Raw genomic sequence first — 72,089 nt, 5'->3', positions numbered from 1 at the left:
TTATAACTGTGGCCATAAAAATGCAGTTACACTGGAACAAATTCTCTATCCATATTCAGCCACAGAAATGACACACACCTTTCTACATAGAAACGTATTCATTTCTGCTCTGTAGCATTAAAACTCTTCCCCAAATCAATTAGTACACAGATGGAATACAAATCAGGTTATCTCATCGTCACTTTTTCTGACATCCCTATAATGGAAAAGCCTTGGTTTAAAGAGAATGTAGTTGGTAGCAAATGAAAGCCTGGCAGAATACCAATTTTGTGTATTTCTGTATGTTATTATTCTTTCATTTTTCAAGCATTTAATTCAATCCCTGACATTCAAACAATGGTGTTTTTCCCTAAGACTTCATTGTGACATTATACAACACATTCTCTAAATAGTTTTACCACATCATTTTGGCCATGCTGTTATAAATAGCTCCTCAGCATAAATTTGCACTTATGTTCTCAATCAGACAACTTTCTATTTTTAATTCCTCAGAGGAATTCCCAGAGGAGTAGCTCTTTTAAGACCACAGAACTGTAAGGGATCTCCTGCTCATAAAATCTAACAAGAGGTCCCTTGACAGCTGGCTCCTGAAAAATGTGATTCATGTGCTGACTTGCTAAAAATAGATGTGGCTGAACCAAAATAAAGTTCCAATGTAACAGAAACCCCCTTGAAACATTGCCAAAAGTATAAGCAGCCTCCACAAAGCATTAATGACCCAAGGTGGTAAATGTCTACAAAAGTCAGGAAACAAGGCAGAGTTTTTAACAGATTCCTAAAGCTGGTGCCTGGCTCCCATTGAGGCTCAGTGCTCAGGATTTTTTTAAAATCTGGTAGAAATTTACTTTTATCATTGCAAAGGCTTTGAAAACCTGAGCTGTACAGCAGCTTTGAGATTGCCTTGTTAGTGGAGCTCCCAGATGGAGAACTTTAGGATGCCCATTTTTCTGAGCTTGTACTTTCATCATTTTTGTACCCAGTGAGGGTCGTCTAATCAAGGACTCAAAAATCCTTAGATGTGATCAAATATCCTGGCCATCCTAGTGTTAATGGGAGAACCCAAAAAATGTGAAATTGCCTAGAAATAAAACTGAAATAGAGCAAATAAATTGCACTGCTTTTGAAGAGTGTATTGCAGAAGGAAATGGGAACCAAAGCCAGTTAAAAATGCATTAATCTTTTAAAAGGTAATTCATTTTTAATAATATAAGGTATAGGTTCCATTAGTCATGCAGGTAAAGTCAACTGAAAGCAGTTTTTGCTAAAATCCTGACAGAATCCCTTTGATGTCTCAACCCTCAGCTTTCATCAACAGGAAGCAAAATCTCAATTCTGTTTCCTATATCCAGACAGAGACTCAGTGAAATCGGTCACATTGCAGAGATCTCTCCCCAGGCTGACCCACTTGCATGATAAGTTCCCCAAAAACAATAAATCCATCTTCTGGAAGACAAATCAAAGCAAAAAACAAGTCCTGATTATGTCACAGTTCAAGTTCTCAAAAAGAAAGCACTTTGGGAAAAGTGGTGGACAGTTCTGTGAAAATTGGATGTAGGTGGAGCAGAGGCAAGGGAAAAGACACAGTTGTAAATGAAGCAGAGAACCTCTACAGACAAGAGGTTTTTAATATTGAGGCAGCACACTGCCCTCCTCCCCTCTGTTCTGCAGGTGGCCAGCACTGTCCAGATGTGTCTCAGGTCATCTGGAATTGTTTCAGAGGTCCCACTGCTGGCTTGAGAGCATTCAGCATAAGCCATAATCTTTGGATTACACCTTGAAATGACAGAGTTGCTTATCCGAGAAATCATTCATGCACATTCTGTCATTTTGGGTCATTCTCTGGTGGGCACAATCTGGACCTGGGGATTTGGTTTCACTCACTACAGCATTTGGGATTTGGTATAAAACCATGCTCTCATATGGTTTGTACCTCCACCTTCTGTTTGGAGGTTTGGGAACAGCTGCACCTGAACACTTTTGGTCAGCAGCTGAAAACCAGATAAATAAGATCAGAACAAAGACTGTCAAGTCACTGAGTACCTTTTAGCTGAGTAAGCCAAGAAATGGGGAAAGCTTTTCACTGTGACCCAAAACTCAATAAACTTTAAGTAGGGCAAAGCAAAATGGGAACTTTTTAATTAGATGAAGCAGGAAGGAGAGACAAAATATTTTTACACCAAGGGCCACTGTTGAGAATATATTTTTACTGACACATCTGGTGTACTTAACATCCTAAATTAAAACCTTTGAAAAATGAGGGAACTGTGCAAACCACGTGGAACGGAGAAACTTGATGCTACAATAAATACATCCACAGTATCATCAGGAATGGCAGAGAGAAAACTTGCTATATGGTGTATTGCTCTTGGATTATTATGTCCAGACAGCATTAATTTTTCTAAGATCAATAGGAACAAAAGATTTCAGAGTTTCTAGAGTGTGTGAGGAGCCAGATCTGAGGTTTTAGATAACAGCATATCAGAAATTCCTTTTTATGTCATCTTAGAAGCTGACAGACTGACATTTCTAGAAACATAATTCCTCTACAAGAGAGAGAGAGATAAAGTGTGAAATGCAAGATAACACAGTGAAGAGTGTATTGAGGAGGAGAGGGGAGATACAGTAGATAAGAACAGAATAAGAGGACATTGTTAATGTGTTAATCTGCATGAGCAGCTTCTTGAAGGCGTTGTAAGCTGAAGCACACAGAACTATCTTGTTTTGACTGTGTCTCTGAAAGATAGTCATGAATGATAGTCATGCTCAGACTGCACATCCCTCTGCTCTTACACCTTGCCCTGGTGTCACCTTTGTGTGAAAACTTTTGCATGAATACTCTGCCTAACCCTGAAACAAGCTTCTCCTGGGCAAAGCAGGTTTGCTTTGGTACCTGTTGAAAACCCTTTCCTGCATAGAAGGATGCAGTTATTTACCTGCAGGCAGTGTGGATATCTATTGTCCTGAAAGGTGCATGTAAACCTTTTGTGTGTGTGTTTGCACATGGGCAAAGTCAATTCCTTGTGTAAAGAGGTGCTGAGTGCTAAGGGTTTTGTGTATGATAAGTTTATTATCATGCCACATCCAACCCAAGCCATTCTAGGATCCCATTGCACTCAGCAACAAAACCTATCAAGTTTTCTCTATGTAAATTCTGAAAAACATTTAAGCAACTGAGTAGCCAAAAGCTGGGAAAACTTGGTTGAGCTGCTGTCAAGTTCTCAAGGCAGCAGTGGAGTTTCTGCCCACCTGGAGGCTGTTAACCATGAGCTGGTAAGATTTCCCAAATCACGTGCCATAAATTGACTCCCAAACATCAGCTCATTAAACCCCAGTTGCTGATGATTTTCAGTGCCTTGAGGACCCATAGTACAGAATTCTGTCTCTGCACCATGTATTGGTCAGGGTCTACAGCCAAGTGACTCCTCCCATGGGCTGCCAAGGTGGGGGATCTATAAATATCCCTTAGAAAGGGGCTGTGGGAGCACTGAATCCCTTGGGAATTGTGTTGGCATTGAGAGGTAGCCCAGCTTTGAGCCAGTCAGGATGCTGGAACTCTAACACCTGAGACAGTGAAGCACTGGCAGGGAAATGTAGTTTAATGTCCCAAGGGTAAGGACTGAAGGAATTTAAGGTCAACAAACAAAATGTAACATTTTCAGAAAAAAAATTGAAATGCTTGATTCCATTTCAAACACAGAAAAATTAATAATTTACAAATCCATCTCTTTCAGGATTTAGGAATAAAATTAATAATAAATTATAATTATTACTAAATAGTCAAAACCAATAGCAAAACCCAGCTTTTCAATGCCATTTGTAAGAAAAGCAAGTATTGCTAAAACAACCCTTTCCAAGGACAAGGACAGGGCAGAACCCACAGGGCTCTGATATCTTGGATCTCCTGAAACAAAAATACTCAAAGATTGAACCAAGTCAGCCACAGGTCTTGGGAGGGGAGATGGAAAAAGACACACAGATTTAGGTCATAAAACCAATGAGAAAGTCACAGTAATAATTGCCTATGAAAATTCCTACACTATCTTACCTATGTGATATTGCTTCACTATTGGTAGAATTTAACAGTTTTGGATTTAAGAGCAATGGATTTATTGTGTCAAAATTAAGCAAGGATTCAGCCCTCACATCTTCCTCTTACATTCATAATTATCTTAGGTTTTCTCTTGTGGCAGGTGAAATTAGATTATTTTCAACAAAAATAAAGCAAAGAACATTTAAAAAGCGAGTAAAAATAAAGGAGCAAGATGCCATTTCTTCTCTGCTTGAAAGTCTGGGCAAGGAGTACCATGTGTTTTCCCATCTGTGCAGAAGTTTTGCTTATTGCTCTGGAGCAAAATTTAAGGGAGAAGGGACTCCAGGGATTTTAGTTCAGAACAAAATGTTGTACAGCACAAGCAAGAAGAATTTCAGTGAAATTTTGCATCCCCATTCTTGTTTTCCACTACAGGGATAAATAATGGATGAGCAACCTCATGTTTTATTGCCAAATGTAAATAAATTTTTAATTTATGTGTATATATATTTTTTTTAAAAAAGCTGTTTGTAATCAAATGATAAATTATACTAGCTTATGACCCAGGGTTAAGTTCATGGTCTGTGAGGATGAAAATTTACAGTATGAATCAGCAAAAGGTTCTGCTTTCTCAGCACATGCATTGCAAAGGGTGATGTCTCATGTACATCTCAAACAGAAAATTCCTCGTTTTCTGCTTCTGTGCCCAGCATTTCCCAGTATCAGTTACCACAGAGCATTAAATTGTCCAACATTTTAGTGAAAACATATAGATTATGCTCTCCTAGGGGCAGTGTGTCTGGCATTTGCTGAGGAGCTGTTTGAGACCCTCTTTGTATGCTTTGTGCCATGGCCTTCACTCGAGGGGATGAACACCAAACACTTTGAGACCTGCAAAAGCTTTTGAGGGGATTTGTTACATGGCAGCTTTTGAGACTTGAGTCCTTTTGTATAGAGGCTCCCACTTGGGCTCATCCTGCATTTCACTTCCTTGCACTGAGGATTGCTCCACAGCCTCCTGGAACTGCTAGAAATGCTCCCTTTGACTTCTTCAGGGTTTTGCATCAGTTTGTAGAGGGAAAAGAGAAGGCTGTTTCCAAAATTATTGGTATAACTTGACTGGAATATAAGTGAATGCAGCCTTTTATACAGAGGTCGATGGACTGAGCAGTAATACAAGAACAGATGTTAAAATAATACCCAGCGTAACATCAATCTTAAATTTTTAGTCCAAATCTTTCCCAGGATCCAGTCAGTTATTAATATTTTCAGGACAAAGAGGAGATAATGCCATGATTTCTGAGCTGTTTCATTTTGATTTTTCCTTGTTGCTTTTGAATTTCAGGACATAAATTGGGAAGGAAGACTGTGTTGCATTTGGTACACAAAGTTACCTTTTGAACTTAATTTCATGTTTGAAATTGAGCACCAGTTCAATGAAGTCCAAACTTCAAACTCATTAACATCAGAAGTCTGAATATGTATTTTTTTTTTTTAATATTGCAGTTATGAAACCTTCAGCATTTTGAAACATGTGGAAGAGCTTGAAATGCATGCATGTGTTCAGCCAAACCACCTGCACATCATAATGATGATTCTTTTGAAAATGATTAATGACAAAAACAAAAAAAAGATAACTCAATTCCATTCAATTTTTTTTGGTAGAACCTCTGATCCAGCTGTGTTTTCTTAACTAAGACAAATTCATCCTCCAGCAAAACACATGGTTAGGAACCTCTGTGCAATTTCAAGGTGGCAGTTTTCTGCAAAGTGTCAAAATCAGATTTTCAGTATGCTTGAGATAAACAACCTCATGGCTTCTGTAATTAAGCTTTGTCTGACCTTGATCAGTGCTGACAGGTAAATGATGACTGCTTTTAAAACTTCCAAGCCAAGCATATAAGCACAAACCAAGACTCCAACATGAAAAACTGGGATTTTTCCGGCCAAAATAGGGACATTTCTAGAGTCCATGTTTGGCCAAAAGACAGAAGTAGGCATTTCCTGGGCACAATCCATTGTGTCATAACAAAGGTGAAAAAAAACCAAGGATAAATGAATTGTGCCCTAAAAGTACCTGCTTCTTTCTGCTGAAGAGGAAGGAAGCTTGGGAGCTGTAGTTCATGCACAGATGAATTATCAGATGTTCTAGTTCAAGCATAGATGTAGACAGGAGGTGAGGGGAGTGCAATTCTGAAGGGATTTCTTTTGGAGTAAACCTCCTCTGATGACAGCAAACAGTTGGAACAACGGGTACAGCCAAATATCAGCAAACTAATTCCCAGGCAATAACAGAAAAAACTACAAACGAAGTAAGGCACATCCTGGGATTTTAGCCTAGAAACAAGAATATTTTTATGACAATTAGTGGGCTTTAGAGCAAGCCTGCTGAGAGAACAGTCTGAGAATATGTTGACAAATGCACCTCAGCTGAGGTCTGGACACATACAGGGGACGTAGTGAGGTGTCTACCAAGAAGAGCTTCATTATTGCTATATTCATTGCTGATCCCAACCTCGGGATGACAACAAATAATTATTTTCAGTAGGGCTTCCATTGCAATCCAGACTTAAAACTGTATGTATATTTGTAGCCTGGGGGGAGGGGGGTAAAATCACAGAAAATCATCTAGACAGTGTCTAAAAGTTGGTAATTTAACAGTGACTATTTTAGACAGTGCAATATACTCGCTCAGTGTAGTAATAAATTATGTGCAGTTTGCCAAGTAATTTACCCAGTTCTCTTTTCATCATTTCAGCTTCAAAATGCTTTAAATAAACTGTGACATTATGTAAATGACTGTGTATTTATTTAACTGTTTCTCTTAGACTCTAATCATGCAAGTGAGAAAATACCGGGTATTAAATGGACTATGCAAAATAGATACAAAATCCCAGACTTTAGACTCTGTTCTATTAATTAGATATGAATGATAAACTGTTTGTCATTTTAATGAGGAGCATAAGGCGATGTAGATACTGTATATTCATTTTTCATATCAGATTTCATTCCACAGCTCGGGTTCCTCTTTCCAGGGAAGCAGCTGCTTTGTGAACGTGCCGCAAACAAACTTTGGGCCTCCTTTTCCCAGTGCCCTCGCATGTCGGTGCATGGGTGAGCTCAGCAGTGGTCACTCCATCTGATGCAGCTCTATAAAAATGTCCAGGTCACGGTCCTGCACCTTTATTAAAGTCTCTTTGTGTCGGTCCTGTGTGAATTCTCCCTGAGCATCCTGATCCATGGGCATGCCCACACCTCACTGGCAGCACAGCACCACCTTAGCAGCACCCCGGTGCCAAATCTGTAATATAAAACTGCGAGCTCGGCTGCGAAATCAGTTCAATGTTTCCTTGCTAATTAACGCTTCGTTTTCTTTTTAAAAAGACGGTGTTAATATCATCCAGTTCACTGTGTGCTCCCCTGCAGGTTGTTGTTTTGCTGAGTTTAGAACATTAAAATTCCATGTATGGGTTAAGATCTAAGCCTGCTGTGTTTCCACTCCTGCCATTCAGTCACAGAAAATGATTAATAAATCATCCAATATTAATATCATCCCTTTAAGTCATAAAAAGGCTGCAATATACATCTATGGTTTTTAAATAAAAATTGATGACTCTAAGTTTTTTGTAATTGGGAACATAGTGGGAGGGGGGGAGAGATAATCTGATGAATGCTGTTATTTATTTTAACTTTTATATTAGGTTCATGAAAAAAATATTCTCTCTATAACCTACCAAGATTTATCAGCCTGTGAAATTTTATAATAAAGAAAAGACTGATTTTCTAATTAAAGATTTGTCAAATAAAGAAAATAAGTGTGCATGTATTTTCTGTCTTTGGGGGACAGTCATGTGAAATAAAATCATTGAGCTGCATCTGCAAAGTGCTGTGACAATGCATTTCCTTGCTCTGTGCACATCCATTCCCACTGCCCTGCACTGGAAGTGGTTGTCAGTGCATGTGGATAAAACACAGAAAAGGGACATCTCTCTAAATTATTGACCTGGCATTAATTTCAGATTTCGCCTACCCGTTTTTTGATGCATGTTCCTGATGTTCTGAAAGCAGCAGAGCTGTGCCAGGGGATTATATCACTGATACATTGGTGCTTGGCAGATTATCCTGTCCTTATCTCCCTCCACCAACTGCCCAGAGAAACCAGAGATGAGGTTTGTGCTTCAAATTTTGCTCTGTAAGAGATGGGATAAATCCAAGCTCAGGATTTCCACAAGTGAGGTGAAATTCTTTATCCTACTGAAAACACAGATGTGCCACATAAGATTTTTCCTATGGGAGGGACTTGCCAATGCCATCAAGAAAAAGTGAATGCCCACAAGGTACAAATCAAAGATAAGAAAGACAAGGTGCAAAACCCCCCCCAAAAAAGCAAGAGGGTTTTCATTCTTATTTATTAGAATTTCTCTTGCCATTCTTTTTTATCCTTGTAATAACTCACTCCCTCTTTGAAGGTCACTATGGTCCACATAGTACTGCTGAGAGCAGGAATTCCACAGACCATAAATCATTTGAAAAAAATATCCTATCCCAGCATGTGAAATTTGCCACTACTTGATATCAATGGCAACCTTGTTGTCCTTGTGCTGTAGATTTCTCTTTTACTACCCTGAAATCAGTCACTGACAACCCATGTCAGAAACTCAACTTTCCAATGGGATCTTGTTAATAAAAAAAAACCCCAAATTCCTATTCCTTTCTTCCTTATCACAGGGAGAGAAAATTCACTCCTGTGGCTCCTGAGACAGAAATGCATTTTTCAGGAGGACCTGTTAATGTTAGGAGTCTTGGACACACTGTCATTTTTGGTATTTCAGAGAAAGATTAATCCCATTGTCTATTTTCTGCTCCACTTTCCTTCCTCTCTCTTCTCTTGTTTACTTCATCTTTGAAACACACAGGATCAGGCTGATGTGAAAGGCAGCTCTTTGCAGACACAAGGGTCCATTAACCCCACTTTGGAACACCTACTATCCCTTATCTCTGTAAAAGCAGCACTAAGCAGTGGTCACAGCACGTTGTCTGGGCCACAGTTTATAACAGATGCAATGCTGAACATCAGTTTTCAGACATCCTTCCCAAAGAAATACCTACCAGTTAATTACAACAGCCCTAAAATATGAGATAATGTTAGAAAACCAGCATTATTTCAGCCAATTTTTGTACTACTTAAGCTTTGGTACTTCCTATGTTGCCTGTTTGATGCTCTTGCCCTTGCTTTCACCCCAAACAGATCACTGTTATGCAAAGAGCATAATCAATTTTCTCTGATTATTTGTGAATAAAGGTGAGAAGGTTTATTGGGATCTGCACAGTGACTGTAACTAGCAGACTTCTGTCTGTGGGGAACAGAAGTTCTCCAAGGGTTGGATGAATTCTCTCCTCAGGCAGCTGTGCCACGGCTGATGCGAAGTTAATCTCTGGCACAGCTCCACAAACACCCAGGCCGGAGTCTGAAAGGAGATGATTTCCCCACGCAAAGTTTGGTGTGCTGGATTCCCCAAACTGGTCCTTGAGTCAGCTGGTTCCCATCTGTGTAATGATGGGGTGAAGTACCCAAATAGAGTCATATCTAAACCATTTGAAGCTTTTCAGGTCAGTCACTTTGCATCACGGTAAGTGAGGAAGGATTTTGCGGCGGTTGCAATCCTGCGTCTGTAATCTGCGTTGGACACGAGGCCAAGGGGACAGGCAGAGGGACACAACCACTGCCCAGCCTCCCCTGCCAGCTGAGACACTGATGGAAACGTATCTTCTTCAAAAATGAGATCCTCTGCTCATACAGTGCTCTGTGGTCTGCATTTACTAGTGTCAGCGTTAGTAAACGTAGGGAAAATTGATACAGAGCATTTGTTTTCAGCACACCAAATCACACTGCCTTCAGTAATAAGGGGTGCAAATGAAAAACTGGTTGGATGAGATTGCTCAGCACAGCTTTGCTGTGATGACTAAATTCTCTAGGATCTCCAAAGGACCCTAAAATCCACATTTTTCTGCTATGCATTATGTATAAATATGAATTTCTAATCAAGATATGTACTCTCCTCCCGGTATATATAGAACAGTCCTGAGTTAGTAAGAAATAGATTTCTGATCTCTTAAAAATTGAGATTCTTCTCTAGTGGGTCTTTAAATCTTTGTTCCAGGAATTGATCATCCTGTTTTGACGTCAATGGCCCATCCTGAGGTTATTGAGTACAGCAATTTTACAGCCAGCTCCTCTGTTTTCCTCCATGTTTTACAATTAGCCAAAGTTTTAGCAGAAATATCAGCTGGGAAGAGAGCCTCTTGTAATTTCAGATTCATCAGCTGCAGAAGCCACCAAGAAAGGTCAAAACCAAAAGCAAACATATGTCTTCATATTTACATTTAAAGCAGGCAGCCCAAACAGCAGAGAGCTCTTTGCCTTTGTTAAGCACAAACAAAACATTCTCAACTAGTGAAGTGTGAAGGTGACTGGTAAATCAACCAACAATGTTTTATGTTAAGTGTTTACAAAAAGAATAATTTAGGATGAAAAACACCACTTCTCCCTGAGTGTACACTATCCATGATTCCACCTTGAAAATGGCTCCACATTAAGAAAAAGAAGGAATTGTCTTAACATATAATTTTTTTGTTTCTATTGTTTATCTAGGTGCCAATTTTCCCTTTTATTCCATGTCTTTAACTTCTGAGGATGAAGCTTCTTTCCAGACTGTTAATTTTTTTTTTCACTAACACATTATTTTCCTTTTGCCCCAACATGTAGAGCTACACACTCAATAAACCAGAGTAATTTTTATTTACTTATTGTTTTATTTTTGTAACTTTTTTTTTACTTATTTTTTTTTTCATAAAAATCACCCCCAAGCTAAATTTCACAAGTTTTCTGTTCACATGAAAAAATTGTGCATACCTTTCATAACCTGGGATTAAAATTGCTGACATTCTGCAGTGGCCCAATCTCTAACTGAAAAATATTTTTAAATTTTTCTCTTTGTAGTAGCAGAGCCCCTTGCCTGAACCATTTGCACCATGAGAGTTCTATGGCTGCACACTGTGGTGGGTATAAGGTGGGCTCCGGTTTCCAGCACAAAAAGTGATAAAAATGTGAAACATTTGGTCCAAATTTTATTGTGTAGCACACAATGATATATCTCCCCTTCCAGCACAATATGGACATTGCTAAACTGGGGAGATTCCAGCTGAATGTCACAGATGTTCAGGGGAGCAGAGATGCATTTGAGATACACAGAAAGACTGAGGGAGTGGGGTTTATTCAGGTTATTATACAGAAAACTACTTTGCAGGTGTCACAGGAGACTTCCATAGATTATTTGGATTAAGGAATTTAGATAAAGCCTGACTTTCTAGAGAAGTAAAATGAGAGGACAGGTGACAGTGGGCATAAAACACTACAAAGGAAATTTTGATGAGGTCCACGGTGAAAATGGTTTCACTATAAAGGTAGTCAAATATGGAAACAGGTTGCTCAAGAAAGTCATGGAATTGCTGTCTTGGAAACACTCAAGCTCAAATGGACATGGAACTGCTTTGTGAAACCCAACTGGCCTTGAAAACAGCCTTATTTGAGGTTTAGACTACCTGACTTCCACCTTATTGCTCTCTACAGCTCCCTGGAAGGAGGGTGTAGCTAGGTGGGAGATGGTCTCTTGTCCCAAGTAACAAGTGACAGAACGAGAGGACATGGCCTCAAGCTGTGCCAGGGAAGTGTGAGGATGGACATCAGGAGGAATTTCTTCATGTCAAGCATTGTTTAACGCTGACATGGACTGCCCAAGGAAGTGGTAGAGTCATCATCCCTAGAGGTGTTCAAGAAATGACTGAATGTGGCACTAATTTGACAAGATGTTGATCAGTCAAAGGTTGGACATGATCCTGAAGGTCTTTTTCAGCTTAAAATATTCTGTGATTCCGTGTGACTCTGTGGTCTCCAAAGCCAACTCTGTTGAAAATAAAGAAATAGAAACACACATATAGCTTATGCATTAACCTACACTGACAATTTATTGGATTTCTCTCCTCAGCTCCTGTGCCATGAAAGAGAGAATTTCTCTGGTCGGGATTTGGAGCTCTCTTTCCCTTTCCATGTGGTCTGTAGGTCAATGGATCCACTGCAAGAGACCTCAGAACACTCAAGTCCTGAAAATCTCTTTGTGTACAACATTGAAGCAGAGTATAGGAAAGCTCTGTTGTAGCTTGGAATTATTCTATGTTTATTAGCATTGAGATATTATTATTGGATATACCATAGCTTGTTGATACCAATTAGCTGACCTTGTTTCAATTAAAACTGAAATGTCAGGAACGTGGTAGAGCTTTCATGACTTTTTCTAAATGAAGAATTGGTCACACACATTGAATATTCAAGAACGTGGTAGTGTGAGATTCTGGTTTTTTCATTCTTTTTAATTTTTCCTCAAATAAAAAGCAGCACTTATGAAATCCTTTGTGGTTTTTTTTTTCTTTTTCCTTTTAATCATGATCAAATTTTTTCAGAGGGAAATAAAAATAGAAAGAGCCTTGCCTAATAATATAAAAATCCCTTCCTGTTCCACACAAAGGCTTGCTGATGCAGATTTATACTTCATATATGTATATAGCTCCATGAATACGCACTGTGAATAGTCACAGCAGACATGGAAGGAAAAAATAGTCTTCTGGCACCCAGTGCCCAATTTTTTGAGCAGAAAATCTCCATCAATTCAAGGATTAAATAGTGTTAGGGACCATTTCTTACTGCAGAAGTCAGCTGGTAGAATCTGAACAGATCTACAATATGAAAACAAAGTATTAAAACATACAGTGTACACTACCTGACCACTTGTGCTCCAAACACTTGCCCAGCTGCCCCCCCACTGCCCTTTCCTGGACTCTCTCCAGCCCCTCGGTGTCTTTCTTGGAGTGAAAGGCCAAAGACTGACCATGGTAATGTGCTTGTCCTGAGTTTTCCTTTGTTTTCCTCTTTGCTCTTATAGAAATCAATGTTAAATTCTCATTGTCTTTGCCAAGGGAAGAGCTGGACTGACCACAGCTGGGTCTACCACAGCTGGATCTACCACAGCTGGATCATCTACCATGTGTACAACATCTTCAGTGCTTGAAGAATCTGTGAACTCTCTCATACGTACATGAAAAGACACACATCCAAGTGACCATTCAATTCTTTTCCTTCCTGATTAAGACCTGAATCACTGAGGTGGTTAATCTATACAATCACCTCTGTCCTGTGCCTCTATGCCCAAGGAACAATGACTCTGATTCATAAGGTCCATTATGAGCTGCATTTGGCACATTGTCAACAGTGCTACCCTTTCGAGAGCCAGGATGAAGGGTAATGGAATGGAAAATTTCCTTTTATCCATCGCTGGGTCAGTCTGGGTGTATCCCATGTATTAACTTGCAGCCAAGAGGCAGAATGTGTGTCTTCAAATCACATGTCCATTGGGAATTTCTGAAGGGAATACTACTGACACAAAGGAAAAGGAAACAAAGTAATGTTCAGTGACTTGAAAGAACTCTTTCATTTTCTTTCCTTTTTCTTTTTAGTTGGCCTTTCCAAGTTCTTACTAAAGGCATAATTCAGTCAGAGGCTGTCTTCTTTTTTAATGTTAAATATGTGGGTTGAAAAGTACATTTTGTCTGGAATTTGGGGTCTGTGATGAAAACCATTCACCTTCCTCGGACAATGAAATCAGTGCCTGTCAATAGAACTTGGGCTGATTTTAAAAGACTGTAAAAATTGTCTTTGAAAAATACACCAAAACCAAAGAGATTTTTTTTATTCAATCCTGAATTTTCATTCAGGAGATTTCAGTCCAGGAGATATTGCCATATTCGAGTTATTTTCTACTTCCATCTCAGACCTGGCAAACCTCTTTCCCCAGAATTGCCTGTCTACCCTGTCATGCAAAGCAATCCAACATCTGTGCCAGCTGCAACATCACACCTGCAGGCTTGGGCTGCCTGATCAGTTGTTGCTTTCCAGGATTCAGCTTAAGACAGAAAACTTAGAACATTTGAGAATGTGAGCTACTGAAAATAAATAGTTTTATCAATTTAGAATTCTATACAAAGTGCACCTTTGCCATTGCTGCATCATTAAAAGTGGAGCTGAAGGTTGTATGGATACACTGGTTGTTGAATAGTCGCACCAACAGGTTAATTTCAAGGACTGTGCACAAAATAAATAGTGATGAACACTGATGATTTATTAAACTCTGTGTAAAAACAACTGGAAAAAAAATATCCCAACATTTTGAAGAGTCTCCAACTGTCAATGCTTCTATTTGAGGAACCAGGTATTACACATCAGAAAAAAAAGGAATCCCAGATCTTGCCCTTATTTTTTTTTTTTCTTGTAGTTTGATTGCATTTGCTACAGGCAGAAGCAGCTTCATATTCACTCCCAAAAAACGCTGTTCCCTTGTCTTTTCTTAAACTTTGTGGTAAATTCTCTGCTTCTCTGTCTTTCTAAAATAATGTGCATGGCCTCAGGAACGTCTTTATCTCATTCCTACTGCATGATAGGCTATATTCCATTCAGCTGGCCTGATCCATATGCATTTCTATTTTCCAGATAATTACATTGTTCTACTTGTATCATTAGTTTTATTGTTGCTGTTTCTAAGAGGCTTTTCCTATCTAACTGATTTCCAGGTTTTCTTTTTTGAATTTTTCTGAGATAGTTAGAGGAGAAGGCAGAAAACCTCTTCTGTTCCTAATCATAATCCCCAGTCTCTGAAAACTTGAGGCTTTCTCATTACTGCTCCTGACAAAAAGCATTTAAAAGTAATTATTTCCCTCCTTGATGCTCTGTAGAAAAAAATGTTTTCCCCATATAAAAAGGGGTCATCAAGGAATAGAGAATCCACCCCTTCCCAACATAAATTGTTTCAACTCCTAGTCAAGAGTTGTGCCTAAAGAAGATTATGTGGTGTCTATTATTTATTAAAGTGATTATTTAGGCTCTCTATTTGTATACTGAAAACTCAGTCTCCTCTGAAACTTCTGCCAGACTCCAGAACTGGACACAGTGACATTTTCTTGTGGGGTGGAGGAAAAATCAGCTGCTGCTGGAAAAAATGTTGTTGCCAGCCTGTCCTAAAGTTAGGAGCCAGCTGCCCATGCTTAACCTGCTGCTCAGACTGGCTGAGGCTTGGTGTGCCCAGCCATGTGCCCATGGCCTCCTCTATCAGCAGTGCATCCAGCCCTGATACACAGCCCCAAAAGCATGGCAGACTTTTCCTGGCTTTGTGGGTAACACAGCAAACCCTCCAAAAGAAGAAATTGCATGTTCATGGCAACCTTGAAAGCGTCTTCTGGGGTCTGGTGTCACTTCATTTGGATATTAGTCCAAATATCTAGCTAGCATCCTAAAGGGGCTACTGCTAGTAATCACATTAAATATAGGCATTCCAGCTCAGCTTTGATCCCATCTAGTTGACAGTACTTTTCATATCAATGCTTGAATTAACACTGTGTTCCCTGTGGTATTCCTCGAAGTTTATTTATTCTTCCTTTGCTGCTGGCATATGCATGGTCCCCATCAACAGCAGAGGGGAAAAGAAATTTAGTAGTGACCAGCAAAGGGGTTTTTCTCTGGACTATAACTTTTCATTCTTAAGCACTTCCATTGGCTTGGGAGTCTAGATGCTTTGCCAAGCATCTTTCTTCTAATAATACAAATCTATCAGAGGTGTCACACCTTTCCTAACTTGAGCTGAACCTGACCTTGCAGGAACACAAGGCTCATTTGGTATTTGGAATCAGAATAACACCCTGTACTTCCCTAGTTTCCCCACAACTTCCTTCTCATCCAGTTGCCATCCTTTAATAAGTGAAGGAACTTACATGAAGGTAAACAAATATAATAAACCAATCTCTCTGAAGATTAACTGTGCCTTCTTGTTATTTTTTTCTTCCTGTAAGTTTTCAAGACTGAAATTCTAATAAACAGCTCTTCATAAGATATCTCCTGTCACTTTTTATTTGTCTGAAACATTTTTTCCCCATTGGTACATCTTTCAGCATTTGCTCAAGCCAGAAAAATGCTACTTACTGACATTAACAGGCTTGCAATATTTAAGTAAAACATATAAGCCATTTACAAAAAACACATTGACAGCAGTATTTCAAAAATGAGACTATAATGTAATAAAAATATTATCCTGGCTTGTGTCTGATCAGGGAGTAAGAAAATGAATGAGCTATTTCCACAAATGACAACTGGAAGAATTTTCCAGAGAAGGGAAAAATAAAAGTGGAGCTAGAGAAAAATAAGGCAAAACCTTCTGAAAAGGCCATGTTTGACTGCAATAATTTATGGCTTCTCTTCTTATCTCAATGCACCCTCTGTGAAAGCACTCCCCATAACAAATCTGAATGATTTGTCAGCTGCCCATTAAACCCTTTTTCTTCAAAGGGCTTAAGCACAGTTACATGTCCATTGCATTTCCACAGAATGGTGCATCCATGTTTCAAACAGCAGAGCTCAATACATCCCTGGAAGCATCCCTGCCACTGGTGTCAGCAGCAGTAAAAGTGGCAGACAGGATCTATTCCCAGCAGGGCTGTGATGGTGTTTAATACAGGTCCCTATGTGCCCATCTGTTGCTTGATGATGTCTCTTTCTGTTCAGCCATTCAGGTGCAAACCTTTCTCTTGCTGTCATTCCTTGGTGAGATACAGCTTCTCTGTAAGTAGCACCACAGGCTGATTTCTTCCTTCTGTTCCTCCAAATCCTGAAGCAAAACCTCTGGAAGCAACAGGCTCTGGCACCAAAAGTGGGTGAAGTTTCTGGCACTCAACATGACTCTTATTATGCCATGCCACGCCTCAGTGCCCTGCAGCCCTTTCTGGCATCAATCCCAGCAGCATCCCTGGAGAGTTGTTTATCTTAACCCAATCTATAGAGATGGAAGAGAAAAGAGAGCTAGAGACCTGCACAGTTACCTAACAACATCGCCAATGGACGATTGCCCAGTCTTGCTAGACAGACAAGTCAAACTGACACTGAAACTGAGAGGAACCTTTGGAATAAAGACAGCTCCCTGAGGAGATGGAGAAAATGGCAGCCAATAAAAATAAAAATAAAAAGGGTGCTGGAGTACAGCCAGAATATTGGTGTGCTGCAGATATTTTTGCTTGCCTGTCTTTGAGAGTGGCTGTGACCTTGGAAGAGTTTGCAATGGCAGGAAGCTGTCCTGCTCTTCTCTGCACAAGGCAAGATAAAAACAGATGTTAAAACAGCTTGGTTTGGTTCTATTTCTGCTCAGCAGAGTTCAGGCAGAGCATATCCAGGTTTCTCTGTTTGTGCAGTGCCCCAGCAGTGGGGCATGAGGGAAAAGAGAGGGGTGGTGAGTGTGCAGCTCCTGCACATGTGCTTCTGCCCCTCCGACAGACCATGAGAAAGAGCTTGGTGTGACCAGTAGATAAGCAATTTCATTTTGCTATTTTAATCCTCAAGTCTAGTTCAACACACCATGGAAGTGGCCGTCATGGTTTTCTTGCTCTCTTCTGCAATGAGACTTGGCTCACTGTCTGCCCAAAGACGACTGAGATTCATTAGAGCAATAATGCCTACCAGTTTCTGTGTAAAACTCCACATGACTAAAATCCAGTGTGTATTTCAAACCTCTGGAAGATTATGAATTGGATGAGAATGTAACAGGAATAGAAAACTTCAAAGCTACAAAACATCAAACTCTCTTATTTAAAGTTTGCAGATTCATCTCTGTCACTCATGGTACTTTTAACTTTTATTCCACTTCCTTTCAATAACCATCAAGACATTTTTTTTTTTTTTTCCTGTTATCCCCAACTCTACCTTTCTGTACATGTGGACAGAGCAGAAAACCACTTGTAAATGCAGTATCATTTTTGTCTTTTTTTTCCCCTCTTGATTCTTCTTTCTTTTTCCTGGTGATTTTCTTCTTCATATAGCAGTAGTTCATGTGGGTTCCTGAGATAGGCACAGAACTATATCCTGTGGCTGTTGATTTATACAAAACCCTAAATACCTTTCCAGGCACTCCACTAGGGGATTTCAAACCCACACAATTATTCCAGAAGAAATTCTAAGTATTGCAAGATTCATCTCTATTTAAATGAATGAATCCCTTGCTAAAAGACTTTTCTTTCACCGTGGTAAGAACTGAAAATAATTCCAGCAAAGACTGATCTCATAGTTTAAGATACTGGTCACTAAGAGAGAATTTGGCAAAGACAGCATTCAGAGAAGTAAAAACTGAGCCTCACATCCATAAGAAAAAAACATTTGCCTATGGTTTTGGGGTAGAAATTTCAAGTCCAGTTCCTTGGATGAGAGCCCTCCTTGCATAACAATTTTTATTGGAGAGGTATGGATATGCAACTCAATTTCTTCTTCTCTGTCTCTTCAGGTGGGCAACTCACTTTGTCTAAACAGTTAAATAGCAAAAATAGAGAAACTAATGGTAAGGGCATGTGACCAGCAGTCTTTGAAACACAGTAGATCCTGATTAAAATCCCTTTTCCCAATAGAAGGAAAAGGACAATTGGACCTGCATTATCCCCCTGCTCTGTGTGCCCTACACTACTCAGCATTCTGGATCCTGAGTAAAGCTTTCAAAAGTCATAATAGAAAATGGGGGAACATCATTAGAAAATTAGTATTTATGTGAGATATTTAGACTAAATACCTCACTCTCGCTGGATGTGTGCAGCCTTGAAGTCCACCACAGTATTCCCAGCTTTCCTTCTGACTGTTATATTTAAGAAGGAAAAAATTCTGAAAAGCTATTTTTAACTGGTATAGCTGGAATCAAAAGGTGTTCCTAACCATCAGCAGAAAATCAAAATTAGAAAAGTCAAAATATGAAATATTTCCAGAGGAACAAGATCAATGAGTAAACAACCTCAAACATTGTCCAATTGAGTCATTCCACTTTCTGATTCCATTTTTGACAGTTTAAACTAAAAAGAAAGAATGGAGGAAAAGAAACTAACACAAAACATCCTAAAAGAGAATTGCCTTTCAGAAGGAGAACATCCACCTGATTTGAACATTAGCTCCCTGGGAGAAAATTTGCATTACTACACCACCATCCTTTTTACATGCTGAACACCTGCAAAAATAGCAGTAAAACTAAAGATGGGTTTACAGAAACTTATTTTCTTGTTACACTCCAAATTTATGAGCCTCTTTCTGTCCCAGCCAGATTCCCCCAAACCACAGCCTGCATCCTCAGGGAGTGCAGCTATAGCCAAGATGAGCTCTTAAAATCTCAGGGTAGCCCAAACCACTGACTCTGTGAGACTTAGGGATGCTCCAGCACCACTTCATACAAGTATTCATTGTTCACAGTATTTTGTACCTGAAAATCCAAATCAGATAAAGAACAAGACTTAGTTTAATACAACAGTAAAGCCAGTAATTCATACTGAGATTCAAACCTCTGTTTCATTCCTAACAGCAACCACTGGTTGTTTTAACATCCACATGTCGGTGTTAGATGCACCAGAACCACTTATTTTTTTTAAATCCTCATTTATTTCTTTTATTTTCAGCTTCAGCTGCAGAAAAAGCTTACCATAAGCAGAAAGCTCCTCGTTAATCTCCAAATCTCCATGGAGAGTGCATCTGTTATGGTGCTCCCTCTGATCTTATAGTTTTCCTACTGATCTAAAAATAAATATTTGCTCATAATTTATTTTAAAAAACCAGTTTCTTTTTCAGGATATCAGAGTAATGTCTATAAAAGAAAGGGGAAAAAAATCTGTTCTTTTATTCTGGCTTTGAAGAAAGCTAATAGAAATAACACCTGATTCACTCAAAGAACTATTTTAAAGCCATTTATAAGCACGACCTTCAAAGAAAGACAAAACGCCTTCTTCAGTGCCTGTCATTGGATCTAAACCTGCCTCAATGAAATCAAAGCTCTCTGTTTTGCTGGCCCCGTGGGATGTGGGCAGGACCATCCCTCCCTGGGGTCATTAAAACCCGTCTGAGCATCCTTGAACGCTTTTTCAGGTAATGCTCTTTGTGTCACCTCTGTGGGACAAGACCCTGCCAGGAAGAACTCCCGTGGCTCCTGCAGAAAAGCCACTTTGTGCCTTTGCCTTTGTGTGATTGTGAAGCGCCTCTGCAGTCAGCCAGCAGCCCAAATTCCACTGCTGGATGAAGGCTCCCTCACCACTTAATGATGTGCTGCCAGGACAAGGCCTGTCCTTCCCTTTGCTCGTGCCTGAGGTTTTACACTGGGATTTTTCATTTGGTGCCTGCCAACTCCTCCTTCACAAAAAAAAATATCTGTAAATATGATCTTTTCATCTTCTCCATGCTACTTGTGGGCCCTACTGTATCCCATCAGATTCCCCCTCTTCCAAGATGAGTCCATTTAACCTGGCATTGCACAGAAGCTGTTCAATGTTTTTTCTTTAGTTTTGCTGCCCTTCAGCAGTTCTTTCCCTCTTCTGCCATTTCCTGGGACAGTGTGTTGGAGCTGTGCACATCTGGTGCAGATGTGGTGTGCCAGGACTCCTGGCAGCAGCCTGGCACTCTTTCCCAGCTCAATCCCTGCTCCTCCTACCAAGTTTTTACTGTATCTGAGCTAGCTGTGTGGGCAGAGTAAAACAGGATGGAAACACTGCCAAGTCCAGTCAATACCATCCAGCACTCAGGTTTGCACTGATGAAATCTGCAGTTTCTGAGCCTTGGCTGGCCAGATTTACAGACAGGCTACTGCTGAGGGGCACAGGATGAGTCTGGGAGCAAAAGCCTCCACCTGCTTCTATCTCTGTGCCTGCTGTCAGCGCTGCCTGGAAAGGTTTTCCACTGTGCACCTGTTGCCAGATGAACAGAAGAAAGAGGATGAATCCTTCTCCCCAGTTTCCAGCTCTCCTCAGATGTCTCAGAGAAGAACAGCACTAGTAGCTAGAAACTAAAAAGCTACAAGCAAGAAGGGGACCATCTCACTTTGATGTCTTCTCAGACTGGAGCAGGTTAAAAGCCTGTCCAGGTAGCACTCCAGTGGGTCAGGATGCCCAAACTATGGCAACTCCCAAACTTTGATTTGTAAGAACTCTTAGCCAGAGCTGCCAGTTATCTTTTGGGGTTGGGGAGAAAACAGGTGGAGACAGTATTTTTTTCTTTATTTAGAGAATGATTCTAATACCATTATCTACAAATAACTTCTCAAGTGGAGGTTTTGCTTGTTTCTCATTAGGTTGAAATGGCCCTCACACACATTTTGATGATGCTCAAGACATAAAATCATAGAATGGCTTGGGTTGGAAGGGATCTTAAAGATCACCCAATTTTAACTAACTCCCCTGCCCTGGGCAGGAACACCTCCCACTATCCCAGGTTGCTCCAAGCCCCATCCAACCTGGCCTTGGACACTTCCAGAGATGGGGCAGCCACAGCTTCCCTGGGCACCCTGTGCCAGGGCCTCAGAATTCTGACAGGGAAGAATTTCTTCCTGTTCTCTAATGTAAAACTACCCTCAGTCAGAGCAAAGAATTTTACTACAGACTAATGCAGGTTAAGGATTGCAGTTAAATGGCACCAAAAGCAGCCTTGATGTAAAAACATACAATTTTGTGATCAAAACCCAAGACAAAACCACAGGTATCAACATTGATCCATTCTCTTGCTTTATTTGAAAACACATTCAGATAACAAAGTGCAGAAAATAAAGCCTGCCCATGATGTCATCCATCTGGTTGTGTGTTTAGGGGAATAAAAAGAGCAGAGAAAAATGAAAATCACCACTGTTGTTCCAACACAGTGACAGTGAAGTGTCCCCTGATGTTAAGTGCAGCCAGTAAGTGAGGTTCTTTACTGCTTCATAACACAGTGTTATATATTAATAACATATTAACTCAGCAACACCACTTGAGAACTTACACAGTTATTTACAGGCTCGCTCCATAAATTTTCTCTTACATTGGTGATTGCAGTTCCAGGACATTGCACAGACACACAATGTGTTGGAAACATTGATGGACACAAAACATTGAGTTTTATACCAAGACTTGCAAAATCACAGTGGTTAATGAACTCTCCCACTGCTCTGACCTCTGAGGTTCATTAATCACCATACTCAGATCCTCCACTACACTTTGAGCTCCAAAGTGCTGAAAAAAATCAGTAATAAATATTCTAGGAAGTTTTATATTAGTTCATTACAGGTTTGAATGTTGCTTACAACACCAGCATGCCAAGACTGACACTCCAGCTGTGCACTCCAGTGGGTCATTGGGAATGTCAGGTGCATTTTTAAGGACTATAATGAAGCAGAACATGAAGGAAGCCAAAATCACTCAAAGATGGGTGCAAACTGGTCTTCAGCCTTCCTCACCTTTGTGCTACCATCCAAGTTACATTTTCAGTGCAGTCAGTAGGTGTCCTTAGCAAAAAGAACCATCCTAGCTCAAGGTCTAGTTGTTTACATCAGCATTGGAGAACCAGCTCTGCTGCTAGAAATGGTACTGACAGTGGTCAGTGCATCTGGCATTTCTTGGGCCTCAAACACTGAAAAGATATTTTCTCCTTTCATTTCTATCACAGTTTCAGAGAAGTACCCTGATTTTGGTGGGGTTGCTCCTGGTTAATCTCATTTTTAACTGAGAAAGAAGCCCACATTTCCCCTCCTTTCCCTTTTCCCTATGGACCTGGACTGGCTGTTGTGGGTTTTGTTACCCAGGTGCAACTCCAACAGGGCTGCTGTGGTGGGAGATGAGCAAGGCAAAGGAAACACAAGATCCATTTTTTACATTAGAAACTGGAAGAGATGTAGACCATGGACTTCCAAGCAGGTGTGCACATATTTTCAGCAGGAAGCGTCTGATCCCCTAAACAGAACAGAAATCTCTCTAATACATGTCTGTGATTTCTTGCTCTATAATATTAAGCATAGACCAGCATCAGGACATTATATGTGAATGCAATCCTACTGCCAATGAACTGAAACAATAAATACAGCACATTTACACAAAAAATTACACTTGAAATTATTTCTTAGTAGGACAACCCTTCAGTAATAGAAATATATTTCCATACAATTAATACACCTAAGCTTTGAGATAATAATTACATTGTAGTTATTTTGGGTCAGTATCACTAAAAGTCTCTTGGTATCTTTGTAAATTTAACTCTATTAGAAATAAAATTCCTAAGAATGAAAATGTAGATCACAAACCACTAATATATGTTTTTCTGAAGGTAATTTTCTCATGTAATTTCCCTGTGGTTGTTTGGTGTATTTTAATTTAATGACTCTGGGATTCCAGATTTATTATCATGTTCTCAAAAGCTAAATAGCACAGCAGAAAATATTTTATTCCAACAAATTGTCCATGGCAGTAAAAACAGCACTTTATTTCAGCTTGAACTGCAAGTGTTGCAGAATGACACCTCTCCAAAAAGCTCATCAAATAACAGTGAAAGCAAAGCTATTTCTTTCATAATAAAGTTTAACTCTGCATCTGCAGATGACACTGCATTGCATCAACTTTGGATTTTGAAATCACTTCATTAGAAGTGAAGTTTCACGGTGTGAGGGGTCTTTTGAAGCCAGTTCCAGTGTAAACGATCCAGCTGTCTGTACAGCAAGGTCAGCACTCATTGCTTCAGCAGCACAGAGCTCCTAAGGTGAGCTCCTAATAGTGTTTAAATTAGGAAAATGCTCAGAAATTCAGATGTCAGGATTAAAAAATGGCTGTTTAGAAGTATTGCCAATTTTTAACAATTTTTGTTAGTAGATTAAATAATCTGTTCTTGAGTATCCAGTTAGCCATGTCCCAACTTCTCCCCTTGAGAGCTCTTCCAAAGCCTGAATGCTCCTGTAGTTTAGAAAATCCCATTCCAGCTTTTCCTGCCTCAGCTTCCAGCTTTAATTTTTCATTCTTTCACCTTCTGAGACTGTGAATAACTCCCTTCATTTACATTTTTATTCTCTTAAAGATATTTATAGACTGATATCATTTTCTCTGACCTTTCCTCTTTTAGACTACTTTGCTTAACCCTGTCACCCCCTCACCTCTGTTTCTGTAGCTTATACATTATCATTTTTTTCAGGAGAAAAAAGTGCCTGTTACACCTTCTCTAAAGCTTCCCTGAGCTTTGGGGACCAGAACTGCAGACAGACAGGCAGGTTCTCCAGCCACTGATCAATCCACCATAATCCATAATCCATAATCCATAATGGTTTGTAGTTCAGGAACAGAGATCTTCAGTGCTCCAGGGAAACACTTTCTGATGTTACAGACTGACTCCATGGATGCAAAACCCTAAGGTAAGATCCCTTCCTTGACATGTTTTGCAAGATTTGTGCAGAAAGAGCAAGAATTGCACACCTGCCTCTGATTTTAGGATAATGAGCCTCTGTGTATCCCCTTTTAGAAACCAGAAGGTCTTCCCATCTCTATTTTTGTACCTATTTTCTACTCATACCTTTTTCCTAAATATTTCATATTTTTACTAATGTAAGATTATGCTTTATGCAATGTAAACATTATTTATCATTTAAAATACATTGTGTACCACACATGTATCCACAATCTATACCTGAAATTGCTCTGTGCAATGTCAGGTTTTTGTCAGTGCAATGAATGTTTACTTGTTATTTCACAAATTTCTTAGCTATATTCCACAGAGAACAGGAGATTGACTCCCAAAACTCCCTTTAGGTGTTACAACCAAATTACAGAACAATGACCATCTTACTGACTCAGGGAACCTACCAAACCTTTATCAGGAGCTTTCATCCATTTGTTGCACTCACCTGATTTTATACTGAATGTGTCCCTCAGAACAGATCTCTAACAAAACAGATGGGTTTTCTTTTCTACACCACTGAGACACAAAACTGCAGTCAGTGACTGGAAAAGGCTCTTTATTCAAAACTAGTGAGGCATCCTGTGAGTTCAGAAGTAATGAGAGCATGGAAATCTGTAACTACACCTTGTATTTCAGGAGGTTTTGCTCTGGCTTATATGTCCAAGACCCTCTCCCCCAGCTGCACAGTGAAACAGGCATAACTGGGGAAGTGAAGATCATTCCAGAGATTTATAAAAACAGCCCTCATCATGGGCACCATGTTCCAAGTGAAGGAGAATATGAGCCATCCTGAAAAGCAAAGCATGTAGACAAGAGAAAGGTCAGTATGGGATGCACAAGAGCTGCAGAACAGTTTAAACATGGTGATAGAAATGGTGGTACTCATCAGCAGCTATCCAGGGAATCTAGTTTCAGGCTGCTAAGTGTTCTTCTGTGGGCCCAGAGACCTGCAAAGGTCTGTGAAACCAGGGAAAATACAGAGGTGGGGGGAACCAACCAAACCTTCTTTGAGAGGAGGGAAGAAGAGAAATTGAATTCTTATGGTGAACATCATTGGCCAAGAGCTTCTTACCCAGGGCGAGGCTCACGTGGGGACATCCTGAGCTGGGAAATGTGACTAAAAAAGATGCCAAAGCAGCTTTCCTGAGGGATGCAGACTGATGTGTCTGAAAGTTCCCTGGTGGGGAGAGGAGGTGGAAACACAAACATAAAATGAATAATGTAGAATTACAGGAGAAATAAGTGCCTGGTCATTTAGCAGTTATTCAGATTTATTCTCATGACCAAGAACACCCCATACCCTGTGTAGGTGGAACAACCTCTAAAAGATATTGTCAGCCAAGGGAAAAGTTCCACCAAGGAATTCCATTCACTATCATTGTGCCTGTCATTCATTAATCCCATTCTCTTCATATGAAGACACATTAATTTTCTCTTTCACTTTCAATGCCATAAAGCCAAAATCTTCTGCTATCAGCAGTCTTGTGCTGTGGGTGAAAAATGTTTTTAACAAGTCACTTGTTAGGTTGGGTTCTTTTAATTTTTATTACAGGTCTAGAAATAAAATTTGCTACAGCTGCATTCACCTGCATGGACAAATGCTCTCTACTGTCTTCCAAAATCCCACAACCATAACTTACATGTTTAGGACTTTATTTTTTTCAACTTCTCTCATAAAAGTTTGTTTAAATCTCCTATTTCAAGAGCCTCTTCGGGCATTTTAAATCTTAATATTTCTTCATTGTCAACAGATTTCCAAGTCTGCAGAAGACTTGGAAATATATATATTTGACTAATTATAGTCATAAATATAAAATGACTGATTATAGTCATTCTTCATCTATGACTGAAAATGACAAATAAAAAATTTCCATGTCCTCATGCTTTGCATAATTTCACTATCACTTCAAAGTACAATACTGCTCTCACTACTCTCTTGCTCTCAATCTTGGGGTCCAGGTCAGCTCATTATCTAAGTGCAGTCTTAGCCTGTGTCTATTACTTCCTTCAAGCCATGAACAGCGAATTTAAATAGAATTTTGCCTCTTGGCAGCCCACTCTGAATGTACACAAAGGTTACATAGTAAAAGATCTTCATTTATAGCTATTATTCTTGATGATACTATTTTCATTGAAAAACATTTAGTTTAGTGTTTATACACAAAAAGAGGAAATTCCTTAAAATAACAAGGAGGATGAAATATTGAAAATGCAATAAATAAATCTTCCTTCAGAGTCATATTCCTTACTCATTCATCACACTGAGTAGGTTTTATACTGTTGGTGCTTTGACAAAGCTCAGATCACAAAATGGCATAAGTTTGAAATTTGTAAAACATTTAGAAGAAAAGAGGAAAGTGAGAGATTTGCTGTCTTTTGATGACCTCAGACCAAGCTTACATATCTCAGTTTTATATAATAATCATCAGCCTCAGCACAGGGAGAGGAAGAAACTCTCTCCTGAGCATCAGTGGCAAAGTATTATCTTTGGAACCATCTGGCTACAACCTTCAAATCAATTCAAAGCTGACCTTGAACATGTGAATCCATAATGACCCCTCATTCCTCCACCACTGTGACCCCAAACAGAGCAGAAACTGTGTGAGCTGCTTTATATACAGGTGAACAAAGAGAGTGCTCCAGTTCTCCTTTGTCATTGAACCCAATGAGATCCATTTGCTCCTATGTTCTGATTCTGCATTTAAATTAAGCACTGCATGCCAAAATGTGCATGTCCTGCTTGGTTCAGGGGAACATCTTTCATTTGAACACATGCTCAGCATAAACTTGTCTCTAGCTCCTGCACAAGCTGGAATCCTAAACTTTCTTCTAGGGCAAGATACTGTTCAGTCATGGCAAAACAGAGTTTTCAGACAAGAATAGTTATGGCACTGAATAAAAAATAAATAAATTTCAATAATATGAAAATAAATATCTTTAAGTCATATGAAACACATTTATCATTATTCTGGAAGTTCATATTGAGGGTTTACTAAACCTCTGAACTCTTTAGGTAGCACATGTATCTAGTGCATTTGTTACAGTGGAATCCAACTATATAACAAATCCAAAAACATCCTACACTTTTAAAAATTTAAAATTCATCCTACCACAAGTGTGTATACACTTCTGGGATGACCCAGCAGCAATTCTGAGGAAAGTATATAATTTTATCAAATAAAAAGCTTCCTGAATTTAAATTAGAGGAAGGGCTGATGCACAAACTGTGAGTTGATTTACCCCTAAATCTGGCCAGAGTAGTCAGCAATTCCTACAATTTTACCAACAGTGTTGCTCCAGCTAATCTCATTTTTAGGGACACTGTTCTGATTTACATCACACTTTAGTTATGATAAACACCTAAAGATACAAACAAAAGTTTGCCTGGATGAAGAAGGTAAAAAAAGCTGCAGGAAGATGCAGGCAAGCATGTTAATATCTTCATAACCAAGTCTGCAGATATTGTAAAAGATGCTCTGGATCAATTTGTGGGCATGGTTTGCAACTGTAGTTAAGAAAGTAGTTTGTCTTATGCTGAAAGGTATTTCAAAATGAAAGAACTCGACTTCTGGGGGAAAATACAAAGCAATGTATGGGTAGCACAGCAACTCAGTACCTCTGCAAATTCTCTTCCTTTTTATTCAAACTTCTTTTGCTAAAACATTTCAGAGGAAACAATACTTTAGGAAAAATCAACAAAATTCTGCTACATGGTCTGAATATCATTTGATAAAATAGCAACTGCAGAATGGGAGTTCTGGGACATGCCAACAAACATCAGATTAAACCTTTATAATGTTATTGTATAAAGCAATATTAACATCACCATGAATCAGCTACAAAAGAAGTTCAGTTCAGTGTTGCAGAAAATGTGTTTTAAACACAATTCTGAATTAACATTAAACAGGAAATATTAAACAGGAAAGTAATTGAAACTCATAAATTCTTTCTTTCCTTAAAGGAACAACTCAGAAGAAAGCTTTGCCCTTGAAACTTTGTATTTTTTTAATAATCAGCAGAAATCTGCATGGGAGACTCTTTGATTTGCAATTAATTTTTAATAAAATCATATCCTTCCTGAAAAAAAAATATTATAGAGAAACATCAAAATAATTATTTTAAGAATTAAAACTCTGCTTTCACTGAAATGCTTGGTTTTGATCTGTAGTGATGCCTCCACTTTAAGATAAATCCAAAGGAGAAAAAGGAGATAATAGGAATGATTATGGCTCCTATCCAAGACAAGTTTTTTGGCTGCCTTACTCTGCAGGTCTTTTCAAGACACTTTGTTTTTCTGTTGAATGCATTAGGAATTTACAGAAGTTTATTCTCTCAAATAGTTACTAATCCTCATCCTTCCAGGACTTAGTGATTAAAACTTACTCTGCAGCAGCACTTTGGAAAGGCTCCTCTGTTATCAGTGCTGTGACCCTTCTCATAAACACACCAGTTTTGAATTTTTGTTCATGGTTTGGATTGAGGAACATTTTGCCATTTTATGTCTCATGAACTGATCTCATAAAGAATTGTGATGAGTAAAATACACAGTGAAAAATTCAGTTATCGAATCTTTCTGCTTATTTCCATCACACTTCATTGTAATTTTGGCCAGAGAATAATGTGTAAAATAATGGTTTGCTCTGTTTGACTTGGGCTGACTTAATTTCACTTCTGCTTTTTTATTACAAAGTTATTCGTAACTCCTAAATTAATCTACAATTTCAGCAAGAGACCTTTCCCCTTTCATTCACAACTGAGTAATGATTATTTTGTATCTCATAAAGTGATCCTGTATATGAATGTGGCACCTCTGACTTTGCCATGACTAAAATCAAAATATTTCTGAATATTGAAGGACTGAGTCAAAGTGGGTTTAACACAGCTTGTAGCCACATGATTTGGAGAGATGCTCACCAGGGAAATCCAGTCAGCTAATATTTCCCTACTGTGTAATTCAGAGCCCTGAGAAGAGAAGCTCCAACTCAGATTTCTCCTCTAAGGAATCCTTTCCTTCGTGCTCCAGGTCTCCAGTGACTGCAGCAGGAATTTAGGGAGATTAGCTTTGGTAAATTAAAACTGGCCTTTATGAATACTTTCCTTCCCCTGAGAGAAAATACTGCCCAAACTATCATTTCTGTTAGTAATAAGAAGAAATAAAAAAGGGCATTCTAAAGTATCTGAAGTGAAGGAAAATTTTTAATAAAAAACAAATTTTCTCTGTTTCTTCTTCCTCTGAGTCCTTAGAATATTTTCCCAATGCACAATTTTGGTCAGGATGGAAAGAACTGTACATTGCACATAGGAATAGGGAGCAAAATAAACCTGTCAGCATGTTTTAATTCATTTACAGAAAGAGGGGCTTGAGCCAGTAGGGTGGTTTGCCATCAGGTTTTCACTTGCTGTAAGTGAGATGAGCCCTCATGCTTCCAGATGGGTTTCGTTCATCGCTGTGGAGTCCCTGGGTGCAGATATTGTGTATGTCCTGTGGGGCAGAGAGGGTACAATGCTCATTTTGCTCACACCAAGCTGGAAATTAAGTTCCTACATCTGGGAAGTGATTCTTCCAGATTATTTTGTTCACTGCACAGGCCTAGAGAAGCCAGCCTGCATTCAGCTTGAAGCACTGGGTGAGACTTCCTTCAGATGTTAAACACAAATCCACTGAAAGTTACTTTGAATTTGTGTCCCATTTGACTAAAACCACAGAAGGGATTTTAGCAAACTATAAATTCAACATCTCAGACATTTACAGCATATATAAACTCTGTATGTTCTGCAGATGAAATGAATCTCAGTGCAAGATTATGGAACGATCTGCTACGAGAAGCTGTGGAAGTTCATGATTGACTCACTGAGCAACAGCAAAAATGCTGGAATTGGTAAGGGAATAATATGAATAATAAAATGGTTTATGCTTCAATGGAGGCACTTATGTTTTAGGTCTTTGAAGCAAATTACTGCGATTCTATTGTTTCACAGTCACTTATGTGTGGTGTGGTGTTTGTGACAGTCTACACTGTCAGATTAACATCCATCATTATCTTATTCAGCCACAAAAGTAAGGTACTTGTCTGCCATAATACAGAACTATACTCCAAGAGCATAATTAGTGTTTTCAGGAATTCTTTAGGTGTGCAGCACAAATTTTGCCTGAAGGTTGCAAATTTAAAAAAAAAAAATAAATAAATAAAAGGAGACATTGTTATGAGACAATTACACTTTGATTTGTCTGGTTTGAGGTGGGTTTTCTTGGTATGAATGGTAAGTGCTGGGTGGTTGGGGAACTATTGTCTCTCCCTGCTGATTCTGTGCTGATTTATGCTGAAAGGCATAGCATTAACAGGTTGATTACAGAAGGAATTAACACAGTTCTCTTCCATTTGTTTCACTGGCAATAGAAGTCATCAACACCTTCTGGATGAAGTTCATATGAGGATGTGAAAGAAAAGAATTAGGAAGACAGGATTGACCCAAAACCCATTAAAACCAATGGGACTTTTTTTCCAAACTGTATCAATGGAGTTGCAGCTGGATCTAAAAATAAGGACTGTCCTGCTGCTTCTCCTTACTCACCTACAGTCACTTTACAAATTCTCATGTCAAGAAAAATCCCAAATCAAAACCAAGCAATAAGATTCAATGAGCTGTGATTCTTGGTAGATCTTACTTTGGTACTCTTTGGAGCATCATGTTCTTAAAGGTATCCTACTCCCCAAAGAAGAAATTACCTTGATTTCTTCAAAGAGCTCTTGGCCTCCAGCCCTCCTGACCGGCAGCAGGCAAACTTGCAGTCAATGACCTGGTAAATGATGGGGTTGTACATGGCTGCTGACTTTGCAAGCAGTGTTGGGATCACTGAGAACGGGATGGGGACCGAGTCCGGCCGTCCAAAGGCTGACCAGACCGAGACCATGGCGTAAGGGATCCAGGCAATGAGGAACCCTGCGCAGATCAACATTGCCACCTTGTGAGAGCAGAAAAGAGACAGTGGGCATTATCCTGAAGAGTCAGGCACCAGCAGAATACAAGGGAATTGTGTTCCACTGAATGGAAAAGGAAAATGATGACTTGCTTTTTCATATAAATTTACAATATGAACAAAATCTGCCTCTTTTTCTCCTGCCTGTTTCTTTTGCCTGACACAGAGCAGTTAATAAGTCTGCTATCAGACCCTTAAAAATGCATTGAAGTCTGACTAAATATGAGGAAACTAAAAGAGAGTTCAGAAAATAATAATAGCTTGATATTTAATTCAAATTATTTAAGGAGAGAATTCCTTTTGAAACACAGAATCTCCTTTTTAGCATAGTATACTGATAATAGCAGAGCCTGAAGATCTTTTTGTAAAAAAGGATCTTTTGAAAACTGAGAATTTAACCGAGAGTAAGAATGCTAGTAAAATGTCTAGATTTATTTCTCCTAACCCATATCATGGATTTGTACTCCATTAGAATGTGTAACTACTTAAAAAGCAAATTTATGTTAAATATTTTAGTTTTGATAAATGAGTTCCTGGTAGATTAGTAGTTGACCTCCATATAATGTGAGAAAATGTAACCACAAGAAAGTTTAGTACAAATACCAAAGCAAAATCGTTTGGGGCCAAAATCTGTGATTTGTATACTTTACCTGAACCAGCCTGTCTGCACTTGGTCACAGCCTGATATCACTTCAAATGATGCCATGCCTCATACATCCTGAAAAACATCTGCCTTTACACTGCTGCCATTGACAGATCACTGCTCCATCCACACTGGTAGCAGCACACGTGCACACATTTGGAATAAGGCAATTAGCAGGATTAGATTACCAAAAAAAATTCACCAGGAAGCACAAGGGGTTTGGACATTGCATAACCTTTCCTGTAGCCTGTTCTTTTTGTTGCCTCTTTCTTTTTGTTGTCACTGAAAGAACAGTGCAGGTGAGCCCAGGATCTCAAACACAGCCTGTTCGTTATAAATTGTGCTGTGGGGTCAAATGGGTTACAAGGGACACTAATTTTCCATATTTATATTTATCTCAACATTATGTTCTCCAGTGTATATCCAAGAAAGGAGGGAAAATTACTGGTGTTGTGACTCAGATCACATTGAAGTTTTACATGATTCTTCCAATATAACAAAAAAAAAAACTGCAGCCTCAAATCAAAAGTTGCCGTTGACCTTCAAAGGAAATTTGCTGAATAACCGCAAAAAAAGTTACAATTTGAAACATCCTTTTGAAAGGCAAGTGCAGTTGTACCATCTGTACTGGCAGCACTGGCTGTGCAGGTACATAGCTGAGATTTTCAGATATGTTTAGACATAATGTCCCTTATTGATGCATAACTCTCAGTTCAACTCACAAATATTGTAATAAAATTTGATCAGCCAAGCAAAGCTTGCTGCTTGTTTCACTCTTGGCATGGCTTACAGAGGTTGGTGACTCTTTTACAGCTAAGGAATCTGATTTTGTTCAATACAAGCCTTTCTTTTGAGAGATTTCCTGGCACAATAACCAGTATCAAGGATCATTGTTGTCTCTACTGCAGAAAATAGATTCATTCAGAAAAAGAAAGCAGGATTTGATCTCAGATGGAAAATTAATTTTAGCACTTCAGCATTTTTATCAGCACTTCATGGCTGAGCCTAACTGGTAAATTATTTGCATAAAAACAATTGCAGTGTCACAGGACCAATTTTGGTTTATATCTTCATTAACAGAGTAACGTAAACTGTCTGAAAGTTTTATTTCCCTACTTCAATAATCTGCTCTCTATCTGTTTTCTGTTATAATTCCTATGAACATCAAACATTAAATTACCCTTTACATCTATTTCTGAAAGCAAAGGGTGTTTTATGGGGAGCAGGGCCACAGGGAGATGATATGACTTGTAAGGTCATAAGGGAAAGCTGTGGCAGAGCTGCAGGGTGAATCATCATCTCAGTGACCCAAGTGCCCTAATCACAGAATTATGTCTCCACTCCTGTTTTCTCCCCATCTTGACAGTAACAGGGGAGAAAGCTACAAAAACCACCTTCAGAGCATCATGTCATTGTCTCCAAATCTGCTTCTATGATCCAACACAGCAAACTGAGGAAAACGTTCCTACCTACCTTGGTCAGCTTCATTTCAAGAATGTGGCTGTTCTGAATCCTGGTATCGTAGTGAGCGACTTCTTTGGTGGATGATTTGACTTTTAAGATTATTTTCACATAGGAAAACACAATCACCGCAGTTGGGAACAGGAGGCAGAAGAAAAGGATGCTCAGAACAAAGGCCTGTCCAGCCACTGAAGCTTGTGCCAGCCACCAGTCCAGAGTGCAGGAGGTCCCAAAGGGCTCGGGGGCGTAGCTCCCCACCCCAGCAAAAGGAACTGTAGCCCAGAATGTAGCATAGGCCCAGATTATTGCCAGGCAGATAAATGCATGGTGCCTCTTAAGCCAGGTACCTGGAAGAAAATTCAAGAGTTACAATGTCCAGGTGTGCTTGGCACGATGGAATATGTCATGTCACGTGGAAGTGCTCAAGGCCAGGCTGGATGTGGCTCTGAGCAATCTGGTCTAGCTGGAAGCTGTCCCTGTGGGGCTTTTGAAACTGGATGGTCTTTGAGCTCCCTTCCAACCCAAACCATTCTATGATTCTGTGAAATATGAGTTTGCTTGACTGTTTGACAACAACTCTGTGGTGTTCATCTTGGCTCTTTGAAGGTGTCCATAGTGACCCTGAGCTCACGTTGTCCCTCATGAAGACATAGGCACACTCACATGGAAGGCTCCACCTATCCTTATTTCATATATTTGCTTTAATTTGTAATGAATTACAACTGAGAAGAGTCCAAACTAAAGAAATCCAAACAACCAGCTCAGCAACAGTTGCAAGAATTTGTCCAGTAATTTCAATTCTTTAATGTTATTTCAATTCTTTAATGTAACTTAGGCTTTTTCCTATTCTTTATCTCCTATGTTACCTGACTAAAGCTTAGACTCAGTGACTGAAAATCAAGGCTTTACAGTGAAAATAAGATACCTAAGATTTAATTTCACTTTTTAATTCTTTTCCAGTACAGAAAACCACCATACATGTCCTGTCAGAAGTATGTGTAATACATGTTTTCATGTATCTTTGCTCGTTTTTTTTAATTAAATGCAAACAGAATTCCTGGAGAACATTGTCTCCCTGCTTATCTTCCATACAGCTCTAATTCTTCTGGGAAAAGTTCCAGTTTGCAGAGTTTTCATCATCATCTACCTGTTCAACCTACCAGAAAGGACTAACAAATTTAAATCTTTAACTTTTGCAGAAACTTAGAATATGGTGATATAACACCTTGGACAACATCTTGGAACCCCCAACTCATTTGCAGCCTCTGACTCACAGGGGAGTGAGTCAGAAATGATTTTCACTCATTTCACTCCAACATTGAGGAGATTTCTTCAGGGTTTCAGAGTGACTTAAAACAAAACCCCAAAAAAGAAACATCTGTAATTTTCATGTGTCCAGCATCCCTTCCCAGCTGATTTTACATGTCCAGGTCACTGGAAGGAAAATGAGCATTGTCTTACAAACGATGTATTCATGTGTGATGGCTGAGAGACAGAAAGCTGGTTTGTTGTGTGGTTTGTTTGTGACAAACAAAGCAGCAATATCATAAGTATTAAAAGAGAAACAGTTTTTAGCCACCTAGACTAAGGATGATAAGCATGTTTGTTTAGTGCTCTCCATCTTCTATGGACCACCACGATCAGAACATGTGAGAATAAAGGTTTTGAAACATTTTCTGTCCTGTGAACTAAGGTGTCATGTTAAACACCACAACTGGTGACATGAATACAGTCAGCCATTAAATATTCACTTCAGCTCACCAGTTCTGTGAAAAATTGTCTGTGATTTGGGTTACCACTGAATTATTTTGAGAAGGCTTCTATGGAAAGAACTGAAATCCTGCTTAATATTATTGGTGTATCTAAAACTCAGTGAAGGAGACCTCTGTACTCCCATGGGCACACCAGGGTCTGTGACAGGACATCTTGGCACAGCACCACAGCTTTTATCTGCTCACACAGACTGGCTTACTTACACTTCCTAGCTGCAAACATTCCTTACAGCTTAACATGATCGATATTTTATGTCATTATAAAGAAATCTGTTGTGTCCCTCAAGTCACATGGGCAAGCTGTTTATTACTTGTAAAGTCACCTTGAGCATTCCCTGTATTTGGATGGGAATTTAGTCCCTCAGAGTTCAAGAACATCTTTTCTAAACTGTGACAATATAATTTGACTGGAAAGAATGAAGCATAAAATACATCATATTCCAGAGGTACAAGATATTGATGGATATGGTGGTAACACCTTACACTGCTAAATTCATTTCATCCTCTCAGGTTCCATTTCCATATTTGAGAGACTATTTCACATTATGACTTATTGCCCTTCCAAATCTCTCAGGTGTTTTAAATAGCTTGCCACACACTGCAGAGGAATTTAGGCATCTAATAAGGAATATTTTTATGTGTTGGTCCATAAGACCCTGCAATATGTGCAGTACTTACTTCTGTTAATGCTAATGGGTCTTGATAGACATAAAGTGATTTATCTATGAGGGGTTACAAAAACTCATGGCTTAAGCAGACAGCACAGGGACAACAGCAAAGGTGCTATGTCTAATAAAATTAATTTAACTGGGATTTCTCGGATCATGAAAACATGTTTCTCTCCTCTGTGTACTCCCCTCTATATTTAAGAAAAGTATTCTGATGAGCTTAATTATTATGTCAGTGTAGTGAACTATAGCACTTAATAGAGCTTTTCTACACTCACAGATAATACAGTTATCTGTATATAGATACATATTTGTCTTACCATAGGACAAGTGGCAGATTTTCAGGTACCTGTCCAGGCTGACAGCTGTCATGGTGATGAGGCTCCCACAGCCAAAGAAGAAGCCAGCCCAGCCATACCAGCGACAGCCTATCCACCCAAACATCCAGCGGTGGGAAAAGAAGGAGATGATGCTGAAGGGTTTGCCTACAACTTCAAAAGGAGAAGAGAATGGCATGAAGACAATGATAAAATCCATCCTTGAGAAAACCTCCTTGTATCAGAAAAGCAAACCCCATCCCTTGCAAAAAACTTATAACCTTAAAAATGCTCTGCAACATGGAGAAAGGGCTTCAGGCACAGTATGTGGCGACTTTAAGCTGAAGGGTAAATTTAGATGGGATATTAGGAAGAAAATCTTTACTGTGAGGGTGGTGTCACTGTCATGGGCTGCCCAGAGAAGCTGTGGATATCCCATCTCTGGAAGTGTCCAAGGCCAGGTGGGATGGGGCTTGGAGCAACCTGGTACACTGGAAGGTGTCCCTGCCCATGGCAGGGGGTTGGAACAAGATGGTCTAAAGACCATAAAGTGATTCCAAGCCTGAGCATTCTGTGATTCCATGGCTTGTGAGTGCTCCACGCACAGGACTGAGCCTTAGACAGCTGTAGCTAGATCCCAGGGCACCCATGATGTGGTAGCATGAGCCAAGCCTGCAGAAGGGCTGGAAATAGGTGCTTTACTATAAACCACAGGAACCAGAGGTAAACCATCACTCTGGAACTAATCATGGGCAGGTTCTTCTCATCATGAAACCTTCAGAGGATGTGTTAAATCCACATGCCAGTACCTAAACAGGATGGGTGATGGTGAGTCAGAGCTTGAAACATGCACAGATCTGCATCGTCTACATCCCTGTAGCCAACTGGGCATCTTCCACACATGGTAATGAAATTTGCCTTCCAAAAGGACTTTTTCAAACCTGTCAAGGCCCAGCAGTAGGATACACAGTGAGGTAAAGTGTTAGGTGGGAAGGAAAGACATGGACTGGAGCTGCAGAAGTGGTTTCAGCTCCTCTCCACATCACACATTTCTCTGGTGCCTCCTAGCAAGTCACTGCACACAGATATCAAAACATTCTAAGCTTCCCCAAAGAGATGGGAAATGAGTAATTATTTTTGAGGCTTTCTCTTAGTGGCATTTTAGCTCATTCCTCCCCAGGTAAAAGTGAATGCTGAATTATGGAAGAAGTGAAGTTTGGTCAAATGGTATTTCATTCTCACTTTAAAGCAGGTTTACATTTTCCATATCCTTTGTAAGTATTGTGACAAAGAGAAAGTTTAAAAATTGTAATTATCTAGTTGGAAATCTCCACTTTCTCCTAATTATTACCTTTTTCTTGGTCTTTTTAATTAGGCAAATTTAGGCAAAGAAAAAAAAAATCAACTTTAATGGAACAGAAAACTCAAAAATTTATAATCTAGGGACATCTGTTTTCCAAACATTTCAGTTTTACTTACCAGCCTGATCTTAAATTCTTCCAGGCCTGTACATGCCAACTGCAACATTCAAACAACATTAAATATTGAACTCCACATTCCTGTGACTGTGCCCCTTCCTGCACATGAGTAGCCCAAGCACCTCAAGGACTTGAAAACATCTCAGCTTCCCTGGGCTGGTTTCCCTGGCTCAACTACAGTGTTTGTAATGTCACAGCAGCTCAGTGAATTGGTTTATGAAGAGGGCAAAAATTGTCTTGCAAACTGCATTTTCCACAAGGTAACCTATTCATAGAAACCAAGATAGAAATCTCTATTTTCTTGAAGCGATACGTAGGAAAATATTTTTCCTAAAAACATTCCATTTCACACTGAACTGATGTAAAACCATGCATTCTTTTTTCATTCTTAACTGAAAATTAAAGTATTTCCTTCAAAACCAAATCTTGCAGAAAATTGCCTTTGCTCCATCTTCTATGCCAAAAGCATCAGGATTTAAAACCCTTCAAAATCAGATGCATTTTTAAAAAGGTATTTTTGGGTTACTTCCCTTCAGCCTAAGCCTGTAAGTGAAGTTCTGCCTGGACCTGCAGGATGTTCCCAGATCAATGCATGATGTGCTTTTCTCCAAGCAGAATAAATGCACTTTTGATTTTCCAAGCAAAAGCTGACCTCGAGGATTAAGGTTTCAAGAAAAAAATTAAATATGACAAGGTCTAGGTTATGTGCTAACAATCAAGTCAGCACCTTTAGGCATATAAGTGACTGATGGATTTAAAGGCCGGCACATTTCTATGCACAAAATCAAATTTCTCTTCAGCTGCAGGACTCAAAGCAGCCCAGAGCACGGTGTCAGTGCAAAACGAGCCTGATGCAGGTTTGAGCAAGGGGCTGGTGCCACCCTGTGGAAATCTGCAGGAAGCAGAACTCTTCAAAATGTTGTTAAGACAAGTGTGTGAAATATGAAGACTTTGCGGAAAGAAATCCTATCTTCAGTTTGTCCAGCAGACAGAACCCATTACATTTCTCAACTTAGCACCTTCCATTAATTAAAAAAAATAATTAAAAAAATAGAGAAGTGAGAAAATCAAGCATGGCTCTGGCAATCACTATTTTTAATTCCAAAATGTAAATCCCAGGTATCTTGAACTCCCCATGGAAGAAAGCAAGGTGGTGCACTGGTGACAGACCTGAACAGAGACATTGGCAGCCCTCACACTGGGGTCCCAAACAAGCTGTACTTTGAATGGTTGGGACACACAGTTTTTATGGTTAGGAGATTCCTGTTAAATTCATTGAATCATAGAATTTTTGGATTGGAAGAGATCTTAAAGACCATCTCATCCCAACTCCCCTGCCGTGGGCAGGGACACCTTCCACTAGCCCAGGTTGCTCCAAGCCCATCCAGCCTGGCCTTGGACACTTCCAGGGATGGGGCTTCTCTGGGCAACATTCAGAATATAAAGCTGGGGAAATTCTCCTGAAACACTCTTTCTCATTGGAGTGACTAATATGAGCCTCATCATACAGATTCTTAAAACACCAAGGAAATGGGAATATCACAGGGGAGGGAAAAGCCACTCTGGGTTTTTCCTGAACTTCTAAGTGTTGAGAGATGGAAGTAGTGTGTCCATGACAGAAATGCCAAAGAGATCACTGGGATTTCTCTGTGTGGTAGCAGTGATATTCATACCAACATCTCTCTTCTACTGAATTATTATTTCCTTCAGAAGTCCATGTTTACTGACCAAAATCACTGGAATCTACAGGATGAGCAGATCTTTAGTCTTGTTCTGTGAGAGCCCAAACAAGCATCAGCCTGGGGAGGCTGGGAGCCATCATTTTATATTTTTCACTGATATTTTTGGCATTTAGATGAGGGCAAAAGCATCTGACAGAGACAAGGGTAGGAAAAGGCTGCACTGGAGCAGAAGGCAGAGGTCCCAGTGTATACAACACATTGGGGACAGATGCCCCTGCAAGCATGAAAATATAATTGCATTTATATGGCACTGGGGAGATCCCATGGTTAGTTGGGTTCTGATACTCCTGCCATCCAAAATATCCTTTTCTAAAGAACATCCAGCCCTTTTTCTGTATTTACCTATGAGCAGCTGAATTAGACTCATGTCAAAAGCCAAAACAACCATCTCTGCAACTCTGGATAAACCTCTCCAAAGCTCCCTCCTCCAATGCCAGGACATCCAGACTGTGGGGTGAAATAAAAAATCCTCCCAGTTGGCTCATACTCTACAGATTGACAAAAATGCTTACTTTTCCTGATCCAGAGACAAAGGAAGATGGCCATTAGCTTTGATGGGCTGATGGCCACTGGCATTTTCCAATTATTTGGCAAAATGTGTATTTTTGAGGCATTTGGATCCTTTCTATTTCACCCTATGGCAAGAAAACATAATTTTCTGCACCTGTAATCCGAGGTATTTTGTGGTTATAACCAGGGTGCACATGGAAGCTGCCTGTGGACACCTGCCCAGTGCTGGGGTGGACAGGAGCTCTGCCTGTTTGATAAAATCAATCCTAATTTTTCCTCTGTACTGTTCATTTCTTCCCACCAAGCTGTTCAGGAATGTTGTTTTCCATCCTCTTCTATTATTTACACCCAAATAATAGAGCAGAAATATCAGCAGCAAAAGGCATTTGGTGCTCCCATGACTTCCAGAGGAATGTCTCTTGCTGCTGCCAGGCAGAATGGTGAGATAGTAAAAAGGAGAGAAAATAAAAACATTAAATTACCTGAAATGCCCAGATCACACACTGCTAAATTAACAGTCATTATCTCAGCAGGTCTCAGCTTCTTTTTTCGCTTTGAGGACATAAAAATAACATACCCGTTCCCCAGAGTTGAAAGGATCCCTGTAATAATGGAAAATAGAATAACATTAAAACTAGAATCATCTTCAAAACCAGCAATACTCCATCTTCCTTATAAAATTCCCTGATACTTGCAGCCTGAACCTGTGGTCCCTAAGGCTGGGCATTTTACTCTGAAACCTGATCCCCTCATGTCATTGTGCAGCTCCCAGAGACGTCAGCGCAGGCACATCCCTCCCACAGCAAATGCTGTTTTCCCCTCTGCAGCAGGGCATTGCTTCCACCACCTGAGCCTGCACAGACATCGATGGAATTTCACAACAGAAACCCCAGAATCCTTCTGTTCTGGCCAGCCCAGCTCTCACTCAAACATTTATACAGCCACGAGAACGAAATTCAGCTCTCTGTAATCATAGGAACCAGAATCTGAGCAGTTTCAACTTTATTAAATACTCTAATCAGACGTTGAAGGATAAATTCACAGTTTAATTTGAATTAATATATTAATATCAAGTCCTAAATCTTACATTAAAATTTATTTCTATCATAGGAAAGAAAAATTACAAAATAAATCTGATTAATCTGATTTTAACTTCCAGGTAGAACTCAGTGCATGGGATCCTTCTCATATTGGCTGACATATTTTTTCCCATATCATCACCCAAAGACCTGCAGGTACCAGCACTGAAAGTGGTTCATCTGCCATGGAATTTATCTCCCCAGTACAGAAAATTGTGGGGTTTCCAGTTCCCTTAAAGAAAATGTGCCTTCACTAATTCATGTTTTAAAGAGTTTAAGGTCAGAGTGAATTCTTTGCTGTGGAAACACAGCACAACACAGATCATCCCTCTCTTGGAGCAAGAAGGTGAAAAACCCAAAGGGATCGTGGGCTATTGAGCCTCACACCAGAAGAGAGGAGACACATAAGGAGGAGGGAAATGCAGAAGAAAAGAGTGAAGAGCAAAGAGTGACTGTGCTGCCCTTGCCTCCCAAAGGAGACCTACAACAGCACTGAGGGAAATGTTGGAGAGGAGTTCAGCCCAGGAAAGGGTGGGGAAGGGTGTTTTCAATAAGTATTTTAGGTTTAAAGGGTGAGGAACGGTGATCTCCATAAGTATTTTAGGTTTGACACCTTTGTTTCTCACTACCTAAAACAGTAATTAAACATTAAGCTTTGGGGATTGGAACCACGTGATGAAAGTTGAAATGAGATGATCTTTAAGGTCCATCCAACCCAAACCATTCTGTGATTCCATGATTCTGAATTTATTTGTTTCAAGGAGTCTGTTGGCCCACTGCAGTAACTGGGAGTGGATATTCCTGTCTTTATCCCCACCCTGTCTTCATCCTCACTGCTTTTTCTCTGTTAGAATTTGAAATAAAAACCTGAGTCCCTCAGAGAGAGAAAAGTATTGAAATATATTAAACCACATGGACATGAAATAAGAGTGTAGGTTTTAGTTTTAAGTAAGTAAAAATATAGCTTAAGTGCCTTAAGAGGTTGTGTTAGCTAGGGAAAAGCCCTAAGGCCTAGTTTAAAGTTCAGAAATTATACCTTTCACAGATTCAACTTAGTCCTAGACACAAAGAAAACATAGGAAGAATATAACTTACATTTCTAGATAGAGCAGATAGAACTATATACATAAACAGATAATGCTCCATACGTAGGATTTAGGTAAGGGCTGACACTGCTAATTAGACTGCTAATAAGGACTGACTTTAAATTAGAATTAAGCTTAGATTGGTGTAGAAAGAATGTTTTAGAGTCATGTTTTTAGCTGACTGGATGATTTACTAATTTAATCCCCTGTATTATCCCTGGGTACACATGCACACACCAAGAACAGGAACAGCAGCAGCACCATCATCATCCTCACCCAAAGAACAACTGCAGCTGCTTCTGGGGCCTGGATCAAGGAAACTGCTGGGAAGCTGCTGCTTGGAATTGGGGACTTTATGCCAAAAGCTTTTAGCACAGACTTTAACTCTCTGAACTCTTTGCTTTCGAGATTGATACATTCATACAATAAACATCTTTATAGCAACCAATATCTCCTTAAAGACCTGCAGAGCCCTGTGAACAACTCGACATTTCTCTGCCTCTTTCCTCCCTGTCCGGCTCTGAGGGCTGTCCTGAGTGCTTGGCTCCCTGCTGAGGCCAACTCATCACACTGCTCCAAAAAAAGTCATAAACTGTTGTAGTTGATAGTTTGAAATGTACCTTTTCCCATCTTTTAGTTGTGATCCCCACCCCCCACCCCAGCTTCTCTTTCTCCTAATTGTTTACCTGGCATCAAGTTCCCATGGTTACTGAAGTTTCTCTCCTCAGCCCCACGGCGAGAGGCCGGATAGAGTAAAGAGAGGACCCCGCTGGCATTTCCAGCTGCTTGAAGTTTCTTTAGCCCAGGAGACCCTTCTTTCCAACACGGGAGTTTGTAACTCTGTTTTTCCTGTCCCAGAATGTCTCTGAGCTATGGAAGCTGCGAGGGCATGCTTACCTTGCCTTCCCTTTCCTTCCCCCCTGTGCTGCCAGGAAACCAGGCCCCCTCTCTCCTCCTCTGCCCCTCTGTGGAGAATACTCCTACACCTTCGTGGGCATTTGAAGAAGTTGGTGTCTGTTATTTCTTATCTTGGTGTGTGTAACCTTGATTTGTAGAAAGTTTGTAAGATGTACTAACTGAGAAAAATAATTGGTTCTCTCTCTGATGTTCCCTCCCTCTGAGAGACCCTGTTAAAAGAGACCCCCCAGACCCCAAATCCTTTGTCTCTCGTCCTTTGGATTCCCCTTCACAGAAATAAACTGTGGCATGCAAACCAGAGAGAGAGTCCCCCCCCTGATTTCTTTACTCGCTCTATAGACTTGGATTCTTGAAGAAAATCAGTGAACCCCACAAACATATGCTGGCTCGAAACTCGAGTGAAGAGAAACCTCATCACTGAGCTAGCCGGGCCACACTCGAGAAGATCGAGTCAATAAACAACCCAACTCTCCTCTGTTGATAACCATCAAATCACCCTTTGTGCTGCCTTGCACACAGGGCTCTGCTGGGGCAATCTCTGTTTCTAGAAGGCCCCAGAACCCTCCAGCCTCCCATCAAAGCTTTCCTCTCCAAATCTTGTACCTTTCAATACCCTGTAATTTTCATCTGAGTCTTCTGGCAGGCCAGACCTCAGAAAATGAAGTTCAGTAATTAAATGGGAATTTAATTATTTAGTGATTAATTTGGTAATTCAGTAATAAATAATCCCATATTTAAATGGGTATTTTATTATTTACACTGGTCCATCGATGGCAGGATTCCCTTGCAAGGGTGCTTTGTCCTCACAAAATCAAAAAACCCAACCTGGGAATATCCATGAGACAGAGAGAGAAATGGCTCCCAGAAGTTAAAACCAAATTATTTATCAAGAAATATGAGTGACTGAGAAATCAAAAGTTCACCAAATTCAGGAGAAAAATACTTTGATTTTGAATTTTTCTGTATTAAATGCAACACTTACTGGAAAGTTTTTGTTTTTATATTGACAGTATTATTTTCTATATTATTTTACAAAATAAACAGAAGGACAGAAGCTAGTTTATTATTGATCTTAGGTTTTCTCATCAAATTTGATTAACCCTTGGTGAATTAAATTTTAAGAACAACCTACTTTTGTGGCTCTGTAAATTTAATCAGAATTATAAGTAGATAGAGGTATTCATATGAGTCATTTTCTTCCTTGCAGCTGAATGAATGAATCTCAGTGCTGCGAGCATTTTTCATATATTTTAATCCTTTTTCTCTTAATGCCATTTTCCTCTCCAGTGATATTTAGGATAACTAGAGTGCCAGCATCCAGTTTGAAATACCTTTTGAAAGCATTTGACATTTTCCTGAACCTTTTTCAACTGACTGGCAGTCTAGAGAGACATCTCTATCAGCCAAGTAACTCTGAAGTTGCCAAGTTGCTCTGAAACCACTGCTCATTATTAATGTCAATGTTTCAGAGAGCTCCAGCCCACTGACCTCCTAATCCCATAGCTGGAAGGGGTTCTTTGATAATTTGTGATGCCTTTTGTCTATGCCTGCATCTGAAAATTGCTTATCTGAATCTTTTTTTAATTCCTTGGTGATCAAAACTTTATAACCTCCTGAGATGAGGCATTTCTCCTGTTGTGAAGTGACTTTCCCAGCTGTCAGCTGAAGCCCTTGCTGGAGCAGGTTCCCTGCTCTGGTAGGTTAAAAACAGGGGAAAAAACTTTTCAGATATAAAAAAGAGGCTCTTTTCCAGGAGAATTGTCCATGGCAGCCTGGCACTATTGCATATATACAAACAAACAGCCAAGGGTGTGATAACTAAAAAAGTGACACCTGCAGAGACAGAACCAGGCTGAGGCACACAGCCTGCAGCGAGAGGGAAACCTGTTTACAAGTAGCCAGCTGGAGAAATAAACTTCCACTTCTCCAACCTAACAGCAGTGCTAAACCATCAGAAAAAATAAAATTAAAATACAAAAAAAGTTCAGGATTTTGTTTTCAATTAAGTTGTTTCATAACAGGCTGAGGAAGTATGCACAACAGTTTGTAAATCAATAGTGACTTGCCAAGGGGTTTCAGAGCAGCTGACAGCCAGCTCAGTGGTTTGTCACCCTACCTGCCCGTACAGTGAATCAATCAAGGCAGAGATGAAAATGCTGGTGGGGGAAGTGACAAACACAAAAGAACTGGATTCTTATAACCATGTGTTTAGTCTGATTTTTTTTTTTCCCCAGACAATTAGAAAGCTACATGTGGAAATTAACTACTCAGGACAAAGGATCATGTACTCACAGAGAATTTATCAGACTAGTCAAGACTGCTGGTTTTCTTCAAAGAGAAAAAACAATTATTTTTTGTATTTCAGATTGCAGTACTTGAGCTGTACAACCACTCTGACCCTAATAAAAGCTCTGCTGAGTTTCCTGATAAGATCCAGCCTTGTTCACTCACTGTTCAGCTTCTTCCCCTTTTTGAAAGGAATTTTAAACCCACTTGCACCTTACACAGCTCAAGTGTAAAAAGATGCACAAAAGCACTCCTGGCTTCCCACCTCCTGCTTCCCTGTCCCTGCTGTCAGGATGTCCCCACAGGCCATCCTCAGGAGGGGTCACAGATTCTTGGAAGGAATCTGCAAAGGAGTAGGCAATACAGTCCAGTGGGAAAATGTGACAGGTTCAGTCTGAATCACAACTCACAATAAAAAACCACATACATTGAATCATAAAATCACTTAGGCTGGAAAAGACCTCCAAGATGATCAAGACCAACTTTTGACTGGCCATCACCATGGCCACCAAACCATACCATGAAATGCCACCTCCACTCATTTTCTGAACACTTCCAGGGCTAAAGGTTTCACTATTCCCTGGGTACCCCATTCCTGTGCTCAACCATTCTTCCACTGAAGAATTTTTCTCCTAAAATCCTTATTCTATAGATCCTAGGAATATGCAAATACAGCATTTATATGGAAATGGGAAGACCATAATTGTCTCATATGAAAGCCACTAGTAAAGTTTGCTATGAACACAAGGGCAAAGCAATTAACCAAGTAAAATGTAATGCAAAACACACACTTTAAAAATTGAGTTAATTTAGAGTTAAATGTGGGATATGATGTGTACAGATACATATACATACAGCAGAGCTCTGGCTTGAACTACCCTGGCCCAGGCCACTGGATACAATGAATTCACAAGCTCAATGTCAAAATTATTGTGAGACCTTTTAAAATGAAAATTTCATTTTCCTCACATTGCTCACGAAAGTCTGTGCCTTTATGGATGCCTTTTGGCTCTTCACTGGAAATTTTTAATTCTTGTTCCTTGCCTTAATTTGATTATGCCTGCATTTTTCAAGATGTTTCACATCTGACAGGTAATTTTTGGACAGGATAAATCTACACTAAACACAGTGAAAATAACAAGGCAACACAGTGTCTACTGTGAGGATTCATCCATCAAACATATTTCCTGGGATCAAAGCTAAGTTTACTTAAGCAAGTGAAAAAAGACCCAAAGTGGGGGTTGTTTTGTATAGTTCAGTGAAGACATCTGTGTGCAGAGCAACAGAAAAAAAAATATGTGTGAAAAGTGAGGATTCCTACAAAACAGTGTAGGAATACCAAGAACAGTACTGAGATACAGCTCCACCTGTCACCTCTGCTGCTCTGGATTATTTTTCCAATAAAGATGTAAGCAGAAGAGAAATAAGAAATAAACAGAAACATAAATAGAAGGGAAATAATGATAAAAATTCTGATACCTCCACTACGGAAAAGTTTACAATGCTTAGATCAGTCAGAGGAAAAGCAGTAAGACAGAGAAGATGGGGGGATGTAAAGTAGTGAATGAGAAACACAAAAGTGGGACTGACTGACAGATCTTGGTATTTTGTGCACAACTCATTGAACAAGACAATGAATCAAAACTGAAATAAATGTCAAGAATCAGTGTACACTCTGTATTCAGCCTTGTCTTCGACATCTGACACCTGGAGCCCAGGTTTTTTGTAGAACAGTTCTGTCCTCAAAATCAGATTTAGTGAGAAAATAGCTGCTGAGCTGTGAGAAACTGTGTGAACTAAGACCATAAAGCATAAAGGAACTTAAAATACATGAAGAAGAATGGAATGGAATGGAATGGAATGGAATGGAATGGAATAGAATAGAATAGAATAGAATAGAATAGAATAGAATAGAATAGAATAGAATAGAATAGAATATGGAATATCCCGAGTTGAAAAAGACCTACATGGATCATCAAAATCCAGCTCCTGACCCTGCAAAGGACCATTCCAAGAATCCCATCATGTGCCTGAGAGCTTTTCCCAAACACTTCTTGAACCCTGTCAGGCTTGGTGCTATGACCACTGCCCTGAAAAGCTGTTCCAGTGCCCAGAAACCCTCTGGGTGAAGAATTTTTTTCCTGATATCCAACACAAACCTGCCCTGACTCAGCTTCATGCCATTCCCTCAGGTGTTGAGGATGCAAAAAGACATAACTCTGTCCTCCTCCATAAAGTAAAGAAGGAAAATTGTCAAAAATCAGGCCCAGTTTATCCCTAGAAGAAACAGAGACCAGAATTTTCCTGCTGAATGATAACTCCTTAGCATGTGAATACTTTAAAGAGAAATCAGTCCCAGCTAGAATGGGTGTGCACTAAGCAATAGATAATTGTATTTATTCTGCTTGCAAGGTCACTTTGAACCTTGTAAAGGACTCCAACACATAAAAGGATGGGGAGGGTGCTAGGCAGAAAATATTGCTCAAAATGATGTGTAACAAAGGACAGATGATGCCAGGAGCTGAGCAAGGGTCACATGAACACATCTGAGGGTGTTCCCTGCTGTGTAGGCTCATGAGAGAGGCTGTGAAAACAGGCTATAAAACCCACAATGCATAGTGAGGGAAACCCTACTCTGCCCAGGGACAAATTAAAGTACAGAGCAGCAACCTATCAGTTATTAAAAACAATGAGTATTTCTTCACTTTTTGCTGGAACATCTACTGCTAGTCACTTTTGGTTACCTGCAGCAGCATTAGCTGTTGACATTAACTGTTGACATCATATTTCTAACACATTATCTCTCCTCCCTCCTAGATTTTTCTTTCTAGTATGAAAAAATGTGTAATTACACATCTGATGAACAGAAGTTTCTGCCTCCTGATCTGCAAGGATGCAGCAGCACAGTCATATTTCAAAGACCAATTATAAAATCTTTACCAATTATTGTCAAATAAAAGCCAGCTATGATGTCAGCTTCTCTAGAGAGCTTTGATGCAAAAGGGTCTTCCTTTTGGAGATAGTGTGGGATGTATTCTTCCTGGGAAGAATTGTTGTGATCTGATGCCATCCCACTCATGTCCAGTTAAGTGCCTGAAAAACAAAAGAACAGAATTTGCAATGAATCACACCTGCTGTTAGAAAATGTGAAGATATTTTTGTTTCATACACAGAATCCATATTCCCATCTTCAATTCTGCTCTGACACTTCCCAGGGCACTTCAGGATACCATTCAAACTTGCATAAAGCATCATGGCATGATTCAGGTCATGACTTACTATATCCAAGAACATTATTTACATGGGAACACAACAGTAAAAAGGCATCAAGCTATTGGAGAGTGCCCAGAGGAGGCCACGAGGATGGTGCAGGGGGTGGGGGGAAAGCCTCTGAGGAGCAGGTGAGGTAATGTGGTCTGTTCTGCCTTGAGGAGACTGAGGGGAGACCTCACTGGGGTCTGTAACATCCTCATGAAGGGAAGAGGAGGGGCAGGGGACGATCTGTTCATTCTCATGACCAGTGACAGGACTGGAGGAAAGCTGGAGCTGAGTCTGTGCTCCTTGTCTTTGTCTGTACACACGGTTCTCACAATGCCAAGAAACTGGGAATTACCTGCAAGACAGTCTCAGCAATTTCTTTGTACCCTGAGGGGCTCCTTGTCTGCAGATGGCAGCTCTGCAAATTTTGTAGATAAGGGAAAAATTACATCCATAAATTCTCCTTAGAGTTCCTTAGTTGTTGTGTTCCAATGCAAATAACTTGTCATGGCCACAGTCATAACAATTGGCCATTGGAATTGTGAAGCAGCAGGAGAATTAAATAGTAGATTCATCTAGGAAGGCTTGTTGGGTTTTCTTTCCATTTATTTTTGTATGGAAATGGGTTATTGAGGTCAAACCTGATAATATAAGTAATGGAAACCCTGGTAGGGGAAAATGGGAATTTGTCAAACATCAATGAAAATCATCCCTCCAGGACAATTGAAGAAGTAAAGTGAGGAACTCCTGCATAAGACAAAAACATTTCTGCCATGTTTGTAACCACCCAGCCAGGAGCTTTCTAGGGCATTCAGACACCCCAATTCCTCTTGCTGGTTCTTGCTGGGGCAGGAATGGCCCAGCACATTGACTCAGGGCTCATGAACTCAGCACTTGACTCAGGGCTTCCATAACTTTTGCTGTGGGACCTGGGACAAGCTGTGATGCTCTAAATTTTTCCCCTCAAAAGTCCAACTTGGAGGGAGACTAAATAAGAAACAAAAATTATTTCTTAATTTTACCCATTTGCTCTCTCTTCTGCATCTTGAAGACCTTGTCAATACCAGACCTGTGTGGCCAGGTACACCCATGTTCACATGAAGCCCTCACAACCCCCTCTCCACTGTCCTTCTAGCTTTGGAAAAATGAAAAAAGAAAGATTTTACTGAAAGCAATTGAGCCATGAAGGCACACTGCTACTCTAGACATGAGAGAGAACAAAAAAGCATGTGGCTCTAAGCAGCACTAACTATTTAAAGCTCACCAGCCTCATTGATTTTATATTTGGGGTTTTTTTTATTTAAAAAAAAGTCTGATTAACTTTAAAAATAAATAATTATCTTTTTAAAAATTCTCTGTTCCAGACAACAGAGCAACCATTAAGTTTTGAATCAGGTACTCTGGTAAAAAAGCCTGGACAGTCTAAAGAGACCATCTTGTACAAAAGGATGCCCTAAAGCATAAATCTAGGAAATAATCAGGGTCATCCTGTCCATCCTGTCATAGCCCAGGCCTTGATCCAGGTCCCACCTGGCCTTTAAAAGGATCCTGATGTTTTTCTGTCCTGGAGATTGCAGGGTCCCACAGCTCCTCTGTGGCTGCAGCATTTGTGGGTGGCTGAAGTGATGCAAATGGAAAAGCACATCTGGGACCTGTCAGCACAATCTGGGTTTGATACAAATATCAGAGGGTTTAAGGGCATGTTTCTCTTTTAGCCACTGTAGAATCTCCCACTCCAGTCAGTATCAGGTGGCTCACAAGGACAATATTTTCCTATGTCTGAGCATACAAACAAAGTAGCTTTAAATAGGAAATTTCAGTTTCTGTGAATGCTAAACCCAGCCAGATGTGCAGACACTGGGATTTTTAAGCTGCCTTAAAGCAAAGGTGATTTGTCTGCAGGTTTGCCAGACAAATCACAGCCTTGGGACAGGAGAGAGCCCTCTCTGGTCCACCTAGACATGGCAAATTTTGCTGCTTCATTTGATATAAGTTGTTTACCTGCTTGCAAATGTTAATGTTGTGACAGACTATCCTCTCCTGTTGCTGGAAAACAAACACTTTATCTCAGCCTTAAGCAGAGAGAGCACATTATTTCTTGAAAATTTTCAACAAAAATAAAAAGAAATTAATGTCTAACTTCCAAGTAGGTACACAAACTTTCCTTATTATTTTAAATCATATCTGGTGAGTTAAGAATAATTTCAGATATAAGAAGATAAAAAAATAACTCTACTTGATTTACACAAAAATTGTTAGTGACATATAATGCAGAGGATTAATGCTTGATGATGGCTTTAAAAGATGTTTAACATCCTGATTAGACAGGAATTAACTGTTTTCCCCAAAATGAAGTTTTATTCCAGAATCAATCTCACCTTTAGAGTGCATAAGACAGAAAAGTGTGTAATTAACAGGGCAGAATAATTAGTCCTCTCATAACTCCAAGTCAAGAAAAGCAATAATCTTAATCAGCATCTAGTGTCTAAATATTGGGTGAAAACATGTGGAGAGGGATAACTTTCATACTAGTAGGCAAAGCCTAGGAAATGTAAGGGATGTGCATTTTTACAATTTACATAATTTCAGGAACAAAGATTTGAGCTGCCAACTCTGTTGGTTTTATTTATCCATGTGTTTTGTAAGGTATCACAGTATTAAATGCCTGAAAAAGGTCATAAATCTGATACATAGCTCCTAAAAGTTAATGAGTCAGCAAGAGGGACTATAAAATATTATTTTAATAGAAACACAAGTGATCCATGCTTGTACCAATGCTCATTGCTTGCAAGTTCTTGGGAACTCCTAAAACATTTTGAGAAGCTACAAATGGGAGGTGAAGCAACACAAGTTCAACTTAATGTGTCCTCTTACATGGGGCTTAGACAAATATGGGTACCTAGGACTTAAGATCTGAAGTTCTTAATATAAATCAGTAAGAATCTAAATTAGCAAGAAATCTTAATTAGTAATTAGTCTAAATTACTAAGAAAACAATCACCAGCCAAGAATGGATGCACCCAATTTATGTAGGACAGCCAAGCTGGTATAAAGTGGGGAGTGCATTTTTGTAAATTTACAGGCAAAGGAAGGAAATGTTGACACCAACCATTAAAAAAAGCCTGAAAAAACTAAAAGCTCAATGACAAAAGTTATTTACTATGGGAAACAGCAGTGTGTACTGTGTGCCATAGGAACCCCAGAAACTGAGCCATTCTCTGATGCTGTGGAAATACTCTGTGGAAGTTACTGTGGCAGGAATGCCTTAATGTACTTGACAAGGGAGCACAAGAAGTCAAACATTATTTCCAAAGTCATGGCCCACAGACAAGTGTTTCTATTATTTGTAAAAGCAGATCAATGGCAGGGGATAAATGGCAAAATGAAACAAAAGATGTCCATGGACCCAGAGTCACCTCATAGAAAAAGTCAGTAGGGCTCATTCAAAAGATTAATACAGCTAAAGTGATAACACTATCAATTGTGTTAATTAAGAAAATAATTTTCTGCTCTCTCATGATATGTTAAAAAACAATAAAACTATGAATAATTTTATCTGAGTCAGTAAAAGACAAAAGCTAAAAGGATAAATTAGTGCCAGCAAATATTATCTTTTTAAGAGGAGAAAAGGTAATTATCTCCTAATTTGTCCAATGGCATCCATTTCTCAGTGTCTCCACAGCATCTCAGAGTCTGCTGGATCCCAACTCACACTGCCAAATGCCACATTGATCCTAAACTTCCCCTGGGTATTTTGAGGAGCTCCTTTCAAAAACTGGGGTTGTGGAAGCACAGACAAAGGTCCCAGAAGTCACTGCCTTGTCCTGTCACACCATCCTGGCAGCTGCACTGCTGGCACAGAGCCTGGTGACTGGCAAAACTCACGTCTACAACACACATCCTTAGCCAGGTACTTCCCCAGCCACTCTATTTAGGAACACAAATAACAAGGATCAGAAAACTTATCCAAAAACACCTACAGATCACCATCCTTTTTCTTTTATTTTCTTCTTTTTTTTAGTCTCCTAGTGTAGTAAAAGAGATTCCTTTAAGAAAAATGGGCATTGTTTCATCTCACTTTAGGATTAAAACCTGAAGATTCAATCTATGAACTGGAAATCTGTCTTTTGTCCTCAGTAGGCTTGTTCAACCACCAGGCTGCTGGTTATTTTACAGTGGATTCACTCCCACCTCTTGAAGAGGAATCATCACTTTGAATGCACTAAATTAAAATACTAACATTTTCCACATTTCAGGAGTGCACTGTGCTGCATCACATCACATCCCACTGCTGCATTTGTGTTAATAATGACATAAAAGAGTAAATTTGATAGGTCTCATGCTTCTCACACAAGAGAGATAGAGAGAGCTTTTGAAATAACAGCTTTTGGTCTGTTGATACCAGGAAAATGCTTCATGTTTACCTACCACAGCAGATCTGCCCAAACAACCTAATGCAGCATCCCACAGGAGCACTGGAAGGGTGGGGTGAGAGAAAAGCTACACTCAGATCACAGAACAATAGAATGGTTTGGGTTGGAAAGGACCTTCAAAGATTATTTTATTCCAACCCCCTGCCATGGGCAGGGACACCTTCCACTATCCCAGGATGCTCCAAGCCCCATCCAACCTGGCCTTGAACTCTTCCAAGGATGGGGCTGCCACAGCATCTCTGGCAGCCAGTTCCTCACTGCCCTGTGTGTACGTGGTCCCCATCTCAGGCTAAACACTACTCAGATGTTTATATATTTATTTTTACTTATTATTTTAAATAAAGCCCCATCTAGGTGCTTCTATTTCCTTCCAGTTTCAAGACTATGCAGGAAGACTTATTACCAAGCTTTGAAAAACCTGCAATAATTTTTAAAAATATAATTTAGTGTCTGCAGCTACTTTCACTTTCCTAGGCTGCACAGACCCACAGCAGTGGATCTGCAGAGCAAAACAGCTGCTGTTGAGGGCTTTCATTTTACCAAGGCTGTACACTTTTCAGGCACTAAAAGGAAAACAGAAAAATATTTTAAAAAAAAGTAAATTATGACCCTGTTTATAATTGATTACTTGATGCTGATTAGTAAGTGTAGATCAAAACCCAGGCTCCCAAAGGTGTTTTGTGTCATAAGTGCCTCATGCAGTGTGGTAGGCACACTTGGACAAGCACTGGGAAATGATCCAGTTATCAAGGACTGGTTTGTTTTGGTTTTGCTGCCCCAGAAGACCAAGAGATTCCACATGGGTCTGTCTCCAGTGTCCAAGGCTGGGGGCAGAGAGCACTGCAGCTCAGGCTGCCATCCAGCCCATCTACTCACCCTCTTTCCAGCACATTCTGTGCTGGAAGGCCCCCAGTGCCTGTGAAAACAGATCTAAAACCACAACAAAAGAAACCAACTTGTTATGATTATTAGAAATGGGTTCATGGTTATATCAGTGCTGCAGACACTCATCTTTAATTAATACACAAACAATTCCACTTTTAAATAATATATTCTTTTAAATGGAACTGTTCCACTGTAGCCATCCTCAAGAGATACAAACCCCTGACACAGACACATTAAAATTTCAATATCAAGCCTCAAAACTTCTGAGATTAAAGGAAAAAAAAGTGATTTCAGGTTTCTTGTTTGGCCTAATCAATGCAGCTTTGCCAGCCCTACATCAGTTTTTTTCCCTTCTTTCTCCTTGTCTCTCACTGGGGGTGTTTCAACGTGTCCTTCATGGCTTGGCCAGGCAGTTCTTACCCTGACAAAGGCCAGGACACACCCTGCCCACAAAGTTTCAGGATAGAAATCACCCACAAAGCAATGTTTACCTTCCTGACCTCTTCCTCCTGTAGGGAGGGCACAGAAGGAGGAGGGAGGAAATCTCAGTTGCTGCTACAAAGCACCTGATGTTTTTCCTAAGGTTTAGGCAAATCCAGGGAATTTTCACACAGAGTTGCTAAAAGCATGATGTTTTGCAGGAGGTGAGTGACAGCAACCAAAAGGACCTGACTGATACCTGTCATTTTTCACAGAATCACAGAATGGAGTGGTTTGGGTTGGAAGGGGCCTTAGAGACCATCTGATTCCAACCCCTGCCATGGGGCACGACACCTTCCACTAGCCCAGGGTGCTTCAGACATCCATCCAACCTGGCCTGGAACAATTCCAGAGACGGGACAGCCACAGCTTCTCTGGGCAGCATGTGCCAGGGCCTCACCATCCTCAAAGTAAAGAATTCCTTCCTGATATCCAATCTAACCCTGCCCCAGGTGCTTTATTTCCATTATTTATCTGGCACTGACTTTGGTTTCAGGGTTTTTCAGACCCCTCAGTGGCTGGATCACAGCAGGCACAGCTGAGATTTTCCATGCCCCAAACAAACTCCAGCCTGTGAGGCCTTTAGGCCATATCCCTCTGCAGCATCACCTGGAGAAGGTGGAAACTTCAGGATAGCTGCTGCCTCAGCAACTCTATCAACCACTGACAAAACCTGTCCTGGCTGGGGACATCCTGATGGAAACATTTTCCCAGCTTCTGAAGGAAATTCTTAGAGTCCCCTAAGCTTCTGAGAGAGCACAAAGGTCTGGAGGACCAGGCACAGAGCAAGCCCCTGGGTCCTGCCAAGTCTCAGCCCTTCTTCTACTTGATGTGGAAATTACAGCAAATTGCTAAACGTCTTCCCCCAAAGAAGAAGGGAGAGAATTTGGATCTACAGGGGAAGGTGACCAATGGATTAATGTGTTCTGCTGCAATGGCTCCCAAGTCAGCAATCCGAGCAAGAATAATGTGTTCTGCTGGTTTGGAAAATTATTATAAACCACAAGGTGTCCTAAGGGATGGAGAGGTACAAATGAAGTACAAATGAAGTTCCTAGCTTTAACAGAATAAGATTTTATAGATATACTCTGAGATCTGAAGTTGTGGGTTTTTTTTTTCCCCAGGACAACATCTTCAGAAGAAAATTGATTTATTTACATTAAAGAGATCCAAACTGAAATTTCAGATTAGTCTCAGCAGCCTGATATGTTTTCAATATTTGATGTGAATAACCACAAGCATTATTGTTTTCAAAATTTATACAGTTAGTTCTCAATATCTAGAGGACACGTAACAACATCCATAAGCCTGAAGTCATCTAAATTATTCCATTTATTTGCAGGTTTATTTTCCCATAGCTCAATAAAACAACAAATAATGCTCTCTGGCCTGATAATATCCCTAAAAATGACTACATACACGTATTTTTTGTCAAAGAACAGAATCTGAAGGTGCTGAGGCATGCAAATCATGGAATACTTCCTTCAGCCCTTATCTGATTTCACAGAAGGTTAAATCCTGGTTTTGTTGTTACAGACGAGTGTCCAGACTGTTCCTAATAATGAAAATTTCACAGCCTCCTAAGGTAAATTTTTCCTGAGGTTAATCAAAATTTTCAAAGAAAGAAACTTGAGATCATGCACTTCTTAAACAACTTACATCATTAGGTCAGAGAGACTCATTTTCCTCCCAAATCCTTAATATCTGATATAGGTAGATCTTTCTGGGGGAAAAATAATATTAGGGATTCATTTCAGTATTTTAGGGGTATAATTAGTGCAGATCCAATAATCTGCTGAATTCAGCCTTGACAAAAGCCTTGTTAATGCAAAATGGATTATGAGCAGTGCTGTGTGTAGCGAAGGGAAATTCAAGTGCCTTTAACAGGTAACACACATGGAGAAGGGTGGGAGAATATTGACTTGGCAAGAATGGGGCACCAAAAGTGCTTTTAATGACTCCAGAAAAAAATTCAATGCACCATGATAATATACCACAAAATATACATGAACTGAAAGAGGCCTAAGTACAGGAAGGTGAGAGGAAAGCAATAAGATAAATTCACAGGAACCTGAATTCAAAATCAAACATTACTTTTTCTGGTGAATAGAAGGCATTTAAGAAGCACTGAAAACAACTCCATTTGAGATATTAAAATTAAGAACCATGTAAAGGTAAATGTTTGATAAACAACAATAGAGATTTCCTGCTATTTGGGCTTTAGGCCATAAACCCAACCTAACTGCAAAGCATCGTAGGCAACAACCCCACAACCAGATCTGATCACTCTGCAAAGCTGCTCAGTGATCCTCAGCCTATTAGGAGAAGAGATCTGTGTTCCCACTGCATTCCCAGGAATCCCTCTGACACATCAGAATTTCCTTACATCTGTGTTGGAGCTCACCTTGATCATGAATTTCGTGGCACCTGCCTCTGTGCTCGTCTAGGGCAGAAAGGGCCATATTTTCCTGCAATATTTTTCCTGGGAGTCCTGGGAGTGACCAGATCAATGCTGTGAACCTGCTACAGCAAAGTAAGGTGACAAATACCTGCCTCTACCCCTAATCTTGCACAGGGAACCTGGCTGTCTCTGTAGACCTGAGCCAAAACAAAGCATAAGAAAACAGAGACAGACATTTCACAGGTTCTGGAGAGGCTGTAAAGGTTTTATTGAATCTTTCTAGGGTAGCACAGCACAGCGTTTCACACTCCTGCATCCCTGAGGCTGACTTGTGAAAAAAGCATGTGCCACTCAAAAGTGGGAGCTACATAATCAGCAGAGGCTGTCTAGAAGAAAATGGAAAACAGCCACGGCCAAACATCATTTAGAGAGGAACAAAACAAGGTCTCAGCAACCCAGCAAGGGGTGTTTTAACCAGGAAAACTGTAGCACCACTGGAGAACAAGCAGTGAGGAAAAGCCATGAAAACAAGACCAGATTGAAGGACAGAAAGGCAGTGACAGATCACAAGATATAGCACCTGAAATTTTGGCTCCTGGAGCACTTTTCCGTAGACTTTTCCTATTGCAGAGGAAATCCTGTGGCTCTGCTTCGACATCGCTTCCCATTTGCCCATTAAACAAATGTCCTGGAGGCACACAGACACCTGACTCTGTCCCAGGGACAAACAAGTGGTTTCCAGCAGATGAAATCTCATCTGATTCTTTCTCATGTAAAACATAAGGCTTAGAGTAACTAAATGCACAACTACTTTCCAGCTCATAAACCTAATTAGAGCGGCTTAGTCATCTACGTGCAGTCATGTAACGAGGCAGGGGCTGGGAATGCAACTTTCTCTCTGCTGGATCTATCTCCTCTTGTTACAGGCTGACCCTGGTATTAAAATTGTCCTTTTGCTGCCTCTTTACTTTTGAGGAAATTCAGCACTGCAAACTGAGGTGCAGGCAGGCACACAGAGCAGGTGTCTGCATCCAGCTCAGCGAAGAAACATCCTCCAAATGCATGCAAACACAAGGATTTGCTGATGCCTGATTCTCAGGTGAGTACTTCGATGCTATTTTGCTATTAAATGAAACTAAGGGTTCTGCTAAATACAAATAACTGCTATTTTTTGGTGCAAAGTGCTATCACAACCCTGTGCTGACCTACTGTTTTACAACTCCAGGCAGTTCCTTTCTGTCTGTGAGCAAAGTTTCTGCAAATACTTTCTCTTCTTGTAAGGAAATGTTTTGGGATACTAATTTTAATCTCTTACTGTGAAATTAACCAATGATCAGCATAAATCAATACCAATCAGATAATCAGTATCAAATCAATTGATGTTTTAGATTCCTGGTATTGCCTAAAGACACAAAGGATTAATTCTCTTCCAAATTCATTCTGCAGTTAAGACAATGCCAGATTTGGGCAGAATTTCGGAAAGACTAATGGAAACACCTGTCCAAAATGGACAATATTTATCAGAATGGCATTAGACTGGCCAGTCCTTTACATCATGAAATCATCCCTTGTTATATCACACATGCCTGGAGACTCCAGTGCCTTCAGAAGGGGTGGAGGAGAGAAAAGAATAAATGACACTGTGCAATATCAAAACTTTCAGGAAGTTTTTCTGAATTTCTCAGGTACATTTCAGAAGGCTGCACCCTGACATCTTCATTCCTGTGATGAAACATTTTATTCCAGGAGAAGATAAATAGAATAGGTATTAAATGAATTCTCTGAGAAACTAAGTGTGAGCAAAGACAGAATGAAAATGGACCTTAATTAAGAATACAGTGCATATAAGTAAGGTAAGCACCCTGGTGTTTACCTGTTTGCCATTTTGCACCTGCATATTCTTGTACATGTAAATACCCTCACTTTCAGCATCTTACCAGAACAGGAGGAGAAAAAGGACTTACCTTATTAGTGAACTCTGTATAGAGCATCCCCCCTAGAGCTCCACAGCTGCTTTTGTTTAAAAGTGATCTGTAAAAGCATAAATCCACAGTGCTCCTGGTGTTTCAAGTTTGAGAGTTCAAGAGGGAGAGGGGGAAATCATTCTGTTCCTCAGTACGAGCCAGTCCCCCTCCTTCTCCCACTTCCCATCCCGGACTCCCAGAGCCGGATTCTGCGCCGTTCCTGCTCTCACTCTCCCCGGTGGTGCTGCTGTCCATCATCCATCTCACCCCATGAAATTCCTCTCTGGAGCATCCTGCCCCTCTCCTGTGCCAGGCGGCTGCCCAAAGTGTGGGGGCTCCCCAGGGTGACCCCGGGAAGAGGAAGGGGCTCAGCCAGACCCAGGCAAGGTCTGTCACAGCAGCTGTCACACGCTGCTGGTCCCTCCTGCCAGCACAGCTGGAACCCTGCGCATCGCCCCCAGCACAGAACAGAGGATGCTTTTAAACCTGGAGGAGCTTTTCCTCATCAAGTTATTCTTACTTTTCTGGTAAGAGAGGGAAAAAATCTGCAGTACTAAAAGTTGCTTTCACAGAGGTAACAAAAGCTTCTTTTAGTATTGCATTTCACTTTTCTTCACCAGCACTACCAGGTGACTGGGCTGGATGGTAAAGATGTGTGTGTAAATCATCATCACCACCCCAAACTCAGAAAATTTTTACATGAACTGAAGCCCTTTCAGTCCCCACTGCAGCAAAATAGAATCTGAAGCCCGCAAAAGATTAAATACAGGGATTGATCCTCAATTTTCTTCACTGAGGCAGATTTCTGAGTCTGAACAGCTGAATCTCAGAGTCAGTTCTCTTTCATCAGCTCTGGTCAATAATCACTTTCCAGGTAACACAGCAAAGTGATTCCAGTCATGGATACAGAAAGAACATTGCAGCAAACATTTTTAGATGCTTTGTAACCCAACAGTTACCCTATCACCTTTCTGGCAGGGGATAGGAATTAAGAGGCTGCAGAAGTCACTGAAAGATTTTAATAAATTACTTCACTTGACATTTTAGTATTAAAGATAAGTAGAGATGATGACACTCTTTTGGTTTCATTTTTAAAAATGTTGATTTCATGGATGTCTTTCTATGCTTGTCAAAGGTGGAAAGCTTCTGTTCTAGCAGTAAAAGACAAACAAAGGACTCTCTCCTAAAATGGTAAAAGAAGATAAGAGGCAGCTAATGATTTGCAGAAATATTGAGATTCCTGTGAGCCAGGGCAGAGTCTCACAGTAAGGCTGGATACCACTCTCTGCTGGTTACATAAAGAAGAAAAGCAAGTTGTTTTCTCCTTTCCTTATGAAAGAACTGGGAGTAGCCCAGTTTTTGGGTACAGACTGGCTGCAGTCAGTTCACCCTTCCTTGGCACACTCAAGTCCTTCAGCCCAAAAGCACTGCCTGTAAAGGGAGGAATCATGAAACTCCAGAAATGGACTTCCTAACTGACCCAAAACCCAGGCTGCACCATCAAAGACACAGCTGGCAAGTGACTTGAGGCCAGTTCAGTGCAGGATTAACAGGAGCACAGAGCTTTACGCTCGGTTTGAGGCTGCTCTGCAGAACACGCTCATCGTTAATGTCATGTTTTATTCAGGGGGTGAAGAACCCTGGCAGAGAAAGGTGAAAAGTACATGACTTTCCAAAGAGGAAATTCACTCTAGGTAAGAACTTCAATCTTCCAAAATGTCAGTGTGTGCCAAAACAGCTGCAGACACCAGGAAAGCTCTTGGGATGTGGGGCTCTGAGCCCTCCAAAACCCTGTGCTGCTGCCCTGCAAGGCTCGGGAAGAGACCAGGGGAGCAGCCTGCTTGGTAAGTCCTGAGGTGACACCTGGTGACCTTTTCACCTCCAGTTCTTCACATCAGCATGGAGCAGAGCAATAAACATCAGCATTTAGTGAGGGTTAAAGAGAGCAGCATAACTCAGGATGGCCAGGACCTGGAAAGGGTGAAGAAAGGTGGAAAAGAAGGAAAAGGGTGTAATTTAGAGCATCATCCAGAGCCCTTTGCACTGGGGGATAACAGGAATATGGATCTTCTCCAAACAGTAGTTTCCTTAAAGAGGACTTTGATAGTTGCCATAGATTCAAAAACCAGTAGATGTGAATTATAAATCAAAGTCTTTCTGGGACACATCACTTATCTCCAGGAAAGAGTTTACAGAAATCATGGCTAACAACTCATGAAAGCTGGCAATGGGAGGAAATTGAGTTTATTCCCCAGTTTATTGCAGGCAATGGCATTGTCATTGTTAGTAAAAGATCACTGATGTTGTCCTCATCTTAGCTCCCATCTTAACTAGTCTTACCAGCTGGTCTTGCTTTCCTTGCTCAAGCAGCAAAGTCATCAGGGCACTAAAATCTTAACAGCAAAATAAGAAAAGAGATGAGAAGGTTATTTTTTTTAATCACAGTCCTTGTCCTGTAGCTTTAAACCTCGGACTTGCTCGTATTTGGTAAGATTCAGTCTTACTACATATGGCAAAATCCCAGCAAAAAAACGCATGTGAGTGAAAATCCTGCCACAGTATGGGTTCATAGATGGCTAGGAAAGAAGCTCACAAATAAAAATAGTATAAAAATAGCCCCAGGAGAACCACAAAACTGAGGAGTTTTAGAAGATTTTTGACTGTGCCAGGCCAGGCTGAGGATGTAGTTGAATGTTGTGAACTGTCTCATGAACTAGTTCAGGCTCAGCGAAGAGGTGAGACTCAAGGATTCAAGTTGTTGAACAATTTTTTCAGGAATCTCAGAGGAAAAAGACCCATAGTTTGGAAAATGTTCCACAGACTAAAGAAAACTAGGAGACTGCTGGTCTCCCCAAACTTAAATAAACATAAGTGTCATGAAAAACAGAGAAATAAAAACCAATATTGAACATGCTTGCAAGGACAGAAAACTGAATACTTCATTGATTTTTTTAGAAAAAAAAAATGTACAGGAAAAAAGAAAGGTACAGGGAAAAATATCCTTCAGCCCACCAGTTCACTCATTCAATAATTCTTTCTATTTTTAAAGCAGCTTTTTAAAAAGTCATTGATTTAGTGCAACAGTAAATAAAGAATAAATCAGAATGGCAGCATTTCCATTACTGATGCACCACAGCACTGCAAGGGGTCTTTTCAACACCCACCACGAAGCACAGCGAAGCTCTGTGCTCACTGCAGAGCACAGTGGGGAAATCCTGGTGCAGCACAAAGAGCACCAGTGCAGAGCAAACGTGGCCATGTGCCAGGGGCAGGGTGTCTGAAATGCTCAGTGCATTTACTCACATGGTTATTAAAAAAATAATAATTGTGGCTTGATGCTTAATGTCACACTGATCAACTGAGATAAAAATTAACTGCCTGCTCTGCTTCCACAATTTCATCCTTGACTACAAGGAATGGAATGAAAGAAGGGATTTGAGTGCAAGGGCTTCATCCATCTGGATGAATCCAATGAAACTGTTCCTATTCCTATTATTGTCTCTTTGAGAAGGAGATGCCAGCACTCATTAGAGTGTGCAAACCTCCCAGTCAGGCACTGCAGCATGTGTGACACAGTCAATTAACACCACGCCAGTGCTCTGAGGCACAGAGGAGCTCGGTGAGGTGGGCGCCATCCTCTCCTCTGGGGGTTCATCTTCTGTCTGCCACAACATGTTAACTGGGCCATGGGCTCTGCTGGATCCACTCACGCCATTCTGAAGGATATTTTAAATATCCCTGCTGTGATGGGATTTGCCAAGTGGAACAATTGTGCTCTTGCCCAGGTTTTCCCTCTTGGAATGGCACTGGAGGAGCTCTACTGCCCTCACCCTTTAAACATTCTCCACAGTGCCCTATCCTCTGGAAGGGAGATACCTTGCTGAGCAAATGTGTAGGGTAATAAGAACTAAAATAAAATCTCAAAACACTTTTCCCCCACCCCTCCCATTTTCCAGGGCTCAGCTTCACCCTGGATTTTCTGTCCCTCCTCCTCTCAGCCAGGGGACAGGGAAGGGGGGTGTGGTCAGTTCATCACATGGTGGTTCTGTTGCTTCTTTCTCCTTCCCACAAGCTGGAATTCCTCATGAGCTGCTCCAATGTGGATCCCTCCCACAGGCTGCAGTTCCTCAGGAATGGGCTGTTCCAGTGGGGTCCACTGCAGGTTCACAAATCCTGCCAGAAATGCTGCTCCAGCGTGGGCTCCTCTCTCCATGGGGCCACATGTCCTGCCAGGACCCAGCTCCAGCATCCCCCTGCTCTGTTGTGGGCTCCTCCATGGGCTGCAGGTGGATGGATCTCTGCCCCCCATGGACCCCATGGCTGCAGGTGGATCTCTGCCCCCCATGGACCCCCATGGGCTGCAGGTGGATCTCTGCTCCCCATGGACCCCCATGGGCTGCAGGTGGATGGATCTCTGCCCCCATGGACCCCCATGGGCTGCAGGTGGATCTCTGCCCCCATGGACCCCCATGGGCTGCAGGTGGATCTCTGCTCCCCATGGACCCCCATGGGCTGCAGGTGGATGGATCTCTGCCCCCCATGGACCCCCATGGCTGCAGGTGGATCTCTGCCCCCCATAGACCCCCATGGCTGCAGGTGGATCTCTGCTCCCCATGGACCCCATGGCTGCAGGTGGATCTCTGCCCCCATGGACCCCATGGCTGCAGGGCACAGCTGCCTCTCCATGATCCTCTCCAGGGGCTGCAGGGGAATCTCAGCTCCAGTGCCTGGAGCAGCTCCTGCCTCTCCTTCTGAACTGACCTTGGTGTCTGCAGGGCTGTTCCTCTCACACATTCTCACTCCAGCAGGGAGGCTTTTTTCCATCCTTCTCAAATATGTAATCACAGAGGCCATTTCATCTCACTAAGAATGAAGAGCTAAGAGTAGTCAAGTGAATTGCCCTCTAAAAATGCCAAGTTTTCTAGAACTGAAGAACTAGGTCTAAAATGAGTCCTAACTCTAACTTTTCCTCACACATCCCTCCAAAGCACCTTGCACCAACCCCCACTGCAAACGTAGGCAATGTCTCATTTAGCACGCCTGCATGGAGCAATGTATTTCTCTTACTAAGGCATAAAAGAATCTGTGTGATCAATCAAGCCACTAATTCTGTCCTCTGGGTGTGCAGAACCTGCCAGAGACAACTTCAAACGAGGCCACCTGCTGACAGTTCTCTCAGGCCATCTGGGTACATCCCACTTCACAAAAGGGCTCTCTCCAGCAGTGAGGACACCTTGGGATGCTCTGCTTTCAGCCAGTGCTCCCCTGAGGGGAGGGACAGGGATGGCACCGAGCAAAGAAACAGCCAATAAAGTGCAGGAGAGCAGAATTCCAGACTTTATCCTATGCCATATGAAGACAATTTATGTGCAGCCTAAAATCCATCCCACCTAATGGGAGTTGGTGAAACATCAAAATTTAAATACCTGTCAGCCTGTCAGCTTTTTATCGTTAGGCATGAGGAAAAAAAAACCCAAAAAAATACCAACAAAGAGAACCAAAAAAAAAACTAAACAGAAACCACTTTTATCATGGAATCATTCAAAGGAGAAAATTGGTTAAAGAGAAATGGGAAAATGGAGCTTGATTAAAAAAACTGAAATTAAAATTTCTGATGTTAGATGCTTCTTAAAAACTAATTTTTAATTTCTTCGTCCCTGAAAATACATATTAATTCTGAAAATTGAATGAAAGTTAAGCAGTTTACTTGCTTTTTGGTTTCTTAGGGGAATGAGGACTACGCAATTACAGTGCCCAAGGTTTCTCCAATAACTTTTGAACTTGTTGATTCCCTCAAAAAACAGAAACTAGTGGAAATCTCTATATCTCTTTTAATGCATTGAAAAAATGGCAAAAAACATGGATAAAGGAGATGCAGAACCATAGGCAAAACAAGGGGGACCACCAAATTCACTGTTTGGAGCAGCAAATCTCTTCTTTGATAGCAAATCCCTTCCCTGTCCATTTTTATCTGAAGACATGTGTCTGTGTTTGTACCTGCCAATCTTTCAGCTGCAAACTTCCCTGCTATTTGTGTGAGTTTTATTAAACTAATCCAACTAATGCCAGTGTGTTTAACAAGTGGTTGTGATGAGATTCCATCCAAACCTCTTCTCCTAACTGGGAGAAGTAAGACTCCACTTGTGCAGTCACCACTGCTCCAACACAATCCTTTACAGATAATAATGATTTTAACTTTGTGGTTCTCATTTCAGCTCCTGTTTATTCAGTTTATTCAGCTTCTGGACATACTGGCAGCCTGGTCTGACTACACCTTTTTGAGTCAACAGCAGAGGGAATTGAGACTGTCTTGGTATCACATCATAAAAAAAATTTGCAGAACCTGGCAGAAGGTGTGAAATTAATCAGGTTTTGGTTTTGTTTTGTTTTGTTTTGTTTTTTATTTAATGAATGTGATCTGAAAATTTTCTTCACCAAAAGGTGAAGCACTTTCAAGCACTAGAACAGGCTTCCCAGGGAAGTGATGGAATCACCATCCCTGGAGGTATTTAAGCAGACAGGTAGATGTGGCATTGAGGGACCTGGGTTAGTGGTTGGACCTGATGATATTCACAGTCTTTTCCAATCTAAATCTGTGATTCCATGAAAAGTTGAAATTTTTTATGGACTCCATACCCCTGAAGCAATGGTGTACCTTTCCTTGTGGCTTCAGGCATTTTTCAGCTCCATTCTCCTGGGAAAAGAGGGGAAAGAAACAGAGGGAATATTTTTTATCCACCTTTGTTGGCTCATACCCTATTATACATGTTCATTTAAAAGCAAAATTTGGTGCTACCTGATTCCCAGGATGTGACATTGAGTCTCCCCTGGAGTCAATTGTTTATTCACCACAAGGAGAAGGTTTGATTGTTGCCTGTGTGACCTCAACAAGGAGGAACATCAAGGAACTGCAGCAGACACATCAGGCACTTTAACACAAGGATGACTCAGCTGAGAACACCAGCTGAGATGTCCAATGGAAAATACATCTGTAAATTGTATTTTCCAGTCTTTCTCTGGGTACACTTTGGGCACAGCAAACAAGAGAAAACACAAATTCTATGAAGGGAAAGGGAAATAGGGAGAGGGAAAAAGAAGGAAAAGGGAAAAAGAAGAAGGGAAATGGAAAGGGAGAGGGAAAGGGAAAGGGAGAGGGAAAGGGAAAGGGATAGGGAAAGGGAAAAAAGGGAAAAGGGAGAAGGGAGAAGGGAGAAAGGAGAAGAAAAAAAGGGAAGGGGGAAGGGGGAAGGGAATTGCAAAAGAGAGGAAAAGAAAAATAAATTAAGAATATGCAGCAACAGCAGCAGGTAGGGGAAAAAAAGAAACATTCTCAAACTGGTAAAAGCAAGGGAGAAAGCCTCGAAGTAAAGTGGGTTGGAAGATGAAAGAGGCTCAAAAAGAAAGAGGGAGAGTTTCTGAAAATATATCCTCAATCATTTTAACTGCATCTTCTATGATGCAGTGATCCCCAAAATCCCCTTTAGAGCTGCAGGGTAGAGACACCTCTCTCCATCTCCCTGTGCACTTCCACACCTCAGCCTTGTCTTTCACTTGCCTTTTCCCCTCTCTCCTCACTCCCTTCCCAGGCACTGGTGCTTCCCTGTGCATGTTACACATTTTAGTCCTTGGACCAGTCTCCTCACCTTCCCAGTCCCATAGGTGGGAGGCTGGAGTTTATTTACTGTGCTCTATTTACTTGGCAGGAAAAGCAAGGAGCTGTGAGGTGTTTTGGAGACTTTTGTGCCTGTTGTGGGTTATGCCCACAGTCCTCTGCCAACACAGATTGTCCCAGCTGGGAAGAGCAGGCGTGGGAGCAGGGAAGTCTCTGCAGGCAGCACAGTGGTGAGAAGGCTCTACCATCAAATTAACAATTTTACCACCAAAAACACCCAGCCTTAAACAGAATTACCTTCAATGCCACAAAGAAAAATTAAAAGCTCCTCAGATCACCTAGGAGGCATTGGAGATGTGCTTGGAGAGGTGAAATATCAGCTTTCATCACTGATCTATTTCCAGTGGACTTATTAAAAACTGAAGGTGTAGTTAGTAAATATATATATATACACATTATATATATACACACACACAGCAGAAGATTATTGCTTTAAAAATTAATTACTTCTTCTGGAAAATAGTACAAAGAAAATGTTCCTATTTCTCCACTTGAATATGTTTGTTATAGGTGTGAGACACTACACCCAGGGTGAAGGTTTATATTTTATAAATTTGTATATATATCCCATACCTGAGAGATTAATTTTCTCTGCATTTTTGAAAGATTTCTGTACTAAAACTTAGGAGACCATCCAGATTTTTGACATCAGTAGAATGAGGGTTGTGATGAGACCATGATGGGAAGAGCCTTTCATGTCAGGATAAGCTGAGCCCAGGAGAAAACCTCAGAGCAGCTCCTCACACTATTTCCTAAGTACCTCCCTTGTCCTTGGACATGAGCTGCCTCACCCCATTTCCACTTATTTCAGGCTTCAGGGTGACTCAGATTTCACTGCTGGGAAATCCTTCCCTGGCACTGAATCTGTCACCTGCTCTTCTGCTGAAAGTTTGGCCAAGACAAACCAGCACCCAACCAAGAAATCCCAACTGTGGCCCCAGAACCGTTCCCAAAAGGGGTTTTGGATGTAGCTACGTTATTTTAGAGAGCAGAGTTTCTTAATACACTGGAAATCCTGGCTGGCACCAGGGCCAGAGAGCTGCTGTGACCCTGATAATGCTCCTACTGCCAACTCACCCTACACCTGCTGGTTTAATCTCTCCTGATGGGCATCAGGGACAGACCTGGTGTATTCCTGGTGGCTTAAATCAGTCAGAAGCAATATTTCCCTTTGTACTAAGGATTATTTTTGTCTCTGTAACAGTTAGATGTGAATATATAGAACTACAAATGTAGAAGTACCCCAGCTTCTGAAAAAATATTGACATTTTAATTTCCCAGTCTATGGGATTTATGAGCACCTTTTCTTTTTAAATATTAAAGTCAATAAGAGATTGGACTCTTTTTAAAGTTCTTTTTTAAAAGAGCAATTAAAATAATGTCCTCCAATAATCCTGAGTGGCATTTTTGTGCCACCCCACAGCAATATTACACAGGGTGTTAATGGTAGTAAAGGCAATTCCTGCAAATAAAATATCCTTGTTTGACTAGTCATTGTGCTGGGTTGATGGTTGGCCTTGATAATCTTAAAGGTCTTTTCTAATTTTAATGAATCTATGGTTCTCTCTATTCTTTTCTAATAAAAGAGCTACTTCCTCACTTCTTAGTAAGGGAAGCAGGACCAAGAACATTTGCAGCATTAAAAGAGTAATAATAATAAGGCAGTTTAAGTGTTCTGAATAAGGGTAAATTGGGTTTTAATGGCTTTTTGATCATTAATATGAGAAGAAACAAAAGTACCTCTGCTTCTATATAAAATATGTCCTGATAACAAGAAAATGTTGCCTGATTCTTGAAACAGGTGTTGTATTATTTGTACTTTTTCTCCGTAAGCAAAAGAATCACCTCTTAATGACTAATTCTTGTTCACACTACACCAACTGTTGCAAAACTAATGCTGTTATTGCCCTCAATTTAGCATGAGTTTAAATCATTTACTATGATAGTATATTTTTATCAACATGGTTGATATTCTGAGACCAAAGTAGATTAATCAGGAGATGATAAAATGAGCAGAATACGAATTAAAAGGTGAGTAAAACCAAATGGGGCAGTAAAATCACTTCAAATACTTGTAACAGCTTATATTCACTGAGAGACAGAGACCAAAGGAGGGGTGGAGCACTGAGTGACCACAGCACAGAGAGGTGAGGATGGAGCTCATGGCTGTGTAAGCAGATGAGCCTGGCTCAGTCTTGGACAAGTCAATGAGAACAGACACAATTTTTTTTCAAAACCCTTCTTTCATGATGTTCTTATTGCAGTATAGACCATACTATCAGCAGCATGGAGAAAATTCTGTGTAAGCAAGAGCCCTCCTCCCCCAGTGGATTAATTTTAGTCTTCACATTACAGGAGCCTAAAGTCCCACGTGGCAACTGAGTAAGTTCCAGTCAAAAATGTGCAACCTAAAGTGTTATCCTCTAAAAACATTTTCTTCCTAAAGGAATAAAAGATTTGAAAACATGCAAACCCATGATGGTGGATAAGCCTTCACCTCAGCCATTCCAAATGTTCAGGAAGGATCTATTTATTTATTTTACATCCCTTGCTGTTTGCAGCCTCTCCCTCTAAAAGGTGATACACCAGCATTAGGATTTCTGCTGGGACACTGGGAACTCCCAGTCAGAGGCTGGACCTTAGAACACAAACTGGAACTTAAAAAAAAGTCTATCCAAGAAGCAGGAAATGATTTAATAAATAACTTCATTAGAGGTGCAAACACAGCATTTGAAAATAATGTCCCCTGGAAGGCACAGAAGGATAAAAGATAATTACTGGAATGATAACTGGAATTTTTAAAACTTTGAGAACAAACCCTTGAGGACTGGTAAATGATTAACACCTTCCTGTTGAATGAAAGATGTTCAAAAAAAGATTCAGGCATATCATGACAGGGAATCACACACTCACCAGCCACTGCTGAACATGTTTAGATTATTCAAGGGCATCCACATAAATTTTATATAAGATGCACATTTGAACACAAATAGTGTGGTAGGAGCTGGTGCAGTGCATATTTCCAAGGTCCCTGAGCTTTTCTCTAGGAAAAAATGTTTTGTCATGAATTTCTGCAGAGAAACAACAACAAAAAAAGCCATTATTAAATTCAGTAATTCATTATTTCAGCCTAAAGAAAACCAGGAAACACAGATCACACTGAAACAGCACACTGGCAATTTCTTTTAGAAATAAGAACAGGAAAGTTTTCTTCTTCTATCCAGTTTTTTTTTTTTCCTGAGTAATTGTAACAAAAGTGAAGTAGAGAGCTACTTTGAAAACTAACTCTAGGAAAAAATGCAGGTGTGAGTGAAGTATTCAGTGCTTTTCCTTCATTCCCAAGAACTTTAAGAGAATTAAATTATACCATTATATAGGAGACAGGCATTCATACAACAATGAATATTTGTAGGTGCTTTGCTAAGCTATTCTGATCTTTGCTTTGAGGAGGTCCCTGGTCCTTCTATGAAAAGAAAACAGATTGACTTCTGCTGTGTCACAAGCAAGCACAGATCAGCCATTAACCATTCCTACCAGGATAATGTGTTTAACTCTGCCTGGCAGCTCCACACCAGCCCTGAGCTGTGGCCCCCAGAGCATCCCTGGAACCACTCCTGCCTGCCTTCGTGTGCACAGCTGGGAGATGTCTTAGAACTTCATTTTGATCCATTATTGAAATGTGGTTCTCTGAACTCCCAGTAAAATCCAGGACTCTTCAAGCCTGGAAAGGTTTTCTGGCTAAAGTCTACAGGCTGCCAACCACATGAGGTTGAGATTGTCCACTATTACTTTTTTCTGAACACTTTATGACATTATAATCCTTGTTTCTTACTTCAGATTGTCAACCTGTAATGACCACTCTTAAGCAGAAATATACAGGTACGTTTTTCTTTCTTGCTCCCACAGAATTTGATGAAAGGATCCCAGATATTTCACAGCAATGTTTTTTCCTTACACCCCAAATCAATTTTAAAATTGTTTAACCAGTGATTTTCTGTATTATACCACCCATTCAATCTTCTTGAGATTTTTGGAATCCTGAAATATAACTAAAATATTTCTAAGATTACTGTTCACAAGTCATCATAGAGAATCCTAAAAGAAAATTATATTTGTCTACGCCTTTGTACTTTGCTTTTAAAAGCTTTGCAAGGCATAATTTAGGGTTTTTCTTAATTAACAATTTGCCAGTAAAATTAGTGCCTACCTAATTCATGCTAAAGTTCAAGATGATCAGCACATATGGGTGATTTTTTTCTGAGAAAAGTTCACAGCCAGAAATCGCCTCAAGAATGTTAATTTAATCAGGTCACACTGACATTTTCCCCTAAAGAAAAATCAGATAATAATAGGAAAAGTCACATCACCTCCCGCTTCTAATGAAAACAAATACCAACAGCATAAAATGTTCAGCTGATGTAGCCATTGTACATGTGCAAAGGTGAAATTGTGCATTAACTTGCCAAGACAAAAAGATGTTTCCATTATTCTGCCTAGAGAATTCTTTCAACCTTTTTCTAGCTGTGATTACATCTTAGAATGCAACAGGCAGCTCCAGTGACTGAGTATTTTAAAAAATCCCAAACATCAGGAAAAGCTAGAAAACTGATTAAGAAACTAGGGTTTGCTGAGAGTATCTTTAGTTCCAGAGGCAAATCAGCAGAACTGCATTTTAATACTAAGAAAAAGAGACAAATGTGTCAAGCATGGAGGAAGGGAGAGGGTTGTGAATTCATTCTAATGTGTGTCTTGGGCATTTTTTTAGATTAAACACACTTTGACTAAATTTCAGTTAAACCTCCAGTCAGACAGGTACCAAACTGGTATCAGTGACTCCATGTGGAAAGAGCCTGGAACAAATGCAGGGACTGGGAAAGGAAATGGAGCAAAGATGGACTGGCCTTTTAAAACATCTGCTCATGCTTGCCCAAAACACAGGAAGCAGAATGGAGATAACATTTGTTATCTGTGTTGTATTTATAGTCTGTGGTACAACTGTACATGAGACAAGTTCTGGTAGCAAGTAAATCTGGACAAGAAAGATTTCATAAGGAGAATGCTGACTTAGTGTTTCCATAAAGTGCTTAACCAAATGTTCATGAATTTGAAAGAACCCCAGCTTTTTCCTTAAAATTTGTGTGCAACAAAATTGAGAACAGAATTCCACTTTTATCCACTTGTTCTGCCATTTTTAGAAATTTTAATCAGGATGGAAAAAGATACAGAACAGTACAGAGAGATACAGAAGACTCATGACTCATCCTGGACAGCATCCACACCAAAAATTATCAAATCCACAAGTACTGGCCATGTAGTTTCTTGTGCAGATGATCCAGGACTTCCTTTCTCCTCCTTCTCCCTGCCCAGGTCTGACCCCACCCTTGGTCCCAGCAGATATTCCCAGTGCCCACTCCTGCCCACGGGGGAATCGTGCAGTGATGCTCTGGAGCATTTCCTGGCTCTCCCTTCCAGGACAAAAACACACACATGGATTTTTTTTCCAGGGCAATTGCATTTTTCTCATGGAATGCTGCACGGTCTGGCTCAGAGCTGAGGGAGGGGCAGAAGCTGAGGAAAGCATTCAGCTGCAAATTCCTCCATTTGGAAATTACTCCATTTCCTTGAAATTTCCCTGTGGGAAAAGGCAATAACCTGTTTGAGAGTCTCAGGGAGAGGATGGCAAGGTG

General features: G+C 40.4%; 1 protein-coding gene across 2 annotated transcripts; it reads right to left on the bottom strand.

The window, feature by feature from the left end:
• Positions 1-27,986: 27,986 nt before the first annotated feature.
• On the bottom strand, positions 27,987-48,403 carry LOC111927431 (opsin-5). 2 transcript variants are annotated; one of them, XM_023924298.2, is made up of 6 exons: positions 48,250-48,403; positions 40,424-40,543; positions 36,215-36,385; positions 33,467-33,801; positions 31,100-31,335; positions 27,987-29,853 (listed from the first exon to the last, which is right to left on the bottom strand). In XM_023924298.2, the coding sequence occupies exons 1-6, from the start codon at positions 48,386-48,388 to the stop codon at positions 29,790-29,792; spliced, it is 1,065 nt and encodes a 354-aa protein (XP_023780066.2). In that variant the 5' UTR covers positions 48,389-48,403; the 3' UTR covers positions 27,987-29,789. The 2 variants fall into 2 exon arrangements, with proteins under 2 accessions (XP_023780066.2, XP_023780065.2); XM_023924297.2 differs by lacking the exon at positions 48,250-48,403 and adding an exon at positions 42,792-43,074.
• Between the last annotated feature and the right edge of the window lie 23,686 nt (positions 48,404-72,089).

The sequence above is a fragment of the Cyanistes caeruleus genome, chromosome 2 (assembly GCF_971803275.1).
Source record: "Cyanistes caeruleus chromosome 2, bCyaCae1.hap1.1, whole genome shotgun sequence".
In the NCBI taxonomy this organism is placed as follows: Eukaryota; Metazoa; Chordata; class Aves; order Passeriformes; family Paridae; genus Cyanistes; species Cyanistes caeruleus.
The sequence above is the reverse complement of the archived record's forward strand: the minus strand, read 5'-3'. Positions and strand labels throughout refer to the sequence as shown.

Excerpts from the sequence above, each read along its gene's own strand:
- LOC111927431 (XM_023924298.2), bottom strand. The coding sequence starts at position 48,388 with ATGAGTGGGATGGCATCAGATCACAACAATTCTTCCCAGGAAGAATAC. Across the intron at positions 33,802-36,214 it reads AATCTGCCACTTGTCCTATG|GTACCTGGCTTAAGAGGCAC; the intron begins GTAAGACAAATA and ends ATTTTCTTCCAG. Across the intron at positions 31,336-33,466 it reads TTGAAATGAAGCTGACCAAG|GTGGCAATGTTGATCTGCGC; the intron begins GTAGGTAGGAAC and ends TGCTCTCACAAG.